Here is a 72,089-nt window from a genome sequence, read left to right as displayed (position 1 = left end):
GACTTGCTCATGATGTGAATCAGTGGGTTGCAAGTCAAATGACATGGAATCCTCTCCCTTAGAGACAACAGACTGACTATGAAGGTTCCCCTGACTTTGTCTACTCAATGTCTGAGCTAACTGTCCCATTTGAGTCTCTAGCTTGGCTATTGACTGCGTATGGGAACAAAGAGTGACCTTGATATCAGAAAAGGCTTCTAACATCTTCTCTTGAAATGATGAACTTGGAATGGGCTCCTGAGGATGGGGTTGAGTATAAAGAGGTTGGGCTGAGGGATGAACCTGTGGAAAAATGGGATGCGAGTATCCTTGTGAAGGGTTACTGGATCTATACTGTGTCTGGGAGGGCTGATGGGATAGAGGGATGGATTGGTTTCGCCAACCTGGGGTATATGATGGTGTAAATGAATCGGGCATGGTTTTAGCGAAACCTTGGGCAGCATTCACCTATTCCTGAACGAATTCAGGATATAATGGTGCTGCCGGACAATCTGAAACACAGTGTGCAGGGCTAGCACATAGCTCGCACACTCTTTCTACTGGATTTCTCGAGGAATTGGCTAGGAATTGATCTAACTTCCTAGTCAACTGGTCAACCTTGGTACGCAATTCTAACTCGGACCTAACTTCGGAAATCCCAACTTTCCTAGGACCACTAGACAGAGATGTAGTCCTATCGAGCCGTGAAGACAAGTTATGATGCATCGTGTTTTCACTCAAGGTCTCGAATAGAGACCACGCCTCGTCCTCACTCTTGAGCATAAAAGTGCCCCCACAAGACGAATCAACCATTTGACGATGCTTTTCAGTAAGCCCGTCATAAAAATACTGCACCAACTGCCAACGAGGCACCTGGTGATGGGGACACTTGCGGAGAAGATCTTTCAATCTCTCCCAAGACTCGTGAAATTGTTCTCCCTCAATTTGAGAAAAACTGGTTATAGCTTTACGAAACTGATTCGTTTTACCAATTGGGAAATATTTTTTTAAAAATTCTCTTTGCATTCCTTCCCAAGTAGTAATATGAACCGTCTCAAGAGATTTTAGCCAGTGCTTGGCTTTATCTTTGAGAGAGAACGGAAACAAAGTCAACCGCATAGCATCATCTCCAAAGTTATTGATTCGCACAGTCGAGCAAATCTCAAGGAATTCGTCGAGATGATGATATGGGTCCTTATTGCTAAGGCCATAAAACGAAGGTAACATTTGAATCACACTGGCCTTAATCTCAAAATGGCTCGCTCCTACATCAGGTCTCGTGATGCAGGAGGCGGGAATATACGTATTTGGCATGAAGTACTCCCTCAAAGGACGGATCAAATGATGATCGTCAGCCATTGCGTACACCTTAGAGTAGACCGGTGTAGCACATGTCCTAACTTTGGGTTTTCTACCTAACTAACGCACTAAGCGGCCAAACCACGCAAACCACAAAGCGAGTAGACTAAAAACAACAAAAACTAAACAAACACCACGCAGTTACACATAATAGAGATTATGCATAAGAAATATGAAATCTATGTGTACGGTACCAATCGTACACAGTCACCTCTAAGGGGATCCTAAAAGGTGGGCTATGCAGAAAAGTAAGCTCGTCTCTAAGATATGCACATACGTGGTTCAAAACCTAAATGCAACACCAACACTAGGCAATAAAGTGAATACTAATATCACGCCGTTTCCTTGCAACGGCGCCAAAAATTTGATGTCTTCTTTTAAATCGTTGTAATTTTGAAAAGATTTTTAAATGTAAAACATGTGAAAACCAGACATCAAATAATAAAAACCGGTTCTCACTAGTGGATGAGACCGGGTCGAACTCAGGGAACGGGAATATATCGTATTCAAGTACACAAATCTAACCTATTCTTTATTGCCGAATTATGTGAAATGCAAAATGTTCAGAAAAGGTAAAAACAACTAACTATTACAACAAATGAATACCCTTCGCAGAGGGCGTAAAGTGCAATATTTACAAACCCAATCAAAGTACTAATTCTAAACTAAAAAGTAAAAATCTTCTACTCTTTTGCTTCCCCGTGTCACATAATCACTTCTGCTCCAATTCCTTGCAATCCTGCACAATTCAAATGAACACGAGCAGCACAAGAGAGAACTATAGAAACTAAAATTAAACTAAACTAGCTAAATGCTAATTACAAAAGCAATCATGCAAGAAATCTAAATAACAATGCTAATTATTTCGAATGAACTAAGTACCTAATGATGGAACAGTAATTAAATCTAATTTCAAAATACTAAAGTCATCTAATTACAATACAACTCACCACTAACTAACTGCTACTCTAATATCTAACAGTTCACTAAACTAACAACTAATACTTAATTAACAAAAACAAGAAAACGAAATGGAAATTAATTGAATGACAAGAAATCAAGGAAGAAAACAAGCATTTGAAAATGAAAACAATACAGAAAATATTAAATGCAAAACAGAAAAAAAAAAAACAGGAAAATCATTTATCTTTGTATATAATACCCACAGGATATCTCAATTGCATACCCGAAATCAGAAATCAGTCATTAGAAATCAAATCGATCCAAAACTATAATCCAGAATTTCTGAGTGCAATCAATCAGCATTCAAATACTACTTATCGGAGACCAGCTATAATTGATCAAAACTCAGACATTAAATCCGATGATCAGAATGTTACAACCATGAATTTATTGAATTCAAACAAATTATTCAATACACGTTCAAATATGGCTCATCAGACATGAATAACTCTAGACCTTAGGCAATTTTTACAATGTAACACATGACAATCAGAATTATAAAATCAAACAGGACATGAGAGATGATCCAGATGGCTGATCGATTGAAATCAGAAATTCCTTCGATCGGATTCCATTATTTCATCACCGGAACAACAGAACTTTCGATTCGAAATATGAAGCACTTTTAATCGATCCAGATGATCGACCAACACTAGTCTGTAGCAGGCATAATGAAATAAAAAATCAGATTATCTTGAACATTGGATTCAACCAAAAATAAGAGGAATTCAATCAAAAACAAATTGATCACAGTAGTGATTGGAGATTAGGTGACTGATTTCTAGAGCTTAATCGATCAATACATTTAATCTAATCTTGAAACAAAAACAGGAAAATCAAAAAAAGAAGAAGAAAAACATGCGATCTATATTTTTTTCCTTTTTCTTTTCACACAGAAACAAAAACAAAACTCGATTGAAAAGACACGAAGAAGAAATTAAAAAATGAGAAATCGGAAGAAGAAAAGAAATCTGAAGAAGAAGAAGAAGAAGAAATCGGATGAAGAAGAAATAAAGAAGAAGAAGAAGAAGAAGAAAAGGAGAAAGAAGAAGATCTGAAGGAGAAGAAGAAGAATCGGAGGAAGAAGAAAAACTGAAGAAGAAGAGGAGGAATCAGAACTTACCGTGATGAAGAAGAAGCTGAAGAAGAGGTGGCGGCCTCCACCACGCTGTCGCCGGAATAAGGAGCTTCCACCACTGCCGCCAGCTGGAGTGTAGATAGAGAAAGAGGAAGAAGGAGAAGTTAGGGAAAAGGATAGCCACCGGCAATGGTGGAGGGAGGAGAGAAGAGAGGGAATAGAGGGAAAGAGGGGAAAGAAGGGCTTCAGGCGTGAATGGGAGGAGGCGCCCTTCTTTCTCTATTTTTTGGGGTTTTTAAAAACAACAAACCGGCTGGAACCGGTTTGAAACAAATGCAAACCGGTTCAAGCCGGTTTGTTTATTATATCTTTTTTAATTTTCTTTTAGAAATACAAACTGGTTCAACTGGTTTGTGTTATTATATTTTCAATTTTCCAAAAATTACAAACCATGTAATGATTTGTTTTTATTATTTTATTTAAAAAACAAAGAAAACCTATTAATCGTTTTATTTCAAAAACAAAACTATTTATTTATAAAGAAAATAAAAAAGTAATCTAACTATATTTTTTTTTTCTTTTCTAAAAAAAAACAAACATTTAAAATGATTTAAAAAAAACTATTTTCTCTATGGTTTATTTTTTTATTTAATTGAAAACTAAACTAAACTACTATGAATAGAACAAAAACTAAAATATGTATAAAAATGTAAAATATAAAACTATTTTTCATACATTTTCTATTTTTAAATCATTTTAGCACATTTACTCGAAAACTAGCATAAAATTGGGTTTTTGAAACATTATTTCATAAAATCATGCATATTTAAATGTTAATTAACCCTGATTTATATGCATGACCAAATACCCCCATGCTTATGTGTTGCTAGTCCTCGAGCAAACTAAAAAAATGCATGAAATCAAACTATCACCTAACTCACTTTCGTAGGAATCACGGTTGCATTTAGCTCATGCAACAAGCCCTTTCAACCCCTGGGTTACCCCAGTGGACGAGTAAGGTCTCGTGAGGGTTTGCAGTGATGCTACCCACAAACATCTTTGTCATGTATGCATAATATTACACATCCTCACAATCAGTAGGTAATCAAAGACTTTGTTTCCACAAATATTTCCTGTTATTTCAAAATCAAAACATAATTAGAGTCTTTTATATACCACCACAAAAAAAAATATTCTTTCACTTTTCTAAATATCACAATTATTTATGTTTAATTCTTAGAAAATCCAATAAAAACATATTATTATTTACTTATCCTCACTCATATGTTTTCTGCACAGGTTTTCTCAATCACTTCTAAGCACTGAACTTTTCTCTCTTTTTCAGCTCTTTTCTCGATTTTTTCATTTTTTCATGCTTTTTCTTTTTGCGCATTTATTCTTCTCTTATAGCTTGCATGTGGTCTGCTTTTATGCCTTGTGCAATGTCAATATCTTCTATACTTATTCAATACATACCAAAAGATATCAACTAAGACATAAAAGTGACTTCCTTCATTCACCTTTATAACATGAGAGTCAAACATTTCAACTTGTATCTGTTCTCAGTTATTTAGGATCACGAAGTTTTCCACTCTCCTTTTCGAAAATGGAATTAAAAGTTTCAACTTACATCTAAGTTCCATCTACTAAGGATTGTGGAATTATCCAAACAACCTAACGCATGCTATTTTTTTCTCTTTTGAGCTCTTTTTTTTTATGCTTTTATTCATTTGCTTAGTTTTTCAAAAATAGAATTGTGCATATTCATATTTGTGATTCAAAATAAATTCTAACATGTATCTATCATCATTTCTTTGAAATTCGCATAAACAACCATAATTTTTAGATCTATGTCAGAAAAAAATTTCGTGGGGCTTAAAAATCCTCTAAAAACATCAAATTTGAAATAACATTCATATAAGTTCAAACTCTTTCTTTAAAAATCTACTTTTCATGAGAAATGTGTAAACATGTGCAAGAACGTAAACAAAAATATCAAGGTGTGCACTCTACACCCTCCCCCATGCTTGAATGACACTGTCCCAGTGACACTCCCCCATGCTTATATGAAACTAAGTGAATGCACATGAGAGTAAATAAATGAGGGGAAAAGAGTAGAATGACCTGACATGAATTAAAAATACACGTTCTATGAATGCAATGTATACATGACAAAACACAAAAACTCATACAAAAAGATAGAAAACGAAAAATAAAACAAAATAAAATCTACAAATCCTAACAACAAATGTAATATTGTACAGAATATGGGTTGCCTCCCATAAAGCGCTAAGTTTCACGTCCCCAGCCAGACGGATCCCTGGAAAAATCCTTCATCGTCCATGAGATCAATGGACATGAAGTCAGACTCAACCGGGCTCTATGAAGAAAAGAGTGTCATCTGTGACACTACGCACTGTGTTTCCATCCCTTCTACCTGCAAATGTAGTATCATGACTCTCTTGACATGAAGCACTGAGATTAGTCTCATGTGAGAGACTGGTCAGGAAATGAGAGTCTAGGACCGACCGAGTATCAATGAATGCTACTTCAGACAAGTGGTGAATATGATCTGGCTTGACTTGGTCAAGCACCTTCTGCATTTGAACCTCTTGCTTACTAAAAATTGGTGATCCTAAAGACTGAAAAAATGGGGCTTTATATGAAGACTGTAACAACTGAGGGCCTTGCCCCTTCTGCTGAGGTAATATGGAAATCGACTCGTCAGTAGAAGTGATATGGGGCTCATGAGTCGATTCTTGAGTGGAGTGACACGCCTTCCCATACTGAAGGGATGTAATAGATTTGACTTGCTCATGATGTGAATCAGTGGGTTGCAAGTCAAATGACATGGAATCCTCTCCCTTAGAGACAATAGACTGACTATGAAGGTTCCCCTGACTTTGTCTACTCAATGTCTGAGCTAATTGTCCCATTTGAGTCTCTAGCTTGGCTATTGATTGCGTATGAGAACAAAGAGTGGCCTTGATATCAGAAAAGGCTTCTAACATCTTCTCTTAAAATGATGAACTTGGAATGGGCTCCTGAGGATGGGGTTGAGTATAAAGAGGTTGGGCTGAGGGATGAACCTGTGGAAAAATGGGATGCGAGTATCCTTGTGAAGGGTTACTGGGTCTATACTGTGTCTGGGAGGGCTGATGGGATAGAGGGATGGATTGGTTTCGCCAACCTGGGGTATATGATGGTGTAAATGAATCGGGCATGGTTTTAGCGAAACCTTGGGCAGCATTCACCTGTTCCTGAACGAATTCAGGATATAATGGTGCTGCCGGACAATCTGAAACACAGTGTGCAGGGCTAGCACATAGCTCGCACACTCTTTCTACTGGATTTCTCGAGGAATTGGCTAGGAATTGATCTAACTTCCTAGTCAACTAGTCAACCTTGGTACGCAATTCTAACTCGGACCTAAATTCGGAAATCCCAACTTTCCTAGGACCACCAGACAAAGATGTAGTCCTATCGAGCCGTGAAGACAAGTTATGATGCATCGTGTTTTCACTCAAGGTCTCGAATAGAGACCACGCCTCGTCCTCACTCTTGAGCATAAAAGTGCCCCCACAAGACGAATCAACCATTTGACGATGCTTTTCAGTAAGCCCGTCATAAAAATACTGCACCAACTGCCAACGAGGCACCTGGTGATGGGGACACTTGCGGAGAAGATCTTTCAATCTCTTCCAAGACTCGTGAAATTGTTCTCCCTCAATTTGAGAAAAACTGGTTATAGCTTTACGAAACTGATTCGTTTTACCAATTGGGAAATATTTTTTTAAAAATTCTCTTTGCATTCCTTCCCAAGTAGTAATATGAACCGTCTCAAGAGATTTTAGCCAGTGCTTGGCTTTATCTTTGAGAGAGAACGGAAACAAAGTCAACCGCATAGCATCATCTCCAAAGTTATTGATTCGCACAGTCGAGCAAATCTCAAGGAATTCGTCGAGATGATGATATGGGTCCTTATTGCTAAGGCCATAAAACGAAGGTAACATTTGAATCACACTGGCCTTAATCTCAAAATGGCTCGCTCCTACATCAGGTCTCGTGATGCAGGAGGCGGGAATATACGTATTTGGCATGAAGTACTCCCTCAAAGGACGGATCAAATGATGATCGTCAGCCATTGCGTACACCTTAGAGTAGACCGGTGTAGCACATGTCCTAACTTTGGGTTTTCTACCTAACTAACGCACTAAGCGGCCAAACCACGCAAACCACAAAGCGAGTAGACTAAAAACAACAAAAACTAAACAAACACCACGCAGTTACACATAATAGAGATTATGCATAAGAAATATGAAATCTATGTGTACGGTACCAATCGTACACAGTCACCTCTAAGGGGATCCTAAAAGGTGGGCTATGCAGAAAAGTAAGCTCGTCTCTAAGATATGCACATACGTGGTTCAAAACCTAAATGCAACACCAACACTAGGCAATAAAGTGAATACTAATATCACGCCGTTTACTTGCAACGGCGCCAAAAATTTGATGTCTTCTTTTAAATCGTTGTAATTTTGAAAAGATTTTTAAATGTAAAACATGTGAAAACCAGACATCAAATAATAAAAACCGGTTCTCACTAGTGGATGAGACCGGTTCGAACTCAGGGAACGGGAATATATCGTATTCAAGTACACAAATCTAACCTATTCTTTATTGCCGAATTATGTGAAATGTAAAATGTTCAGAAAAGGTAAAAACAACTAACTATTACAACAAATGAATACCCTTCGCAGAGGGCGTAAAGTGCAATATTTACAAACCCAATCAAAGTACTAATTCTAAACTAAAAAGTAAAAATCTTCTACTCTTTTGCTTCCCCGTGTCACATAATCACTTCTGCTCCAATTCCTTGCAATCCTGCACAATTCAAATGAACACGAGCAGCACAAGAGAGAACTATAGAAACTAAAATTAAACTAAACTAGCTAAATGCTAATTACAAAAGCAATCATGCAAGAAATCTAAATAACAATGCTAATTATTTCGAATGAACTAAGTACCTAATGATGGAACAGTAATTAAATCTAATTTCAAAATACTAAAGTCATCTAATTACAATACAACTCACCACTAACTAACTGCTACTCTAATATCTAACAGTTCACTAAACTAACAACTAATACTTAATTAACAAAAACAAGAAAACGAAATGGAAATTAATTGAATGACAAGAAATCAAGGAAGAAAACAAGCATTTGAAAATGAAAACAATACAGAAAATATTAAATGCAAAACAGAAAAAAAAAAACAGGAAAATCATTTATCTTTGTATATAATACCCACAGGATATCTCAATTGCATTCCCGAAATCAGAAATCAGTCATTAGAAATCAAATCGATCCAAAACTATAATCCAGAATTTCTGAGTGCAATCAATCAGCATTCAAATACTACTTATCGGAGATCGGCTATAATTGATCAAAACTCAGACATTAAATCCGATGATCAGAATGTTACAACCATGAATTTATTGAATTCAAACAAATTATTCAATACACGTTCAAATATGGCTCATCAGACATGAATAACTCTAGACCTTAGGCAATTTTTACAATGTAACACATGACAATCAGAATTATAAAATCAAACAGGACATGAGAGATGATCCAGATGGCTGATCGATTGAAATCAGAAATTCCTTCGATCGGATTCCATTATTTCATCACCGGAACAACAGAACTTTCGATTCGAAATATGAAGCACTTTTAATCGATCCAGATGATCGACCAACACTAGTCTGTAGCAGGCATAATGAAATAAAAAATCAGATTATCTTGAACATTGGATTCAACCAAAAATAAGAGGAATTCAATCAAAAACAAATTGATCACAATAGTGATTGGAGATTAGGTGACTGATTTCTAGAGCTTAATCGATCAATACATTTAATCTAATCTTGAAACAAAAACAGGAAAATCAAAAAAAGAAGAAGAAAAACATGCGATCTATATTTTTTTCCTTTTTCTTTTCACACACAAACAAAAACAGAACTCGATTGAAAAGACACGAAGAAGAAATTAAAAAATGAGAAATCGGAAGAAGAAAAGAAATCTGAAGAAGAAGAAGAAGAAGAAATCGGATGAAGAAGAAATAAAGAAGAAGAAGAAGAAGAAGAAAAGGAGAAAGAAGAAGATCTGAAGGAGAAGAAGAAGAATCGGAGGAAGAAGAAAAACTGAAGAAGAAGCGGAGGAATCAGAACTTACCGTGATGAAGAAGAAGCTGAAGAAGAGGTGGCGGCCTCCACCACGCTGTCGCCGGAATAAGGAGCTTCCACCACTGCCGCCAGCTGGAGTGTAGATAGAGAAAGAGGAAGAAGGAGAAGTTAGGGAAAAGGATAGCCACCGGCAATGGTGGAGGGAGGAGAGAAGAGAGGGAATAGAGGGAAAGAGGGGAAAGAAGGGCTTCAGGCGTGAATGGGAGGAGGCGCCCTTCTTTCTCTGTTTTTTGGGGTTTTTAAAAACAACAAACCGGCTGGAACCGGTTTGAAACAAATGCAAACCGGTTCAAGCCGGTTTGTTTATTATATTTTTTTTTAATTTTCTTTTAGAAATACAAACTGGTTCAACTGGTTTGTGTTATTATATTTTCAATTTTCCAAAAATTACAAACCATGTAATGATTTGTTTTTATTATTTTATATAAAAAACAAAGAAAACCTATTAATCATTTTATTTCAAAAACAAAACTATTTATTTATAAAGAAAATAAAAAGTAATCTAACTATATTTTTTTTTTCTTTTCTAAAAAAAAACAAACATTTAAAATGATTTAAAAAAAACTATTTTCTCTATGGTTTATTTTTTTATTTAATTGAAAACTAAACTAAACTACTATGAATAGAACAAAAACTAAAATATGTATAAAAATGTAAAATATAAAACTATTTTTCATACATTTTCTATTTTTAAATCATTTTAGCATATTTACTCGAAAACTAGCATAAAATTGGGTTTTTGAAACATTATTTTATAAAATCATGCATATTTAAATGTTAATTAACCCTGATTTATATGCATGATCAAATACCTCCATGCTTATGTTTTGCTAGTCCTCGAGCAAACTAGAAAAATGCATGAAATCAAACTATCACCTAACTCACTTTCGTAGGAATCACGGTTGCATTTAGCTCATGCAACAAGCCCTTTCAACCCCTGGGTTACCCTAGTGGACGAGTAAGGTCTCGTGAGGGTTTGCAGTGATGCTACCCACAAACATCTTTGTCATGTATGCATAATATTACACATCCTCACAATCAGTAGGTAATCAAAGACTTTGTTTCCACAAATATTTCCTGTTATTTCAAAATCAAAACATAATTAGAGTCTTTTATATACCACCACAAAAAAAAAAATTCTTTCACTTTTCTAAATATCACAATTATTTATGTTTAATTCTTAGAAAATCCAATAAAAACATATTATTATTTACTTATCCTCACTCATATGTTTTCTGCACAGGTTTTCTCAATCACTTCTAAGCACTGAACTTTTCTCTCTTTTTCAGCTCTTTTCTCGATTTTTTCATTTTTTCACGCTTTTTCTTTTTGTGCATTTATTCTTCTCTTATAGCTTGCATGTGGTCTGCTTTTATGCCTTGTGCAATGTCAATATCTTCTATACTTATTCAATACATACCAAAAGATATCAACTAAGACATAAAAGTGACTTCCTTCATTCACCTTTATAACATGAGAGTCAAACATTTCAACTTGTATCTGTTCTCAGTTATTTAGGATCACGAAGTTTTCCACTCTCCTTTTCAAAAATGGAATTAAAAGTTTCAACTTACATCTAAGTTCCATCTACTAAGGATTGTGGAATTATCCAAACAACCTAACGCATGCTATTTTTTTCTCTTTTGAGCTCTTTTTTTTTTTATGCTTTTGTTCATTTGCTTAGTTTTTCAAAAATAGAATTGTGCATATTCATATTTGTGATTCAAAATAAATTCTAACATGTATCTATCATCATTTCTTTGAAATTCGCATAAACAACCATAATTTTTAGATCTATGTCAGAAAAAAATTTCGTGTGGCTTAAAAATCCTCTAAAAACATCAAATTTGAAATAACATTCATATAAGTTCAAACTCTTTCTTTAAAAATCTACTTTTCATGAGAAATGTGTAAACATGTGCAAGAACGTAAACAGAAATATCAAGGTGTGCACTCTACACCCTCCCCCATGCTTGAATGACACTGTCCCAGTGACACTCCCCCATGCCTATATGAAACTAAGTGAATGCACATGAGAGTAAATAAATGAGGGGAAAAGAGTAGAATGACCTGACATGAATTAAAAATACACGTTCTATGAATGCAATGTATACATGACAAAACACAAAAACTCATACAAAAAGATAGAAAACGAAAAATAAAACAAAATAAAATCTACAAATCCTAACAACAAATGTAATACTGTACAGAATATGGGTTGCCTCCCATAAAGCGCTAAGTTTCACGTCCCCAGCCAGACGGATCCCTGGAAAAATCATTCATCGTCCATGAGATCAATGGACATGAAGTCAGACTCAACCGGGCTCTATGAAGAAAAGAGTGTCATCTGTGACACTACGCACTGTGTTTCCATCCCTTCTACCTGCAAATGTAGTATCATGACTCTCTTGACATGAAGAACTGAGATTAGTCTCATGTGAGAGACTGGTCAGGAAATGAGAGTCTAGGACCGACCGAGTATCAATGAATGCTACTTCAGACAAGTGGTGAATATGATCTGGCTTGACTTGGTCAAGCACCTTCTGCATTTGAACCTCTTGCTTACTAAAAATTGGTGATCCTAAAGACTGAAAAAATGGGGCTTTATATGAAGACTGTAACAACTGAGGGCCTTGCCCCTTCTGCTGAGGTAATATGGAAATCGACTCGTCAGTAGAAGTGATATGGGGCTCATGAGTCGATTCTTGAGTGGAGTGACACGCCTTCCCATACTGAAGGGATGTAATAGATTTGACTTGCTCATGATGTGAATCAGTGGGTTGCAAGTCAAATGACATGGAATCCTCTCCCTTAGAGACAACAGACTGACTATGAAGGTTCCCCTGACTTTGTCTACTCAATGTCTGAGCTAACTGTCCCATTTGAGTCTCTAGCTTGGCTATTGACTGCGTATGGGAACAAAGAGTGGCCTTGATATCAGAAAAGGCTTCTAACATCTTCTCTTGAAATGATGAACTTGGAATGGGCTCCTGAGGATGGGGTTGAGTATAAAGAGGTTGGGCTGAGGGATGAACCTGTGGAAAAATGGGATGCGAGTATCCTTGTGAAGGGTTACTGGGTCTATACTGTGTCTGGGAGGGCTGATGGGATAGAGGGTTGGATTGGTTTCGCCAACCTGGGGTATATGATGGTGTAAATGAATCGGGCATGGTTTTAGCGAAACCTTGGGCAGCATTCACCTATTCCTGAACGAATTCAGGATATAATGGTGCTGCCGGACAATCTGAAACACAGTGTGCAGGGCTAGCACATAGCTCGCACACTCTTTCTACTGGATTTCTCGAGGAATTGGCTAGGAATTGATCTAACTTCCTAGTCAACTGGTCAACCTTGGTACGCAATTCTAACTCGGACCTAAATTCGGAAATCCCAACTTTCCTAGGACCACTAGACAAAGATGTAGTCCTATCGAGCCGTGAAGACAAGTTATGATGCATCGTGTTTTCACTCAAGGTCTCGAATAGAGACCACGCCTCGTCCTCACTCTTGAGCATAAAAGTGCCCCCACAAGACGAATCAACCATTTGACGATGCTTTTCAGTAAGCCCGTCATAAAAATACTGCACCAACTGCCAACGAGGCACCTGGTGATGGGGACACTTGCGGAGAAGATCTTTCAATCTCTCCCAAGACTCGTGAAATTGTTCTCCCTTAATTTGAGAAAAACTGGTTATAGCTTTACGAAATTGATTCGTTTTACCAATTGGGAAATATTTTTTTAAAAATTCTCTTTGCATTCCTTCCCAAGTAGTAATATGAACCGTCTCAAGAGATTTTAGCCAGTGCTTGGCTTTATCTTTGAGAGAGAACGGAAACAAAGTCAACCGCATAGCATCATCTCCAAAGTTATTGATTCGCACAGTCGAGCATATCTCAAGGAATTCGTCGAGATGACGATATGGGTCCTCATTGCTAAGACCATAAAATGAAGGTAACATTTGAATCACACTGGCCTTAATCTCAAAGAGAGAATCAGCTTAAGTGTTCAGGATATGCCTTTTGCATCGATAGTTGTCAGTATGCCACTTCTCTCACTCTTTCTTCTGTTCTTCTGTCTCAACTTCTCCAGCAGCGACAGTGGGACATGCCTTTTTGAGGACATAGTCGATATGCAGCTCGAAGAAACAGAAAAAGACCTTTGATTGCCACCGCTTGAAGTTTGACCCATCAAATTGAGCTAGTTTTTCAAGGTCGTGGCTAAGCAGATTGATGGAGTTGGATGTTGAACCAGAGGCCATATTGAAGTTCTAAAATTGTTATTTCAACCTTGTGATAAAATGGATTTCAGAAAAGAGATCTCAAGCCTAGAGGCACGTTCTTAAGATCGCTATCTTTAGAACTTCAATCGCCCCACTCCGGAAATTCCGAAGATGCAAAAAAGGGTTTTGTTACGACTGAGTTCCCAGGATACAACTAGGCTTGAACCTCAAAAGAGTCACTGCTTCGCAAGAACAGATGACCTCTCCCACACATGAACTCTGCAAGCCAAACCGGGAAGAAAGAAAGGAGAAAACTAGAGAGTCAGAAATTCTGATGATCCAAAAGACGGAAAAGGAAGAGATTTATAGACTAGCCAGGCCAAAACATTTTGAGATAAATGAGATTAATGGTCATAATCCTGACGGTTTGAAAATAAGATGAAAAGGTCCTTGAACAGTTACCCACCTTTGATTGTCAATCAAAGGCCTTCAAAACTGTCCAACAGCCACAAAGCGCCATAAACTCAATATAAATGCTATTAAAACCTTTCAAACAACCAGATATCTCAAAACCAAAAAGTAAAAATGGACATTTGTGCCTCATATGCACCTCGCACTGCTGCGAGCGTGCGAAATGCAAAGTGCGCTATCAAAACACCACATTGTGCCTCAAGCGCCTTTGCGCACACACGCGTGAACGGCGCGTCCGTAGCTGCACGATGTGCAGCAACATCCGCAAACCACCTAAAGACTCAAGTCTTACCAAAGTAAAGAATAGATAACAAACTCTCTATTTAAACCTCTTGAAAAACTTTTCTCTCTTAGATATGGGACTAAACTTTTTCAAGGCACTTTTGGTAGTAAACAAAATCACCAAGATTTTACTTTTAAAACTTTTCTAACATATCCATTACTGAAGCTTTTGGTCTATGCAAGCCACATGGGAGGACAACCATATTAGCAATCCAACTGTCTTATTCATGAAGCGACCTCAACGTAGGGGACCCCCCATGGGTGCCTCCTCATAAATATCGAGTGGAACCCACTTGGGCATCTCCTCTAAAAGCATCGAAGAGGGATGTGGGTCCCACTATTTGGCACTGCATAAGGGCATTCAAACCCCTTCAAAGAGGTCATGTAGAATCCTTGGGTTCCCTCCTTAGAGTTCCAAGTGAGTCTTATGAGATGGGCCCTCTCTAAATATAAAGTAGGCTTTACCTAAATAGGAATTTTGCTTTATTATTGGAGAATTTGCTTGAAATATTGTAATGTTTTTATTGGGGTTCTCTTGGCCTATAAAAGAGGACTTATTTTTGTATTTGAGATATAAAGAAATATAATCAAGATTTTCCTCTCTCTCTCTCAGGAAATTGCCCCCATCTACGAACGTTTTTCTCTCTCCCTTCTACCCCTTGGCCCTTAGGCCCTCTTTTCTCCTTCCTTACTCCTATGAGTCTCTACTCCCCTTGACTCATTCACCATATCTTAGGCTCATCAACTGGTTATGTATGGTAATACTAGCCTTCTACGGTCTAGAATTGCCTAAGTACAATATAGAACCAATTCTACGTAGTGTTCGTGTGGACTGTATCAACTCCTCAGTGAACGCAGATCAACCCTGTAACAAATGTGGTTTATGAGCTTTTCTAGATGGACCAGATTCTTACTCATCCTTAGATCACTCTATCCAAATCGTGTAAGTCCTTAGAACACACTTCCTAAATTCTCTTAAGATTAAACCTCTCTTAAACCCTACCTGAAAATAACATTTTGTTATTGTGATTTTCTAAAAATAACCCAACTTAAAAATAATGTTTATCTTAAATTGTACCTAGTTCATACCTGAAAAATTAACCCTAGTAATCCTTATATATATCCTTAACTTACCCCAAAAAATCGAATCCTAATTCTTTCTTATTAAGGATAATTAAGTCTGACACTATAACCTGTTTTGATCAAATCACAATCCAAAATCTTACCTAATATAAACTCATGTCCTAACTTTGCCCATTTTAATTCCCAAACTAGACCGACCTAGACTCCTAAATATTAACCATACCCTCTCCAACCTCAACCTAGACTAACTTGATTTTCTGTGATTTTTGAATTTTATTCTAAAAAAAAATTACTCACTCACTTAGGGTGTGTAAGAAACTGAACATAATCTAGTTCTTGGGAAAACCCAAAACTTCTCAGAATTTTATCTTTGCAACCCATAATCCTCTAGATCTATAATTTTAACCCAAGCTTCTCTGACATGTTTTTAGCTACCTCCTAATTGCTTAGCATTTAGTGTTGTATTTTTGGATAAATCGATTTTTTTTAAAACCTGTCAAAACCGTAACCAAACCTATTACACAAACTTGACATTGAATTAACCGAACCTAACCCAAGCCCACCTAAACCTTAAAACTTAAACCTAGCCACACCAGAACACAACAAATGGTATCAAAACAACATTCATATGGCCGCCAAAAAACCCCAACACAAAAACCCTGAGTTGACCCATGACACCTTCACCCAATTCACAGTAGATATGTATTACAAGAAAATAGGGCTTTATTGGCGCAGTGAAGTAGTGCACCAAAAAAATCAATTTTTTCTGTCGAATTCAAGTTGTACTCCAGAAAAAACAACTTTCACTTGCTCAACTAAATACTAGACTTGTGCAAGTGAAAGCGACTTTCAAAATCTACCGAGGCAAAATTTCTTTCCCTCTTCTTGTGTTTTACCCTTTCTCAATGCACCCTCTCTCTCTGCCCCCTCCCTCTTTGTGCTCACTCCCTCTTATTTCTCTTTCTCTCTCTTATCCTCTCTTTCCCTCTCTCTACCACCCTCTCATCTCCTTTCTTTTGAATGATGAGCAAAAATAGAGCATGAGATTGCTCTAGAAACAAAAGCTGAGAAGTACATCCAAAAGATTCTACTACTAGGTGAGATTATATGATATTTTCATACACTTTTTCTATTGAAATATAGTTCATCAAGCACACACACATACACACCAGGTTTGTCATGTCTAGATGCCTAGACCCATAACCTTGGTAATCATGGTTGTGGTGCCCAAAAGATATTGAAACTTCATTATCCACCTACCATAGTATTTGGACCTAGACCAAAGTTTGTTATAGGAAATGGATTCAGTGCTATGTTGAGTACCTGTAACCCACCCAAAATTCTAACAAGAACAAAAATGAATACTTTTACTATATTCTAAAGAGTTTTAAAAGAAAAAAAATATAAGAAATTTTTAAGTATATTTTTGGGTTAAAGTTTTTTGGCGTTACAAGTGGAACCCTAGCTATAGGTCCCACTTGGATGAGGTTGTAAAACCTGAGATTTTTTCTTGATAATTAAAATGAATAAATGATGAATTATTGGTGCTTTCATGACTATAATTGTGAATTCTTGATTTTCTTGATTTTGATTAATTATGAACCTTTGTCTCAAGTTATAACGATTATTTTAAGAATAATTAAAAAAACTTAAATATGTGGACTAAACAAGAAAGTAAATTATTTATATATTTTTGAATTCTGAATTTTGGATTTGGATCTATTTTCATTGGATTGGACCCATAGCGTAGGATGCTTCGAACAATATCATTATTGTTTCAACAGAAATTATAACCGATCAGTGGCTCACCTATTAAATTGGAGTTAACATTAATGTTTCTCATTTTGAGGGCATCAAAATTGACTATCTGCATGCCTAAATTGGTATTGATTTGAGTGTTTTATCATCAACCAAAGTTCATGCCTAATTGTAGGTCAAAAATTAATAATTTTCTCTATCAACTAAATTTTTTTGCTAATCCATATGCGTATGATTAAATCTAAGACTACCACGATGATCTATGTTTTGAGGGGTATAAAATCGATTATATAAATTTCCAATTTTGATGAGTCTTTGGGTGTGTAGGACTCTCGGAAGATTAACATATCACTTAAGCCCAAGCTAGGGTAAGAAGTCCCTACTTTTCTTTTATAGCTTAAATAATTTCGAAATCTAATGAATTAAGACCCATAATTTATTTACTTATTTTATTAATAAATATTAACCTCTTATATTAGAGATGGACTCTTACCTAAGCCTATCTATAAATAGAGGCCCTTATGAGAATTTTTAAAAAGGTTAGTTTTCTCTTATTCTTATTTTTAACTCTTTTCTTCTTCGTCTTCTTCTTTTTCTTTATCTTTCTTAGACTTTTTTCAGTAGCCATTGGAGCTCTACCAAGGTTTTAAGACAGAAGATGAAGCATGATCTGTGGTTAGAAACTCGATTAAGGTAGGTACACCAATTGCGTAGACACCGATTTTTCCAAACACATGATATATGCGTGGAACGATTTTCAGATCTGAACCAATAATGGATGAGACCTTGAAACACCTCTCTAAGGTTTATTTTCAATCTAGAAAATACATTTTTATGGATCTATGTTATTAAAAAATAGAAAAAGAAAAGTAATTTTTGAAACAGGACGATTTACGGGCTTGTAAAGAAAAAAATAATAATTTGGGGATAGGTTCTCTAATGTTTTGTTAGATCTTATTGTTTCAGCATGATTAATATGTCATTCATAGTTTATATTGATGAAATATAGGTTTTATATAATCTGAAAATTTGTCATATGCTTGAATCCATGTTCTTGTATGTGAAAGATCGTTTTAATGAAGGTTTTGGCAAAAACGTTTTTAGGGCTTTGTTGTTTTTTATAAAGAAAGTTGATTTAAGTATGTATGATGGATTATTTTATGTTTAGCATTATTAAACTGCATGTTAATGTATAAAGAATCTATATTTTCATGATTGATTAAGGTTTATTATGATTCTTGCATAGATGAAACCTTATTCAAGCCATTTCTTGATATTATAATTCATGGATAATGTATATTATTTGTTTTAGCAAAATTAGTTTGAATCTGAGCAAATAATTAATGTATGATGATATAAACATGATTAAAGCATTAAAAAATCGTGTTTGTATGAATCTTTACTTTGAATCATGTTCTTTCTTGATGCATCCTACATGACTTCAGATCTTGGTTTTTTGCCCTCATTTTTTATCATGATATATTTTAGAAAAAAATTAATAACTTATTGAAAACAAACTCAATAAATTAAAATAAAAATAATGAGTTGTTCTACACATTCAAGGCTTGAATTTAGACTCTTGAATTACTTCCTTTGGAGCATTATTAAGGCCAAAATAGCCTTTGCAACAAAGTACTAGTTTTCTTTCCTCTCTACAGGACTGTTCTGACTCACGATGTTGTTGATTTTAAATACTTAATAAAAACTCATCAAAATAAATTAAAAAAAAATTGAGAGAAAGGTAATAAGTATAAAAAGATTTTGTAAAAGAAGTTTTGTAAAAAGTTTTTTTTGTAGGCCTGGAGAAATTCTCCAAACCGGGATAAATTTCTGCAGATGATAGGATCTGGTTCATATTTTTCCTGAATAAGGTTTGGTCCAGGAGTTTTCATGATTTTTGTACAATGCATTTTTAAGTTTTGTTTCTTCGATTGTTTGCATAAGACATATGGCATTACCAGTAAAATTGGAATGGTGTAATTCGGTCTGAAATTTTTTGTGGGTTTTCTAAAAATAGGTTAACATGGATCTGAATTTACACATGAGGCCATGTATGATTGCTTGAATGTATTTTACATTATGCAACATGGTTATGGATGTTATCTTAAAATTTGAGCTGATATGCATGCAAACTGATTGTATTCCATATTAACCTTGTTTTATAACCATTTATACAACATGCATGTTGATGAATATTGAATATTATAAGGTATGATCAGTGTAAAGTTAATTGTTACACATGTTGTTGCTTGTTTAAGCATGATCATGAATTGCCTGTAGTTACAACCTTTATTTATACATGTGAGCATATGACATGGTGATAATAATGTGTGATATGAGCATATTTTTAGGGCTCAGTGTGAGCTAGGGTTTGGTGAAACCTATGGGTATCTGTGGTGCACTAGAGATAGAAAAGATATTCATACACATAATCATATAATTGTTTAGTGGAGGCAGGGCTCATAGTGTTAACTATGAGATCTCGATGGGTCAAAATCAGACTTGCTTATAGAATCTTCAGTGGAAGATTGGGTTGGTGAGCCCGAGTGTGTGTGTCGTGTGCACATGTGATTTAATTTATAAGCTTAATAATTAAATAACACCCATGACCCATTTGAAACAAATCCTTTTGACTAGGGCTCACTTTAGAGAGAGTGGGGGTACATGCGACCCGGTGATCATTGAGTTATTTTGGAGATCGGCGGTGTCTCCTGGTTCCCTATCTCTGGTCATAGGGGGGGGCGGACTACCATGTGTCCATGGTGATAGGTTTAAAATCTCTGCAGAGTAGGAATCGATTCTGAGCTGGGCTATTGGGAGTTCTCTCGGTTACGGACCGCTCTAGTGAGATCTCGATGTGAGGTTGCTGGTTCTTTCAGTTCAACGATGTTAATAAAATATATTGCAAAATATACCTCTCATTGGATTGGATGAATCAAAGTGAGGAACCCGAGAGTGTACCTTCGGGCATGAGAAAAAGTAGCATATAAAAAAACAGAACGAAATCATTGTAATATTCAGTTTGTACATAAATTGTTATTTTATTGGCATGAATCATTGTAGTATGTTTATTTCTAAAATATGAATGCAAGGATTATTAGTTGTGTAGTTATAAATTATGCTTAATTCTGATATTGTGATATTGCATGATTTAAATGATATCTGAAAATATGCCAATGCCTATTTATGTGATTAGAATATTTGTGTTCACGTGTTTGGTAATTACCTACTAAGTTGTGGACTTATGCCTCTATTTTTAATATTTTAGGTAATGAATAGGTTGATGGGTGTTGACCGTAAGCTCGGGGTGGTGCCAAGAGGGTCACAGTTTCTTTACGGCTTTGAGGAGACTTAATATTTTGATAATTGTTTAATTTATTAAGTCTTATTAACTCTGATAAAGTTTGAAACTAGTATTTGATTTACTAAATGTATGGTTTGATTTAACTATATTAGTTTCATACATGTGTGTTGTGTCTGTAACCCGCCTAAGGCTTAAACCATATTTTAAAAGAGTTTCTGTTGTGCTTCTTAAAAAATAATAATTTAAAGATTTTGTCATTTGGATGCTTTAATTTCGAACTTGGTTCTATGGAGCTATTAAACGTCAGTGCATACGTAGGCTGACTCCCTAGAGCTAAATTTGGTTAAGGCAAGGCCAATGATAAAATACTAGTTTTAAAGAATTTCTTATATGTAATGGTTCAATCAGATTCATTAACGGTGGTTTTGTACTGGATCTGGTACTAGGAGGCTAAGACACGGTCGTGCTTGTGCTTAGGTGGGTCGTCTAGTACTGGTATGGTTGAAACAAGTCTGTTGATGAGATCGTTGCATTATTACATTAAAGAAAAAAAATCTTAAATTTTTGGTTTAAAAAAATGGGGCGTTACAGAGCTGACTTCAATGCTGATGTGGCATCCTAATGATAGGTCCCACATAGCTAATGCGATAAGGTAGCACCCCAAGAGTGTGTCCCATGGGTGGATGTAGCTTAGAGCTTAGGTCAGGATCTACCTCAATTGGGTTCGCTCTATATTAGGTGTCATGATATGGGATCTGAGTTTGCCCTACTTAGATCCACTTCGAGATCTTAGGAAAATGGATGCAGACTAGGGTCCTCTACCATTGGGTCTACATCATCTCTTTTCCCTTGAAAATTTTCTAGTTCATTTAACGCAAGCCCCCTTATGCCTCATTTAATGCGCTCTATCTCTCTCTTCCTTCCTTTCTTCCATTCTCTCCCTCTCCTCTCTCATCTTCTCTCTTCCCCCAACCAATTACCGCCCGTGTGAGGCCCCATCCTACACCATTTTCTCTTCTTCTCCACGTGTGAGGCAATTGGAGGAGGGTGCATGCCAAGAAGATGTTGTGTTTAGCAAGGAACAACCTTGCATGTAAGGTTCTTTGATTTTTTTTGTAAGGTTGTGGCATCATCATGGTATTATCTTTATATTTTTGGGCGTATATCAGAGGTAGGCTCTTAAACTCCACATACCTAGGTACTACCATGTTTGCAGGTTAGTTTTCATGCTTGAAAGATTCGTAGCATGTGATTCTGAAAAATGGGCTTCTTAGAAAACTATATTATAGGTATTAAATTTGTATTTTGCCAAAAAAATTGTGTGCATAACCAAGTGTTTTAATTTCTTCCATGAATCTTTTTATTGCAAAAGACTTTGAGAAAAATTCATACTCAATATTTTGTGATTCTGAAATAGTTTGACTCGCGGCTTTTGGTGAGTTTAGATGTGCAAATTTGAGTTGTATATTTGGCATGGCATAATGATGTTATGGTCTACATTTTGGAAGATAGATCATGTTCAGATTCTTCATGTATAGATAGAATACATGTGTATATTTATGTAAATTTTAAATTCTATACAATTGGCTTAAAATTCTGCAAGTTTTCACTTTGTTTATAGCAATATGTTTTAAGAAGTGGTTCCTTAAATATGTGTTTGAAAAATTGGTTGATTTTAGAAATTATGATTTTTAAAGGATTTGGAAATGAGCTTTTGTCTTGTTAAAAATCCATGTTTGTTTTATTGGAGAATGGTTCTTCTCACTTTCAATTTTGATCCCTGTGTTAGGTGTTCCAATGTTAGAAATCATGTTTGGATGCCTCAGGGGTCGACTCCTATAATTGTAAGAGTTGACTCTTGTGTGCTGGTTTCTATCTAGAAGCCTCAAGTGTTGACTCTTGCTCTGCAAGAGTCGACTCTTGTTTGTTGGGTTTCTTTTTGGAAGCCTTGAGGGTCAACTCTTGTTTGTTGGGTTTCTTTTTGAAAGCCTTGAGGGTCGACACTTGCTCTGCAAGAGTCGACTCCTATTTATTTGGGGTTATATTCTTTTTTCGTAAGGGTCAACTTCTACTCTGCAAGAGTTGACTCCTATGATGGTACCCTTGTTCTGTTGATGTGAGAGTCAACTCCTGTAATGAAAGAGTCGACTCCATCCTGTTGTATTTATGTTTTGTTAACCTATTGAGTTTACTCCTGCTCTGTAAGAGTTGACTCCTATCTGTGCAGCTTATTTTTTTGTTACCTCAAGAGTTCACTCCTGTGTATAATACTTGCCTGCAGATTACCTCAAGAGTTGACTCATGTTTTACAAGAGTTGACTCTTGGGTGTAATGCTTGCATTCTGTCACCTCAAGGATCGACTCTGAACTATGCTATTTCATGATGTTACCTTTGGAGTTAACTCGTTCCCTACGAGCGTCGACTCTTGACTTTGTTGTTTCATTCTTTTACTTCAAGGGTCGACTCCTGCAATGCAAGAGTCAATTCTTGTTTGTGGCATTTTGTGTTGTTACTTGTAGGGTTGACTCCTTCTATACGAGAGTCGACTCTCGCCTGTTCTATTTCATTTTTGATAATTTGAATGTGTAAGACTTTAGCCCAACATGTCTGTTTTTTTGAAAAATTGGATTATGTGATTTTAGCATATCAGTTTATATGTATCTCAATATGTCTACAATTATGAAAAAATGACTATGATTCTAGCATGTTCGAAACTGCTTTGCTTTTTACAAATTCAGTATGTTACATGAATAAGCATGTTTGATTTTAACTGGAGGAGAATGTTTAAACTAAAATTGGTGGCCTGAAGGTTTTCACATTCAATTAAGTAAATCGGTATTGTTTTGAAAACTATTTACTAGAAATAAATTTGGATTGTTTGCATGGGTGGCAGTAGAGATTGATGCATTGAATGTTGAAACTTTAATATGTATGTGGTGTTGGGCAGGGAAAGTGCATTGTGAATTTGTATACCACATGAGAACTAAAATTAATTAAGAAAGCTACAATAAAGTTACATCTCCCATGGATCTGGAATGACGGTCAGCTCGTTGGATCCGTCATATGGTCTAAAGGACCTTGTCTCCCACCACGGAAGCATAGGAGACAACCACGTGGATCCTAGATGACGATGAACTCGTTGGGTCTGTCATATGGTCTAAGAGGACCCATTCCCCATCACGTGGATTATGAGAGTTAGTTGTCTGTAGTGGTGTGTGACATTACATCTAGGTTTGAGTCCTAGTGCCCACGACTCTGTATGTTTGAATATACATTCCCTTTAGGTTGGAGACCCCATGGCGACATGGAGGAGTTGTGCCCTCGATTAAGTAAACAAGATCGAAATAATAATTGTGTGTAAGCATCATGTAGTTACAACAAAAACTAAAATGCAAATAAATAAGATATGTGCATGCATTCAAGCGAACATTGCTTTTTATACGAGTTGGTCCCGTTGACAATTTGGTGAGTGTTTCCCCTTGAGTAGTGGGAGATGTTGAGTTGTTTGCCACCTTGGTAGTGATAAGTAAACTTATGGGAAATTACCAATGAAATGATATTTTGCATGTGTGCAACCCCTTTATGCTTTGGATCAATTTTTTGGGACCCAAATACCTTGTTACAAGTATTTTCTTTTTATATGATTTGAAAGCTTTCCATTGTGTTTTAAAAAAAAATCATTAAATATTTTAAGTGTCACACCAATAGAGAAGGAGAGACAACTTCTAAAGAGAGAAGGACGAATTTAAGAGAGAGAGAGAGAGTGATAACAATTTTTCAAGTTCATTAGCATAGCTCAAATGAAGAATTACAAGACCTATATATAGGCACAAGAGAAGCTATTTACATCCCTCACAAGTTACAAAACTCAAATTAAAGCTAAGGCTAAATAAAGATAAACTTATTCAAAAATTGGATAACACCTCCTAAGGCTCAAATAAACACTAGATAACACCTCTTGGACTTAGGCTTATTTTGGTTAAGTTCTTTTTTGACTTAGGCCAAGCTTAGCAAGTTAGTTCCCGTTATCTTTTCTTGTTCTTGGACTCTCCTAAGCTTTCATCCATGCCCCGAAAAATAGAAAAGTCACACCTTGATGTGGGCCATGCCAGGGTCAGCCAGTCCTCCTTAGACACTTCTAATCCGGGTTCAACCCTATGAAATAATGGAACGGAGACCATCTCATCATGTGACATTGTAACTACCCAAACTAGCCCCAAACCTACTCCTTGGGTGTATTTTTGAGAAACTTTGTTTTGATGTCACATAATATGATACACTGTCTTATTTAATTTCATATGATATGATAATATGTCTTCTTGAAAAATGTTATATAAGGACTGGATATGTTTTGCCATATATCTAATGATTATTTGATGCAAGGATATCTCACTCAAAAAGGATGGAGACCTCTTGTTCAAGTACAACTATGATGCAATCATACTCCTTGAAGAAAAAGCTTGTTGAGCCATGCACTCCTAAAGACCTTCTAAAGAGATCGGCTTCCTCAAGTTGAAGATTTTTTTCTTCTTTAGAGTCATTTGTAACAGAACCTTCAGAAGGATGCATATTGCATATTACATACTCACTCATAAAAGCTATTTCATAAAAGTATACGATAGTTTCAAAAAGCTCCTTTTTTAAAACAAATAATTGTACCTTCTTACAACCCTTTATGAAAAAAGGTATTTTGACATGATTTCAAAATGTAATAATTGTACCTTATATCATATACAAGACAACATGAAAAGAAATGATTTCAAATATAGGAAAAAGACAAAACATGAAATCGACTACACAAAGAAAACAAATATAATATGTTTTGAAAAGACTCTAGTTACCTTCTTTAAAGAAATGATTTCAAATATAGGAAAAAGACAAAACATGAAATCGACTACACAAAGAAAACAAATATAATATGTTTTGAAAAGACTCTAGTTACCCTCTTTAAAGAAATAATTTCAAATATAGGAAAAAGACAAAACATGAAATCGGCTACACAAAGAAACCAAATATAATATGTTTTGAAAAAGACTCTAGTTACCTTTTTACAAACTCATAGAATGTCGACTTACTTAAAGTCATCATTCTCTTTGTATAGCATTAAATACCTTTTGTAAAGAATCCTTGTCTAATATCCTTCTCAAGAATGTCGACTAACTTGTAGTCTTCATTCTTTCTGTAGACTTTGAAAAACACAACATAAAGAAAACACTTGACATGACTATGTACAAATAAATATCTCAAAGCACTCATTGTACTTACACTCATTTAAAGTAAAGAAGTACCTATGTACCACAAATCATTAATTAGGATAAAGACAAAACCACATGACAACCTACAATCCAACGTTCAATGTACTATTGTAAGAAATAAACTTTTTACATAAAATATGTATTACCTTAAATATTACAACGACTAGTGTACCCTATATTTTACTTTTATGGAAAGAAGACTTTCTCGAATTCCTCTAAAGATGTTTTTTTAAAATGACATGACATTTCACATCTCGAAAAGGCTACGATTTCAAAAAGGCCAACGACTATTTTTTTAAGCTATAAAAACACACTAAAATGAACTATTCAAACACAGAAGGGAATAGAATAGACAAGTGAGCTTACAACAAGAAAAATACCTATTCGATATTTGAAAGAGAGCCTAGAAAAAGAAAGAGAAAAAGTCAAAAATAACTCTTTGACAAAGAGTATCTTATGAGTGACAAACAGAACATTCTGAGAATCCTTCATTCGTGCATTCATATCATCCTGAAGGTTTTATAGGAAGTATTGTAACTTTCTGTTATTCACTGTATTCCTTCTTTGTTGAAAGAAGTAGACCTCTGTGAAAGAGGGTGTTGCCCTTCTCTGTTGAGAGAAGAAGACCTCTGTGAAAGAGGGTGTTGTCCTTCTCTGTTGAGAGAAGAAGACCTCTGTGGAAGAGGGTGTGCCCCTTCTCTGTTGAGAGAAGAAAACCTCTGAGGAAGAGGGTGTTGTACTATTTATCCGGTGACTCGGATGTTATAGTGGAAAGCTCAAGTGGTTTGCTTGGGGACTGGATGTAGGTCAAGGTTTTGACCGAACCAGTATAAATCCTGTGTTTATTGTGTTGTGCCTTATTGCTTTATTTTTTATTATATCAACTTGCATCGTATTTCACTATTCACCCCCCCTCTAGTGGAATTTCATTTGGTATCAGAGCAGGTTTGCTGGTTTCGACATAACAAGTCTTCCAGCACATATGGCATCTACCTCTTATGCTCGTGATATTGAAGGTCAACACGCATCTCGTCCTCCTTTCTTCAACGGCTCCAACTATGGATACTGGAAGTGCAGAATGGCTATATTTCTCAAATCCATAGATTTTGTTGTATGGAAAATTATTGAGCATCCATACACATCTCCTTCCGCAGACTATAACTTATGGTCTGATGAAGAAAAGTAAATGGCAAACCTAAATGCTAAGGCTATGAATGCCTTATATTGTGCCATCGATCAGAATGAATTCAATAGAATATCTATATGTGAATCTGCATATGATATTTGGCATTCTTTGGAGGTTATTCATGAAGAAACCAACAAAGTGAAAGAAGCCAAAATCTCATCTTTTGTCAGAAAATATGAGTTGTTCAAAATGAACAAAGATGAACCCATCACAGAGATGTTCACCAGATTCACCAACATCACCTACGATCTGAAATCTCTGGGTGTAACCCACTCTCAGATAGAAAAGGTGAAGAAAATCTTGAGATCTCTCACAACTGATTGGGAGAAAAAGACTACTGCTATTGAAGAAGCTCAAGATTTATCCAAACTTTCCCTGGACGATCTAATAGGAAATCTTATGGCATATGAAGTCCACATGAAGGAAAGAAGGGAAGAAGAACAACCGTTGAAGAAAACTCTAGCCTTCCCAGCCCTTTCTGAGGATGAAGACTCAGAAAAAGAAACTGAGATTGCGCTACTCACCAGAAAATTTCAGCGCTTTATGAGAAGGAACCGGCTTCCAAATAAGCACAAAGAAAGAAAAGACCCAAAAGAAGATTCTATGTGCTACCAGTGTAATAAGCCAGGTCACCTGAGACGTGACTGTCCTCTTCTCAAAAGAAAATCCAAGACTGAGGAACCAAAGAAAAGGTTCTTCAAGAAAAAGACTCTGCATGCTCAATGGGATGATTCAGAACCATCCACCAGTGAAGAGTCAAATGATGATGAAGCAGAAACCGCCAACATGTGCTTCATGGCAGAAAGCTCTGTAAGTGAATCTCTTGATTTCTCCTTTAAAGATCTTCAAAATGCTTTTCAGGAACTTTTTGAAGAATCAAGGAAAACGATTCTAAAAAATAAACAGTTAAAATCTGAAAATCTAGAGCTCCTTTTGAAAAATGAAAAACTCAGTATTGAAAATTCTGAGTTACAAAAGAAAAATCTTCTTATCACTTCTGAAATCTCGTCTACTAGCTTCAAGACTAAAAATCTGCAAGTAGAAATTTCAGAATTAAAAAGTAAAACTGAGAACCTTATGAAAACGGTTTTCAAGTTTACTAAAGGAAAAGAGAACTTGGATAAACTCCTATCCTCTCAAAAAGTCTCTTTCTACAAGAATGGTATTGGCTACTCTCATTTCAACAAGCCTTCTTGTATGAATCAAAAGACCACTTTTGTGAAAAGTTCTTCTGAACCAAATAAGGAGTATTATAATTTTAATTTTTTGAACTCCTCTAAGGCTATAGACAAACCCAAATTCAAATGGATATGGGTTCCAAAGTCTAACAAAAAGGGACCCGATTGGGTACCAAAAAAAAATTTTACTTAATGATTTGCAGGCTCCAAACAAGAAGAACAGATGGATTCTAGACAGTGGATGTTCAAAACACATGACTGGACATTCAGATCTCTTTGCTGTTCTTCATAAAAAGGAAGGAGGAACCGTCACCTTTGGTGATAACAACAAAGGTTTGATAATAGGTATTGGTAATATTGGAAATATAGATAAACCTCTTATCAAAGACGTTCTCCTGGTTAAAGGCTTAAAACATAACCTTCTAAGTATTAGTCAAATGTGTGATACAGGTTATAATGTTAGCTTTAATCATAATGCTTGTCTTATAGCAGACACCAACGAAAATATTATCTTAAAAGGTATAAGAAAAAATAATATATATGAACTATACCTAGAAAACATCACAGAACATTGCCTCATAGCTAATAATGACTCTCAACATCTATAGCACATGAGAATGGGTCATGTCAATTCTAAGTACATGTCTAAATTAGCTAAAGATAAATTAGTACGTGGGTTACCCAAAATATCTTTTAAAAAGGATTATTTTTGTGATGCATGTCAATTAGGAAAACTGTCCAAATCATCTTTTAAATCAAAAAATATCATTTCAAGCAAAAGACCTCTAGAGCTTCTCCACCTGGATCTCTTTGGTCCTTCTAGAGTAGCTAGTCATAATCACAATAAATACGTTTTTGTCATTGTAGATGACTACTCAAGATTTACTTGGGTAATATTTTTGAAAAACAAAAGTGATACGTTTTGTCAATTTGAAATTTTATATAAAAAATTACAAAATGAAAAATCTTGTTCTATTGTTAAAATCCGTAGTGACCATGGAGGAGAATTTGAAAATGAACTTTTTGAAAACTTTTGTAACTTGCAGGGTATTTCTCATAACTTTGCCTTTCCTAGAGTTGCACCTCAAAATGGTGTAGTAGAAAGAAAGAATAGAACCCTTCAGGAATCTGCTAGAACTATGCTCCAACACAATAATCTTGCTAAATCTTTTTGGGCAGAAGCTGTTAATACTGCATGCTACATAACAAATATAGTTCTCATTAGACCCTTATTAAATAAAACTCCCTATGAACTATTCTATGACAGAACTCCAAGAATAGACTATTTCAAAGTCTTTGGTTGTAAATGCTTTATCCTAAACACAAAAGATAGCCTAGATAAATTTGATGCTAAATCTATTGAAGGCATATTTTTAGGATATTCAAGTCATAGTAAAGCATACAGGGTTTTCAATAAGAGTTCTAAGTCTATTGAAGAATCTATGCATGTTAGTTTCTGTGAATCTATTGATCAATCTGTTCATAAGCAAACTAACGATGATGATGTTGAAAGTACAGATTTATTTTTAGATAACACAGCTAAGTCTAATGAAGATGATCATCAAAGAACATTTGTCGATATCAAAGATCATCCTCAAAAGCAGATTTTGGGAGAACTGACAAAGGGGGTTCAGACTAGAGCTCAGCTAGAATGGATTGCAAATATGGCATTCATTTCTCAACTTGAACCAAAGAAGATTGATGAAGCCATCATCGATGAGTTCTGGATGCTAGCCATGACTGAAGAACTGAATCAATTCCAAAGGAATGAAGTTTGGGATCTTGTACCAAGACCAAAGGATCATCCGATCATTGGGACAAGATGGATCTTCAGAAACAAGCTAGATGAAACAGGTAATGTTATAAGAAACAAGGCCAGACTAGTAGCTCAAGGATACAATCAGGAGGAAGGTATTGATTTTAATGAAACATTTGCTCCTGTTGCTAGACTTGAATCTATTAGAATGTTTTTAGCATATGCAAGCTATATGGATTTCAAATTATATCAAATGGATGTTAAAAGTGCCTTTTTAAATGGTTTTATAAATGAAGAAGTTTATGTAAAACAACCTCCAGGATTTGAAAATGAACAATATCCAGATCATGTTTTCAAACTCAAACGTGTTTTGTATGGATTAAAACAAGCACCTCGTGCTTGGTATGATAGACTTAAAACCTTTTTATTAAAAACTGGTTTTTCTGTAGGCAAAGCAGACTCTACTTTATTTGTGAAAATAGTGAATAATCATACCCTAATTGTTCAAATATATGTGGACGATATCATCTTTGGATCTTCTAACAACACTCTTTGTGAAGAATTTTCTAAGTCCATGCAGAAAGAATTTGAAATGAGTATGATGGGAGAACTCACCTACTTTCTTGGACTGCATATTAAGCAAACCAAGGATGGAGTTTTCATCAATCAGTCTAAGTATGCTTGTGAACTTCTGAAGAGGTTCAACATGAACTCAACTGCTTCAAAATCTACTCCTATGAGCACTACTACTGTTTTGGACAAAGATGAAGATGGTAAGTCTGTTGATACAAAGGTATACCGAGGTATGATAGGATCACTTCTCTATTTAACTGCTAGTCGTCCAGATATTATGTTCAGTGTTTGCTTGTGTGCTAGATTTCACTCAAATCCAAAAGAATCACATCTTAAAGCTGTAAAAAGATTAATGAGATATTTAAAAGACACAGTTGATTTAGGATTATTCTACTCAAAATCCTCTACATTTGATTTAATCTCATACAACGATGCTGACTTTGTTGGAAGTAAATCTGACAGAAAAAGCACAAGTGGAACATGTCATATGCTAGGGCACTCACTTGTATCATGGTTCAGTAAGAAACAAAACTGTGTATCCTTATCAACTACTGAAGCCGAATACATTGCTGCTAGCCTAGCCTGTACACAAGTTATCTGGATGAAACAAACCTTAAAAGATTTTGGTTTAAATTTTGAAAATACAACTATTTTCTGTGATAATACTAGTGCTATAAACTTATCTAAGAATCCGATTTTACACTCACGAACTAAGCACATTCAAATAAGACATCACTTTTTAAGAGAACAAGTCTTAAACAACATAATTAAACTCGAATTCATACCCAGTAATCAACAGTTAGCAGACATATTCACTAAACCATTGAAACTTGAAGACTTTACACGAATTAGAAGAGAACTAGGAATATGCAAATTAAGTGACTTATAAATTAATCACACTTATTATAATACTTCTTATAAGTTTTGTTAAAATCTTATTTTAAAAAATTTTTCCTCTTATCGATTTTTTGTTAGTCAAACTAAGTTTCCATATTCACGTATACTCTAAACTCTTATAAGTCACATTCTTTATGTCTTTCAACTTGTCATCTTTCAAGTACACATCCATAATGACTCTTTGTCATGTCTCCTTTCACTCATATCCATAAGAACTAATTATATTAAAAGCTATCATGACATTGCTCATATCACTCATCTCATAACTCCTTTATTATTTTTGTCCTTTTGTGAAAACTTCTCTTACGATAAGATTCACCTTCAACATGATACCATATTAGTTTATGAGAAATCTTGCTTTTCAAATTTTAGTCAAAATCGAATGATTATTTTTTGGTTCTTTTACCTTCTTCTAAAGATCTAGTTGCTATGTTTTTACGTAAATTTTTACTATATCATCTTTTATATCATAGCCTAAGAACAATCTATTATCATCTCTTCATGCTTTACATCTTTTACAAAAAGTATCATAAAATTCTCTTTTCAAAAACTTGTACTCCACTCATTAGTACGTTTTGTATCACCTTTTTATCTTTCTCTCTCTCTCTCATACGAATTGAGCCTCCATTCTTTTCAAGCCGTGATTTTGACTCCTTTACTAGTTTAAAACTTAACTTTATTCTCTAAAAACTATGAACTTCCTCAAATCGAGTTTCTTTAAAAATATGTTTATCAAATAAACATTAATTCATGTCAATCATAACTTTATTTTATGTCTTTTATCTCATATCAATCATGATTTTTTTTGTTTTTTTTTATTCCTATCCTACTCGAAAATCCATATATGTCATCTCACTTTACTCCTTCCACGCATATCCATAAAAATATTTCTTATATAAGCAATTATTACTCTTCACTCATGAATATCTTTTGTCTCCTCATTTCATCTCTCGATTACATTTTTTATTATATATTTTAGATTTTTGAATCTGACTCCTCCATGTCTATTCTTATTTTTTAATCTATCATTTATCAATTTTTATTTTTTTTAAATATATTTTTGAATCTTTCTCTTTTTGTCTCATCATCTCTCTTACCACTATTCAAAGTCAAAGTGTGTCCTTCTCATATTTACGTATACTCATAAAAATTACAAATGTGAAAACACATTAATCATGACACTTTTTTTAAGTCATTTTTTTTTCAAAAATGTAATATCTTTCAAAGTACACATCACATGATCACCCTATGACCTATTTCCTTTCACGTATATCAAAATATACACTTCTTAAATAAGAAATTATTGCATTTCCTCATACTCTCATGTTTGTCCTATTCCAAACTCCCTCTTCACGATTTTGGAATGCTTTCACATAAAGTAAATCTTTGAAAAAGTTTGTTCTTATTAGGCCATTATTCACTCTCTATTCTTCATGATCTTCACGAAAATCTTTAAAAACTCTTGAATCATTCTTTCTCTTATGTTTAATATGACACTCCATACTCAATTCATGACTCTTCTCACTATCCAACAAGATTGCCCATAGAAAATTTGTTACATATATAGAAAAAATTATTTCGAAACTATGTCCTTCTTAATATCTTCACTAATATAATACACTATCTTCCGACATTGATTTGATTTGTCATTCACAAGTCTCTTATTTTACAACTCACGCATTTCCTCTTTCCACTAAAATCTAAAAATCTTTCACTTCCAATGTCATTCATTTCTTATCACCATTATTTTTCTTCTTCTATTTATTAGATTGATTCATATCTCTTTCCCACGATTTTCTCTATTCTCTTACAAACCCTTACTCCTTTCCAAGCCTTTCTCTCTTGCTCGTTCTTTCTAAGCCCTTGCCATGGCTTCCTCCTCAAACACTGCAATCACTGTCGCTGACCTAAGGGATCCCGATCTATTTCACTTCTACAACTCCCTTTGTTCTCGACCAATTCATGAAGGTAAATTAGTTAACTACAACGACTTTGTATTATTTGACCTAGACAGATCTCTCCCCGAACTCAAACACTTACTAGGATCTTCATCCCAAGCTGCTTACTATCCCGAACTCGTCCGACTCTTCTACACAAATTTTTCTTCTGATCATGAACAAACTACCATCACCACCAAAGTCCGCGGACACCTGATGCCCTTTCATGCTTCCTTATTAGGCAAAATTCTTAATCTTCCTTCCACCGGCATAAACCTAGACAACATAGTACCACTCGAATGGTCGGTACTTCGAAAAATTCTTCTCTGCACCAACTGCTCACAACTTCCCTGGCACATGAGGAATCTCCAACCTCATGCTCAACTTCTTGCCTAGATTCTTCTCCACAATATCTATCCCAAGCCTCCACGCAAGGGATTAGTACCAAGAAAAATCTCTCTCCTTCTCTACGCAATTTTTTCTTGTACTCCAATAAACTGGTCCAACATTCTTTTTGACCTTTTTATTCGTTATCAAAAATTCCAGCCTCTTCTTTTCGGGTGTTTTATAACTCCCATTTTAAAATACTTCAAAGTACCCCTTTAAAACGAAGTTATCCTCCATCCCTCTCAGGTCCTCGATGCTACTTCCTTCAATCTCAGGTCCCTGCACCTGCCCGACTCTGATGAAGATGCTCCAACATCCAACAACTTATCTTTTAGACTGTACTAGCTGTATTTTTTTGGGACTGTAATAACTTTTAATCACTTTTGGTCTGTAATAACTCTGATACTCTGATCCCTTCTTTTTTGTCTGTGACAAAGGGGGAGAAAACCTGTCTCCATTATTGGAGAAATACTCTCTCTTTAAACATTTTTTTAATATTTATGATATTATTTCTATGGATAATGTCTTTTTGACAGGGGGAGCATATTTTGTCATCATCAAAAAGGGGGAGAATGTTGAGAAACTTTGTTTTGATGTCACATAATATGATACACTGTCTTATTTAATTTCATATGATATGATAATATGTCTTCTTGAAAAGTGTTATATAATGACTGGATATGTTTTGCCATATATCTAATGAGTATTTGATGCAAGGATATCTCACTCAAAAAGGATGGAGACCTCTTGTTCAAGTACAACTATGATGCAATCATACTCCTTGAAGAAAAAGCTTGTTGAGCCATGCACTCCTAAAGACCTTCTAAAGAGATCGGCTTCCTCAAGTTGAAGATTTTTTTCTTCTTTAGAGTCATTGTAACAGAACCTTCAGAAGGATGCATATTGCATATTACATACTCACTCATAAAAGCTATTTCATAAAAGTATACGATAGTTTCAAAAAGCTCCTTTTTTAAAACAAATAATTGTACCTTCTTACAACCCTTTATGAAAAAGGTATTTTGACATGATTTCAAAATGTAATAATTGTACCTTATATCATATACAAGACAACATGAAAAGAAATGATTTCAAATATAGGAAAAAGACAAAACATGAAATCAACTACACAAAGAAAACAAATATAATATGTTTTGAAAAGACTCTAGTTACCTTCTTTAAAGAAATGATTTCAAATATAGGAAAAAGACAAAACATGAAATCGACTACACAAAGAAAACAAATATAATATGTTTTGAAAAGACTCTAGTTACCCTCTTTAAAGAAATAATTTCAAATATAGGAAAAAGACAAAACATAAAATCGGCTATACAAAGAAACCAAATATAATATGTTTTGAAAAAGACTCTAGTTACCTTTTTACAAACTCATAGAATGTCGACTTACTTAAAGTCATCATTCTCTTTGTATAGCATTAAATAACTTCTGTAAAGAATCCTTGTCTAATATCCTTCTCAAGAATGTCGACTAACTTGTAGTCTTCATTCTCACTGTAGACTTTGAAAAACACAACATAAAGAAAACACTTGACATGACTATGTATAAATAAATATCTCAAAGCACTCATTGTACTTACACTCATTTAAAGTAAAGAAGTACCTATGTACCACAAATCATTAATTAGGATAAAGACAAAACCACATGACAACCTATAATCCAACGTTCAATGTACTATTGTAAGAAATAAACTTTTTACATAAAATATGTATTACCTAAAATATTACAACGACTAGTGTACCCTATATTTTACTTTTATGGAAAGAAGACTTTCTCGAATTCCTCTAAAGATGTTTTTTTGAAATGACATGACATTTCACATCTCAAAAAGGCTACGATTTCAAAAAGGCCAACGACTATTTTTTTAAGCTATAAAAACACACTAAAATGAACTATTCAAACACAGAAGGGAATAGAATAGACAAGTGAGCTTACAACGAGAAAAATACTTATTCGATATTTGAAAGAGAGCCTAGAAAAAGAAAGAGAAAAAGTCAAAAATAACTCTTTGACAAAGAGTACCTTCTGAGTGACAAACAGAACATTCTGAGAATCCTTCATTCGTGCATTCATATCATCCTGAAGGTTTTATAGGAAGTATTGTAACTTTTTGTTATTCACTATATTCCTTCTTTGTTGAAAGAAGTAGACCTCTGTGAAAGAGGGTGTTGCCCTTCTCTGTTGAGAGAAGAAGACCTCTGTGAAAGAGGGTGTTGTCCTTCTCTGTTGAGAGAAGAAGACCTCTGTGGAAGAGGGTGTGCCCCTTCTCTGTTGAAAGAAGAAGACCTCTGAGGAAGAGGGTGTTGTACTATTTATCCGGTGACTCGGATGTTATAGTGGAAAGCTCAAGTGGTTTGCTTGGGGACTGGATGTAGGTCAGGGTTTTGACCGAACCAGTATAAATCCTGTGTTTATTGTGTTGTGCCTTATTGCTTTATTTTTTATTATATCAACTTGCATCGTATTTCACTATTCACCCCCCCTCTAGTAGAATTTCATGTATATGAGTAGCAAAAGAGGCATTTGGTTGGAAATTTGTACTATTGATAGCACTTGGTTGTCGCTAAACCAACCGATGATTGTTTGAAAGAGAGGTGTAAGATATTGTCGAATCTGGAGGTCTTATTAAGCCAGCCTGAGTTGCACTCATAATTTTTTTACATTCTTCAAATTAATGGTCTTTTTATCTTAATCTATTTGATTAAAGACACAATGACATCCATGTTTGGGCTGTGTGATTTGATCCAACGCCGAACGTTGCGAGGCCCTTTCCTCTTTTACGCATTTGGGTTGACTAATCGAGGAGCCCCACCGGCTGGGGTTTATGTCAATGTTGTCAGCATTGTCTCGGATTTTGAACCATTTTTCAAACGATTCATGTGATTTGGGAGATACTGATTGGCTTGTGAATCGATCTGAATCGCCCAACTTTTAATTAAGAAAAGACATGTATAAAAAAATATCTTGATCATTTTTTTGATTTATTTTTAAAATTAGTCGGTACAAGTTATTTTTGTCTCGATTTTCTATCAATACGATATGTATCAGGCGATTCAACCTGATTCAGGTCGATATCGAAAACATTGGGCTTTATGTCATGTGGGACTTGTTGAGGTGCAACGTCCTTTTAAGTGGATGTCAAAAATGTAAGTCAATAGGCCTTGGGGTAGAAGAACTGCGAGTTTAGGGTAATTTGGAAAATTATGACTCTTTTCTTTAAAATATTTTTTTTGGGTGTTGGGCTGACAAAGGTTGGATGTGATGTTTTGACCAAAGCAAAAATTCCAGGGGTAGGGGAAAAAAATGTTAGGCAGGAGTTTGGAAGGTCCGGTTTATGATTGAGAGAGCTTTTGTATGGTCAAAGGCATGTGAATTTGGTGTCAGACTTGTTCTTGTATTAAAGTGAACATGATGACGACTGACTAGTTTGCACGTGGTCCTTGTCCCATTTTCCACACTTCTTGTTTTTTATCAAACTCAAGTATCATTATTAACTATTTTTTGTCTTCCTTTTCATTGTAAGCCCATATATTTATCTTCTTTGTCCTTAGCGCCCCAAAATCAAGGTCATAAAATATGCCATATACAGTGAAAATTTGGTGGGACTATCGGAATGAAAGTGAGCAATGAAGAGGAATTCAAAGGGAAATAAAGAATTCGGCTAACTACAAGTCGACTAAGCGAGGGAGAGGTGTGAGTGTGAGAAAGGTGAGAAATGTAGAGAATTCTCAATTGATGAACTAAATTGAGTCAATCTCCCGCTAAAAGCTAATGCCAAATCCACCCTAGAATTAGAGAGGCCAAAGTGAGAAATTCTCATTCGAAAATCCATAATAGCCAAGTGGCTACATGTAGCCAATTTATAGATCAAGATAGGTCCAAAAGATTGAAATGCCCCTCTCTAGAGTCCACAATTCTGTTTAAATCATCCATGGGTCATGGGCTCAATTACATGATTTGAGAGGTCTAAAGTGTAACATGCCAAGATTTTTAACTCAAAAATTTTAAGTAAAATTTTTTTCGTCAGTGAAAATATTTTTCAATATCTTGAATAAAAAACCTTGAGTGAGTATCAAGTCGGTCAATCACACGAGTACTAGATTTTATAAAAGAAGAAACATACCATTATAAACTTTCATTGTAACACATAGGGTATTGTTCAATAAGCCAATAACCAATACTAAAGTTTATAAAACAAAATAACAAAAGTTTCAAAATTGAGTCTTCATAAAAGAAAAATGGAATAACTTCCAGACTCTGCTACATCTCTCTGTCATCGCCCTGGTAATTCATTCAGTTCCTGTAATTGTGTAGGGGTCAAAACAACACCTCAACAGGAATACAATGACAAAGTATATGTATACAGAAGTAGGTCTACAAGAAACATCATTTTTACAAATATAACCAAATATCAAGGCATTGATAAATCACAAAACCACTTAAAAACTTACTATAATACTTATGCATGATTAAGGATGTTATGCATGACTTACCAATGCAATAGAGTATTCATCTATGACACGAGTGAATTAAGATTATTTCATTTAAGTGATCTTTCTTAAATGATGCATGTGATGTTTTTGTTAGAATGCATATTACACTTTTGTTTCTCTTGTTAACAGTCTATGTGCTCTACATTGCATGTACGTCCAAGGCCTAGGCATTCAACCTGCACAATTGGCTGATCTTGCAGTTGCATCTACTATGCTAGCTCAACTCTTGGACGTACATGCAAGAGATCATGATAGGAGATCATTAGCAAGGGGATGGCTCTTCATAGCAGTGGCCTGATCTCATCCTGTGCAACATTCTTTGTCTTCATCGACTATATGAAGGCAACCATGAGAATTTGTGCCTTGTACAAGGCAGAAGTAAATTATGATTCTATGGGTTCTAGCCTCGATTATCCAACCTTTCAATCTTCGATTTGTTTGGCTGGGGAGGGTATACCCTATCATAGAACTACTCTCTTGGCATTAATGTTGCACTCTCTAATGCAATTGGTCTGCTTGTGCTCTACATTGCCGCCAACCTCTTTAAGTTGTATTATTATGAATTACAACAAATTGAAGAGGGGAATGATGAGAGTCCTCCTTCTTACATGTGCTCAACTACATCACTTGGTGTGGAGAGTCCAACAATGAGAAAATTGGAAAATTATGGGTGAAGTCAAGCATACGCAGTCTTGCAAAATGAGCCATCCTTTGCTCGTTATGTGCAGCACTTGGACATGACAATTTGGACTACCATTGCTGGTCAATCTTTTGCTGAGGCGCTTGTGTCATCTGATCAACTGAGTCTTGAAAAGATAGAGCTTTGGGTTGAAGCTCATTATTTAGTGTGTGCGACCTTTGCCAAAAATCTGAATACGAGTGAGTAGTAAAGGAGCACTCATGATGTGTTTGAGGTGACCATGATGTGGTGCAATCTTTTCTTCATCGGGGTTGAGAGCATGATTCAAGATGCATTTACACAATATATAGATGGTCTCTTTAGTGGGGTGCTTCAGAGGCATGACCCCTTGGGTACCGTGCAACCCTTAATGTGCATTTTGATGGATCAAACCGGGTCAAACACACATCAAAGCTTTAATTCAAGTCTCAATAAAAGCCTCAATTTACCTTTTGTGACAAAAGATGAATTTTCCAAAGATGAAAACCAACTCCTGCTGTTTGGAATAATCTGCTTCACTATCTTTGATCCGGGTGGAAGCCAACCTCGGATACACCATCAATAGAATGAGATCCCTCCTCTAGAGGCTCACATGCGTAGATGGCTCGTGTGTGAAAAAAAAACATGGGTGTTGAGTGGTGCTAAAGGATGAAAGACAATATGCCAAAAAATACGAAGGTGTGTGTCAATCGTGAAGTTTGATTGCAACCTTCAAATAAGGTCCTTGCCTAGTAAACTAGGCAATTTTTAAGGGAGAGGTAATGATGTAGACCCAATTGTGAAGGACCTTAGTCGACATCCATTTTACTAAGATCTCGAAGTGGATCTAAGTAGGGCAAACACAGATCCAAATCCATGACACCTAATATATAGAGTGGATCCAATTAAGGCAAATCATGACACAAGCGATATGCTGCACCCATTGCCTAGTTTGTGTCCAAAAGGTCCAATTGCAGTTTGGACATCTGAGGGTATCCTACCTTGGCCATATCATTGACGAAAAGAGCATGAGTGTGGACCCCAAGAAGATCGAGGCCATGCTCTCTTAGCCTAAACCTAGATCTTTCGAGGCCTTAAGAGGGTTTCTTGGATTCATCAGTTACTATTGGCGGTTAGTACAAAATTATGTGGTCATTGTTGCCCCCTTGACTGCAATGTCGAAGAAGAATGCATTTGCTTAGTCAGAGAAATCTGTGCTCACATTTGAAAAACTCAATCAAGCCATGTGTGAGGCTCTCATGCTAGCATTACCTGAGTTTTCCAAAGAGTTCATAGTTGAAACAGATGCATGTGATAGTGGAACCAGAGCAGTATTAATGCAAGAGGGCTACCCATTGGCTTCCTCTCAAACTGTGCCCAGGCTCTATCAATTTACAATAAGGTAATGCTAGAAATCATGCTCGTTCTCGAGAAGTGGAGACCGCATTTTTCTCAAAAGGTACTTCATAGTCCGCACCGATCATAATATTCTTAAATATATCATGGATCATCATATCTCGACCCCATTCCAGCAAAAATGGGTTGCCAAGATGATAGGGTATGACTTTAAACTACAATATTAAAAAATGTCTAAAAAATCATGTGATTGATGCTCTATCTTGGTGAATGAAAGAAAAAAAGTTCAAGGCTTTTTGGGTTGCATCGGAGAATGTGTTGGCAGCATCAATGGAATTTAGCTTGTAGGATTTCTTACCTAGCGAACTAGGCAAATTTCAAAGAGGAGGGGATGAAACATATCATTTGGACCCCGATCTGAAGTGACCAAGGAGGATCAGCTGACCCTAGCGGGAGCCCACATGAGATGAGTGACTTTCGTATTTTTGGGAGCATGGATGGACATGTAGGGGAGTCTAAGAATAGGAGAAGATGGCTAGAATTAGCTTGTCTAAGTTTTGCCAAGTAAACAAGGTCTTAACAAAATAAGCCTAAGTTCAAGAGGTGTTATCTAATTTTGGTTTGAGCCTTAGGCGATGTTATCCAATTTTAGAGTAGGTTTATTTTTATTTAGCCTTATCTTTAATTTGAGCTTTGTAACTTGTGAGAACTGTAAATAGCCTCTCTTGTGCCTATATATAGGCCTTGCAATTCTCTATTTGAGCTATATTAATGAACTTGAAGAATTGCTCTCACTCACTCTCTCTCTTTCTCTTTCTCAAATTTGTCCCTATCTCTCTAAAAGTTGTTTCTCCCTTTCTCTCTCAAACTCTCTCCCTCTTTCTTTTTTTCTCTCTATTGGCCCCTAGGCCCTTTTTCACATTTCTCTTATTCTCCGGCACTAGAGAACCAAACCTTATTTAGGTTGTGGAACTTAAGGACTTAGGTTGCAACCCAAAGTATTAATGGTACGAGTGAACTCAGTGTGTCTGGTGACTAAGCTAACAAACTCACCCTTAGTGAACCTGATGCCATGTAAACCCTCTACCCCTGCCTAAGCCGTGGACTAAGCCGATACACACCAAGTAAACCAGACCAATACTTCTTTTAAGCCCAAACCACTCCTTGACCTCTTCCAAACCGTCGAACTTAGTCTTAAGCCTAGATTTTATTTGTTATAAACTGCTGAATCTAATCTGACTTATGGACTTCATATCTCACTAACTGTAGTGAGTTTAAGTCTGAAATTTAATCTCTAACTTTCTGAACGTGTCCCTAACTTACCCTCAAAAAATCAAAATTTATCTTCATTTCATTAGTGAGATCTGATTTTTTCATTACAACCAAAAATACAGTCTTGTCTCAATTCAGAACCTAAACCTTGTTACTTATTACCCAACTTGTATCTCTCAATTAAGCCCCAAAATTTTAACGTGACCTTTTTTCACGTGTCTAAAAGTTTGACTTAAAATTTGAAATTTTTTTTTTGTGCAGTAGTTTGAGAGAAATGATTTATCTCCCAAACTCTATCAGAACCTAACAAAACTAAAACATGTGCAAACCATCCACTTGTGCTTCTCTGACCTATTTGTCTGAACTGAATCCAATTCGGTGAATCCAGGCACACAACATTATTCTCTAAAACTTTTCCGATGAGTTATCCTTCTAGTTTAAAATTAAAAAAATTCAAAACTCAAATAGTGCTTCTCTCGTTCTTTGACCGATGAAACCGTGGCCACACCAGCTCTCTCTCATTATTTGATGGCGACTTGCAAGGCAACCCCATCCACTTGTGCAAACCATCTAATCGTACGCCATGTGTCAATGTCTCCAATATCCTTTTGTCGGAGAGTGGGAGAGCAGTTCTCTCTCTCTCTCTGGTTGGAGGCGGCTCCCGGAAGTTTCTCCAGCCCCGAAGCCATGCTAACCCATGGTCAATGGGTCAACCCTCGGGTTAGCTCCCCCACTAACCCATGGTGCCCGGTTATACCTCGCTGGTTGTCGCTTGTTGGACAGGATTAATTGGTCGTTGTTGCTTTCTCGGTCCCGATCTGGATCACGAGGAAACCCGCTTTTGTCATTTCTCAGTCGTCTGAACCTTGACTTTCCCTTACGATTGCCCAGTTCCCGGTACCATCCACATTTCTACGGAACTCTATCTCGAGTTTGTTAAACTCTTTCCCTCTTTCTCCCCCCTCCCTGCTGTGTGATTTAGAGAGCAAACATGGCGATCACATGCAGACCCTTTTCGTGCCAAAATAACAGTTGAGCCCAATTAAATTTACTTCCATCCAGTCCTTGTCTTATTTGAGATCCAATACCTAATTTTGTTTTCTTCTTTCTTGTTTTTTTCTTCCTACTCCGTACGCGACGCTGTTCAGTTGCGCTGCACACGACCTGAACCGAGTCCAACTCTGATCATTCGATCCAGTTTCTCATCAAAGAATGGTTAGTCTAGGGGAAATAGAAGCCTGCCCTTAACAATGAATCAAACTCAAGTATTCTCTTTCATATATATATATATACATATATATATATATACATATATATATATATTAAAAAAAAATTAAGTTCCTAACACTTATGATAAGTTTTCTTCTTTTTTTCCTGTGAGGTTGTCCTTTAACTGTCACAGGTTTGACTAGGAATAATCATGGATCTTTTGACTTCTATAAACTTTATCTCAAGCGAAAATCAAATAAGACAAGCCAAACCAACCTTGATCTTTACATTTTCAATGAAATACAAGCAATTTTAGATGCCGTTGTTCAACTAGGATGTCTTTTACAGATTACATAAAACAGTGCGATATTTTCCGCAAAATAATATGAATGTGCGTGCAAATGTTTCAACGTTCCACCCAATGTATAACCTTTCTCAAGCAAGATTATAAAACTAGAGTTTGGCACAAGAGTTGCCTTTTCACAAGGTGTGTTAAATACTTTTACATAATTCATGAGTTTATAACTTTGCAGTTATATATAGTTAGGAAATGGGTAGACCGTATTAGGCACTCCTCACAAAATAACGTTTTCATCCATGAAATTTTTTATATAAGCAAAGAATAAAAATGCCGTGTCCCAACCAAATTTGTGGAAATAAACACAAACCAAGTGGCTATTAATCAATGTCTAGCAAATCTACCTCATTTTTTTATATTTTCTTAACAATGTTGACCAAACACAATCCAAGTGGAATGTCTCGCAAGGAATCATCATAAGGTAGGTATCTAAAGTTTGTCGTCTTTTTAAGTTTTCAAAGAGGTATGACTGGTTCGCATGTTCTCATATTAGCATGACTACACTATAGTATATAAGATGGCAATTACAAGACAATAACCAGTTCCTACATTTTTCTTATTTTGCATATTAAAATGTAGAATTTATGTATAGGTGCCTAACTTATGGCAATATTATGTTCAACTGCCTATGTTTTAAAAGTTTAAATAGGCACTTATCTTTTCAACAAATTGCTTATATGACTGCCTTAAGTTACTTTTTGTTTGTCAGTTCACTCCAGTTGACTCTCTAAAATGACATTTTAATCAGTTTTTTTTTTTTGCTTTAAGATTAAATGTCACTTTTTGTAGTTGTAGTACAGTTGGGGCCAAATAAGTAACTTTAGCTTGAAAAAGTGGCCGAGACAGTTTTGTAAGAAATTTCTTGAAAAGACAGGCACCAACCGTAAAACTTTTAAAATATAGGTGGTTGAACATAATTTTGCCCTAAGTTAGGCTACTATATGTAAGTTCCCCTGTTAAAATATAGACTTTCTTAATTTCATAAAATCTAGGAAAATTTCCACAATGCACATAAAGTTTAGGCGATAATCAACCTGAAATATCTGTTAATTAGTAAAATTCAGGGATTACTTTCGTCAAAGTTGCTATTGTCAAAATTACCATTAAAGGCATTGCACTTGCCAAACCAGTATTTTCTATATTCTCACGAAAATTTTAGCTGTGTTTTTTAAAACTTTTCAAAAATAAAAATATTGTTTGAGGGTAAATCAGTAACTTTATCCCACTAACTCAACTTTGGTTACTGATTATTCAAGTGAAATTGACAAAATTGTGTTTTCATTTAAGGAAACATAAATACATAGGCGTCTTTTTAACAATATCCAAAACATAGATGTGTTTACGATTATCTTCCAAACTCTATATGTGGTTGTGAAAATTTTCCTAAAATCTATACTAAATCTTTTCCACATCAATAAGAAACTAAATATCACCCAGCTTTCTACTAAAACTCATGATGATCAGTTTGTTGAGGGTAAAAGCTTTAAGCTGTGACATTTAAGTTTCCTCTTTAATAAGAATAATGTTATTGTTTGTTTATTCACTTTCCAGTGTGATATAAATGCTCTTCAATGAGCTCATTGTTAGTCTTTCTGTATTCATTTACCAATGCGATGATTGTTGTTGTTATCATCATCATCATCATCATCTTCCTTATCATCAGTGATATTTGCTACAAAATTCACCACTAGACAAACTGCCTACCAAGGGGCGGAACCAGAAAATTCATATAGGCTGCCCAAGTCCACGCCCTTGGTCATTCCAATCAGTTGAACACTATTAATATTAATATTAATATTAATATTAATATTAATATAAAGGGTGCGAAGTTAAGATGAACCCCTTTTATATATATATATATATATATATATATATATATATATATATATAGAGAGAGAGAGAGAGAGAGAGAGAGAGAGAGAGAGAGAGAGAGAGAACCACATGAGGTCATACAAGAATTATATAATCCAAACCCATCCATGCCTGATAAAAGACAATATTTTTATGTTAAAAATTTGTGGATCTTAATCGGTCTATGACATAGGTCTGGTATGAAATTTCATAGACCACACCTACCTCCATATAATAATTGGACACTACGGCTCTTGAGTTCTTAATTAATGGGCCCTCTTCTTTAATACCAAACACGAATTCTATCAGATCCAATACAGATGTGGATCTGGTCATTCTTGTTCACAGCACACGAGAAGCTAAAGTCGGAGATGCGCCAGATTAGACTATACCAGACAGCTAAGACTAGGACCCAGTTTTTGCACTATAAGGATGATTATAAACATATAGGACTGCTTGGATTCTGTTTGGGAGCTGGTAGTTAGGGTACAAGTTGAGAACTTGTGTAAGAATTCGATCAACTCTACCTGCACTACATTAGGGGTGGCAAAACCTGACACGACCCGCCAACCCGCCTCTTAGGCGGGTTCGGGTTGGGCTTAAACTAATTAACCCGTTTAATAAACGGGTCAACCCGCCTAACCCATTTATTAAATGGGTCAGGTTCGTGTTAAGGGTATGCCAACCCGACCTGCCAACCAGTCCGCCAACCCGACCTGCCAACCAGTCCGCCAACCCGACCCGCCAACCCGCCCGCTAACCCACCAACCCGTTTACCCAACCCAACCTGTTTAAACGGGTTGGCGGGTTGTGTCAGGTTACCCATTTAATAAACGGGTCGGGTTCAGGTTGAGGTATGCTGACCCGCCAACCCCACCCGATTGCCACCCCTACACTACATGGTGCTTGAAAGAAAGGTATTAAGGAAGCATGTGAGGAATTGAGGAGGTGGTTGGGACTTTCATTTGAATTGGCAGTAAAAAGTAGATTTGGCAACTATCATTTGTACAAGACAGTATTTGCCAACTACAAATATCGAGAACTTTCACTTGTTCCAATTTCAGCTCCATTGAAAACCGGGTAAGGACTAAGGTGGGTTAAATAAGATGTCCTAGTCCTTCATAATTTGGGGTTGAGCATGAAACAATGGACCCAAGCCCAGATCTGTTGGTCCATTTGAGTTGTCCAGCCAGGTGCCCATCCTTCCTTGTGCCTTTTTCTTTTCTTTTATTCTTGGGTGGGCAAGGGCCCCCTTCCCCCCCTTTGGTTCCACCACTGTCTATCTATCAAATTCGACCGCCTCAATGATATGTGGCATAGATGAATCCTTGGGTTGTAACTCAAGGTAATGATTTTTTCCGTCTCCTTTTACGAACATGATACCACAGACGTCAACGAGGCGTCTTTGAGGAGTATTGTTCAACAAAAATGTTAAAATGCATTCATGAGAAAATAGGAACGATCTCTAGAATATTCATCCTTGAGACTAATTTGGGAGCGAACCTGTTCATGTTAAATGTTGCAAATGTCCGAATCGAATTCATATTTTTTTTATTTGATGTGATAAAGTTACTTGAACTAAAAATTAAATAGGCAAAACATGCAAAAATTCAATGAGTGCATTTTTAGGTTCTTGGTAAAAATAGTTGAATGTAAAAATGAAATGTCTTGATTGAACATTTGTTAATTACTAAGGAATGTTTCTGATTTTTTTATAGCACATTGAACATAAAGCTTACAATAGCTTCTCTTTTTTTTCAAGAGTAATGAAATGTTTTATTGAGAAATAGATAACAGAATAAACGATGAGCAATTCTGAAATATAGTACAGATCCATCCGAAAAATACATCAAAGTCTCAGTCCAGATTGATTCCATGGGATTGAAGAGCCCCCCGCCTATTCTTACCAATCCAAGATATATCTAAATATTTGGCCAGAAGTCTTTTTCTGAGAAGAAGACATTCACTTGACTAGTCAAATTAATAGACACCATTGCTATTCTCAAGAGTGCATCATTGCTAGAGTCTCTAAGAATCAGCCTCAGTTCGAAGAAAATGGTGCAGTGGGCTGCCATTACTAATGAGCTTGTTTGCTTGAAGATGATGTATTCTTAACTGCACATAGAATCACTTTGCAGCAAAAAATGAATTTGATAATGAACGATATGGATGTTTGGTAATCTCTTCTTTAAGAATGAGAGTCTCTAAAAGATATATATGCTTTTGACAAAAATATCCTTTCATAAATAGCTTTTCACATTCTCGCGAGTTCACATTCCTACTGGATCACCCTTTGACAACGTATCATCTATTGTAATAGGAGCTTTCTTTGATGACGCACCCTTTGCCGTTGTCTGCTGCCGCCGTAGCACACTTTGTCATCGCCTACTATCACCGGAGCACCCTTTATTGTCATCTATTACCGTCGGAGCACCCTTTGTTGTCGTCTGCTCGTGAGAAATAGTTGAACTACTATATGAATCAGCATTTTGTCTATTGTTCATCATGATACCAGGGTGCAGTCATCAAACTGAGTAGACAGAGAATAGCAATTTGCAACAAAGATAATGGTGACAACATCGATCTAATTTCTACTATAAATTGCTACTCTTTTATCTGATTTCTACTGTAAATCGCTACTCTCTGATCTCATTTCTACTGTAAATTGTTACTCTCTTATCTGATTTTTATTGTAAATCACTACTCTCTTATCTGATTTCTATTATAAATCGCTACTCTCTAATATGATTTCTCTTGTAAATCGTTGTTCTCTATCTACTTAGTTTGACGTTGCCGCCATTATCTCTATTGTAAATCGCTATTCTCTGTCTACTCAGTTCGACACTTACACTCTGGTATCATGATAAATAATAGAGAGAATACTGATTCCTCTAGTAGTTCAACTATTTCTCACAAGCAGACAATGACAAAAGGTGCTCCAGCAACAGCAGACGACGACAAAGGGTGCTCCGGCGACAGCAGACGATGACAAAGGGTGTGTCATTAAAGGAAGCTCCTGTTATAGCAGATGGTGTGTTGTCAAAGGGTGATCCAGAACGTTTAGGGCAAAATATTGTGAAAAAACTCATGTTACAACAGAGGAGTTTACTGCTTAGGGCGAAAATAGAGTGTTTGAACTTTAAAGAGTTAAGATCATCCTTCCTTTTCTGGATGGAGGACATTTTTGTCCTTTTCTAAAATCATCATTTTATGGCGGGAATGAAGAGAAAGGGTACTTAAGTCTTTGCAACCGCACCAGACTCTGATGCTAACTAATGCTGACACACACGGAGATACAAGCCCCACATGCTTATATACGTCATTTGAACCCCTAAAGACGCACCTGCGTGTTCGGGGGGGGGGGCATATATATAACCTGCTTCACCGGATTAGCTAGTTTTTTTAGAAATAATTGGTTGTGTCGTTCCTCCTAAACGCGCCACCCGGGCAAACTAATCCATCATTTCCAGACTCTCCTCCATTTGGGAGAGTGCCTAAAGGAATCTGATCCAAAGATTATGTTCCCAAAGCATGAAGGTTGTGCAACTATTAACATGAAGGCTCGGCCATGCTGCCATAAACATTTCTTGTTTTTCTTCATGTATAATATACTGGAAGATGTGGCTAGTAATTATGGAGACCACTACAAGAAAAATGTTACTTAGCGACGAAAATTAACGACGGAGATAATCCGTCGTAAAGTTGTGATGGATTAGCGAGAGAAAACTATTTATCCCTAAATTTTGAATTAGTTGTGGAATTAGCAACGAAAAATTTTTATCGCAAATACCGTCGCAAATTTGAGACAGAAAAATTCTGTCTTAAACTTCGTCGCAACTTCGCAACGGATGAGCGACAACCTTTTTTTGTCGCTACTCCATCGCAAATTTGCGACGGTGTTTGCGACAAATTTTTTTTGTCATTAATCTGTCGCTAAATTTCTCGTAAAACCTTAATGCGAGCCCCTTTCTTTTCCCTTTCTGTTTTATCCTGTCGCCCACCGCATGTCGCTCGTCGCCCATCGCCCGCCGCCCTCTCCTTCACCTCCTCCTCCTTCCCTCACTCTATCTCTCTCATTGCCATGTGCCACTGCCGCTGACCCCCAAGCACCCTCCCTCTCGTCGCTTTTCCTGACCTGTCGTCGTCGATGAGCACAACAGCGCCACCACCACTGCTTCCTGCTCCTTTGTCCACTTCTTCTGTTTACCAAGATCGACGCAGGCAACCCTCTCGGCTGCCTCCTTGCCTCCCTCGTGTGCTCTCAACGGTGACCCTTGTCGGTTAACCCGCGACACTAGCCGCCTCTGCAGGTAACCTCTTTCCCCTTTCCGTGTCTTCTTCTTCTTGTCCTCATTTTTCTTTTCTGTTAACCGACAGTGGTTAAAGCCCTGCCTATCTATCTTTTTTGGCAGCCATGGTCGTTCGGCAAGGGCTGAAGCCCCTGCCAGTATTCCATCAGGTCGACAACCATGGCAATTCAATAGGGGCTAAAGCCCCTGCCAATTTTCCCTGTCTCTCTGTTGCGGCAGGGGAGGGCAAGACCTTCCCTGCTCCCTGCTCTCCCCCTCTCGTGTTTAGCATGCTTGTGCCCCCGACTTGCTTGCTCACTCGTTCGGCAGTTGTGCCGGCTAGTGGGGAGAACTTCAGGCCTGCTGTGCATGCTTTGGGCATGAGTGGGGTTGCACTACAAGAAACCTGTGGATTAGCGACGACGTAAATCTGTCGCTAAACAGTTTAGCGACGGATTAGTGACATATAACTTTCATCATGAATTTTTTGACGCTAAGTAGTGCCAGAACTTATCCATCGCTACTTTCGTCACTAATTTGCGACAGATTAGTGACAGACATGATCCATCGCGAGTCCTTTGCTATTTTAAATTAGCGATGGATAATATCCGTTGCTAATCCGTCGTTAAATTTTAAAAAAAAATGCTCTCTACCGGCACGTTCTCCGGCAGGGAGCAATTTTTTTTGCACAGAATCGGCGCCTCTTGGCGTCGGGATGCTCTTCCGCAGCGAGCCAGTCACAGCGGGAGAAGGGACGCGGGCAGCCGCAGGCGGCCTCTCGCGGCGGCCGATCGGGAGGGAGAATAGCTCCCCCTGAAAGGAGACTGACAAGCTCTGTGTCAACGGCCAGAAGACCTCCGACGCTCTCTTCACGGAATAAATTGTCGGCGAAGGAGTAGATGCGTGTGTGTGTGTGGGGGGGGGGGGGGAGGGGGGGTAAAGGAGCAACGTCGATCGACCGATTGTGACATTTTCAGGGTCGTAGTGGAGACGGGATTTGGCGAGGGAGAGGCGGGACGGTGGTGGAGACTGGCAAGGGGCACCGCTGGGAGGAGGAGGACGGCGCGGGGGAGAGGTAGCAGGAGTTGATCTTCGGGGGCTGATGCCATTGTCACGCTCTGAGGGTGCGAGAGGCTGATGCGCGTCGTCAGAGGAAGGGTGGGGCTTCTGGTGTCCTGAGAAGCGCCTTAGGTGGGGACGGTTTAAATCGAACGGAGGGAGGGAAAATTTCGAATGGGAGGAGGAAAAATTTTGTGCCTCAGGTGAGACGGTTTAAATCGAAAATTAGTGACGAAATTAGCGAGAAATTTTTTTTCCCCTAATCCGTCGCTGATTAGCGATGAAAAAATTCACTCACTAATTTTGTCGCTAATTAGCATTTTTTGTAGTGTTTTGGCAACAGAAAAATGTTGTTGCTAATTCATCGCTAATTAGCAATGGATTTAGCGAGTAAGATATTTTCATCGCTAATTCCATAAATATTTTGAATGTTAGCGACAAATAGTTTTCTCTCGCTAATCCATCGTAAATTTGTGACAGAAAAAATCTGTCTCAAATTGTCGTCGCTAATTAGCATTTTTTTGTAGTGCTGGCTTTGGTACCCAATGTCGTCATGGCTTTGTGTTGTGCTTTTTCCATGAGGTGCTTGGCCCCCTTTTTGTCTCCAAACAGAGTCTCTATTCCCCTTTGATTTGTGGGATCCCTTTCCTATTTGATTTGAAGAAACCGAGTTCTCGTTTGTATATTTGTGCTTTGCAGGTGCGTAGCTGAGCTAATTGTGTGATGCTTAGTGCTAAGCATTGCATGCGGCTAAAAATGTCATGCAAAAAGAAATAAGAAAAATGCAAAGGCAAAAACATGTAAATCGGGTAAATATTCATGGTGAGTAAGTGATGCAGGCATATCACAGGTTATTTACTTTCTTGGATACAATATTTTTTTTTTCACACACTCACTTAGTTATGGATATCTAGGACTGCTTTGCTGGAGTTCGAATATCATGCTGAGCATGATTTGAATGTATAAAAATAGAAGTGCTCTTTTTTTTTTGGAGTTTGGATTCCATGCTAGTCATGGTAGTAGTTAGCAGGATATTGGAGTGTGTTTGCTACAGGTACATATTTGACATTGTTGTGGTATGAATGAGTGATTGTATTGTCATGTTTGATATGACTGTATCCATGCTTGCATGAAGTTATTTTCAATTTGATTATGCCTTTCATGTGAAATTATATCATAAAAATATGCTTCAAATGAATGTATCGTGTTGATGAATGTGATTCATCATTCTAAATATCCTTGTGATGAGTGTAAATATGATGTGATGGTTTTGCACATAAAAATATTAAGTTATCAATGCATGCATCATAGTTCTTATGATTGAATGACATCATATATATATATATATATATATATATATATACATATATATATATATACATATATATATATATATATATATATGTGTGTGTGTGTGTGTGATATATATATATCAAATCATTACATCCACCATTAATGCATGATAAGTTAGATATTTTCTTCATCATAACATTATTATGATTCTCTTTTAACTGGTGAAGATAATATTTGTAACATCATAGGATAAAATGGCTATAAACCATGAATGGATGTACCGTATGATAGTTGATAATAAGGTATCACTCGAATATATGGATGGTGTTATTGAAGAAATAATGAAGTTGACTTACTTAGGCATAAATAACACGATAATTGTATTCAAGTGTCATTGGTTTGATCCCACAGCAACAAGAGTCGACAAAGCCTCAAGCATTGTGGAGGTGAATCATAAATCAAGGTTTGAAACATATGAACCATTCATATTGGCCTTGCCAGCTCAACAAGTTTACTATACTTCATATCCGAATACAAGGAAGTCAGATAGAAATGAATGGTGGTCGGTTTGCAAGGTGAAGTCTAAACTATACCCTGAGTATGATCAGTTACAAGAAGACAAGATTGTTAAACATGGTGATTACTATCAATCAGACAATATGTATGAATTCTCTTATGGTCACAATATCACACATGGTTTGCATGTCACATCTCCATTGTCCGATGACACATGTATAAAAGAATATGGTCCAAATGATATACCAAGTGGATAGGTGCCCAATGAAGAAAAGGACGAAGACGAGGAGGAGGAATAAGATGAATATGAAAGTCAAATAAGTGATAAGAAAGCATACTCGAGCTAGTGAAATATATTTTGTAATACATACCAAGCGATGAGGATTCATGTAAGACCTTTAAATCTTTATATTTCATGCATATGTCATGTCCATGCTAAGATCAAGAGTTATGTAACTGATCCAAATAACATTTTTATTTGTTAGAATATGGTTTGTGGAGGTCACAGTGGTCTAACACCCAGTGGTCGAGGACCAAGTAGAGGTCGTGGGACATCATTAGATAGATGTCTTTGTGTTATATTTAAATATAGAAATTCATTATATTTGTACTTATATGTTGATATAAAAATTGTTATTTGTTAATCATCTTTATAGGATCCTAGCTTAGTGATAGCCTGTCTCAACTTCCGCCTTCACGTAATGCTTCAATAGGTATAACATTTAAATAAATGAACAATTGATTAGTTTATATGTGCATTGTGTGAATTTCTAACTCATTGTTTTATAGAGGATGTTTTGCCTACATATGATCCACTTACATCAGCTACTCATACACATCACGAGACAACGCAGGATGTAGAGTCTTCTCAGTCTGACACACGATGATTCATTCAAATAGTGTATATCAATAGTCAACCGTAAGTATTATATTATCACTTGTCCAATACTTATCTTATAAATAGTGTGTATCGATAGTCAATTATTAATGTGTATCAATTCATGTGCAACGCAATGTTCGAGTCATAAGAAGTAATACAAGAAATTAAGAAGTCACTACTTCAGCATCTACCAAGACCGATCGCTCAATGAAAAGAGTACCCGAAAGAGGTGTTGAAAAGATTATTGTCCTCATTCATGGTATACAATCGTTTATCATAGATAATATGTTTCATATTTAATTTTTTTTATACTCATGTGCACTAACTTTCTGAAATTATTTGTAGGCTTCGAATCGCTTCGCGACTGCGAAGGAGGAGCAGGACGCGAGGATAGTATGACAGAAGGTGGTTGTCAATCGATTTGCCGACATGCTTCACAATATGAAAACTGCAACAACAAAAGCAGCTGGTGGGATAGATGATCCACTGCATTTGAAGAGCCATGACCCTTCTGCTATCAGGATAGATTATTGGGATGCAATGTGCGACAATTGGTTGAGTCATGAATTTTGAAACCGCTCAGCAATAACTACACAAAACCGAGCAAAGATGCCTGATGCCCATCTACACACAGGTGGTTCTAGGACTTTTGGGAGCCACTAGAAGAAAATGACAACTTATATATATATATATATATATATATATATATATATATATATATATATATATATTGTCAAGTTTATAAGTATTTTTGCGATACTTTTTAATTGATTTTTTTATCATTTAACCGTGCAGAAAGTCGAAAAAGGAGACATTGTGTCTTATAAGGATGTGTTTGTTGAAACACATAAATGTAAGACCACGAGAGAGTTTGTATCAGAAAAGGCGAGAGCGACAACGATATGTATTTATTGTATTAATAACATTGTAATATGCAAGTTATCATGAATTATATTATCATAAATATTATAATTCTTAATTATTAATTCATACTGTAATCATTACTTTGTAGGAGTCATACGAGCAACAGATGGTAGAGTGATACAACGATGACTCCACTCAGCATCCGCCTTTTGATCCTGCAGTATGGGTGACTGCAATCGGTGAACCCAAAAAGGGTCGTGTGTTCGGGTTTGTGACTAATATGAATACCACACCAGTCGGTGCCTCCTCCAACCAGGGCTCTTAGAGTTCTCCCGCCAGTATCAACTCACAACATTCTATTGACCCTAGTAATTCTTGGAATGGTGTCCACTAGCTTGTTAAGGACACAATGCATGACTTTTGACATGAAGTTATTTTTGACGTTGTCCGTAATGAGTAGTGCAACTTTTTTTGGGATAGGGGAACTTCGTTTGCATTCAACATGAGCTCTGGTGCCCGTCAGGTATGAATGATTGAAACACTATGAATTTTTATTGCTAGCATTAGAACACGTGTATGCATGATTGAATCACTATAAAAAAAAATTGACTGCCTTAAAACACATATATGCATGATTGAATCACTATAATTTTTTATTGCTAGCATTAGAACACATGTATGCATGATTTCATCACTATGAAAGTTTTTTTACTGCCTTTTAATACATATATGCATGATTTAATCACTATGAAAGTTTTTTTGACAACCTTAGAGCACATATATGCATGCTTAAATCACTATGACATTCTTTTGACAACCTTAGAACAAATAACTGCATGATTGAATCACTATGAAATTTTTTTGTCAACCTTCATTAGATCAAATACATAAATGATTGAATCAGTATGAAATGTTTTTGACTACCTTATAACACATATATGCATGATTGAATCACTATGAAATTTTTTTGACAACCTTAGAACACATATAAGCATGATTTCATCACTATAAATTTTTTTTGACAACCTCTGAATTTTGTTAATATCCTTTACTTTATTGCTAGTCTATGTATCATTCAACTATGTTACTTTGATTGTCTTAGATTAGGTGCATTGTATATAATTTATTTCATTATATTTTATTTATCAATACTAACATTTCAGTTCTCTCATAGGATGTTGGAGATGATCAGCGTAGAGGAGTTGATGGAGGCATGGATGAAGGGGCAGATCGAGACAATGAAGAAGACGATGATCTGAATCTTGGCGAGGATTAGCTTTATCTGTTGAATTTGTTTTAAACGAAACTCTTTGTATATGTTCACTTGTAACAAATTAGAACTTAGCAAGAATTGTACTGGGTTGTTAATTTTGTTTCACTTATAACTTGTGTTAAATTTGCTTCACCTACTTTGTATTTGTATTTTTTATATGTATTTTATTTTTTATACACAGGATATATAAATTGTATAATGAGAAATTTTTTCTCGATATATTTCAAACATTTTTTTTATTTTTTACGATGGATAATATCCGACGCTAATTAGTATCAGCCTCTAATTTAGCGACGAATTAGGGACGGATGTTTATCTATCGCAAAACTAAATCGGTCGATGTTTTGCGACGGATTGTAATTCGTCGCAAATCCATCGCTACAATAGCGACATAATTAGTGACGAGTGTGTATCTGTCGCAAAACTAAATCTATGCGGATTAGCGACGGCCTTGCGATGGATCATGGCATTCGCTAATCCGTCACAAATTAGCGATAGAAGTAGCAACAGATATGTTCTGTCGCTAATTAGCGACTAGAAAATTGCGATAAAAGTTATCCGTCACTAAACTGTTTAGCAACGTATTAGCGACGGATTACCTCCATTGCTAATCCTCAGATTTCTTGTAGTGGACAAACCACACCTACCGCATAGGTAATCCAGATCTTCAAGTTCCGAGGGTGTTTTAATAACTTTGGAATGGTGAAGGTCTTCCACGTTCTTGACCAAGAATTATCTGGGCCATTGGCTTCTTAGAGTTGATTCTTTTAATAGGAAAATATTGTAGCTACCAAAGATCTGCTTGAATATTGTATTGAGCGTAAAGAGATATTCATGATTGTGTTTGATATAGATAGCTCCAAGAAGTCAGAGTATCTTAATTAATGAAAAAAAAAATGACTTGATCGTTTGGATTTAGGGGATTCTCTTCTCGAATTGGATTTGAGATGACGGTTTTTTCATGCAAGCAAGGAGTGACCACAACCTTCTTTTAACTTTTTGCCCTTTTACTGCATGTTCAAATAAAGTTTTATGATTAACCCATGTCTTTTACACTTTGCAGCATTTAATTTATTACAACGCAAAACTAAATGAAAATGCCTAACAATAGGAAGGGATAGCACGGGTGGAAAGCCTAAATTTCCTCATGAGCTGCCTTAGGAACCACGTTTCCTTCGCAAAGTGTATATAAAAGGCCCTATCAGTGTTCGCACTTCCATACCAAGCACATGTCTACTAATTTACTTGTTGTTTGCTCCAAGCCGATCGATCTTCCTTAGCTTTTATATAGCACATATATCGTGCACTAGTCTGTTATGGTGGTAGTGACAATCTTGACTTGTTAGTCCGTTTGGTGGGTTGTGATACTTTTTATCTTCACGGGGTAGATTTATAGGAATAGTGGGGGAGGGGGGGGGTTGCAATTTTTGGAGTCATGGAAGAGGGTTCAGCGTTGTCTAATGTAATGGGGAAACAAGGGCAACTTCATCTTCTCCCTGGTTTTAGATTTCATCCTACTGATGACGAGCTGATCACCGAGTATCTGGTGAAGAAGATTGCCGACACCTCCTTCACAGCGGAAGCCGTAGGAGAAGTGGACTTGAACAAGTGCGAACCTTGGGATCTTCCCTGTAAGTTTGCAGCTTAATTTTACCATGCATGTCGATCCTCGCGCTTGATGTGGTCTCTCCAGTTGTTTGCATTTTGTATTTCATATATATATATATATATATATATATATATATATATATATATATATATATAGAGAGAGAGAGAGAGAGAGAGAGAGAGAGAGAGAGAGATGCATGTTGATCATTTCTATTAAACATGTTTCGTCGTTGGTATGGGTTTTCAGGGAAGGCTACGATGGGTGAGAAAGAGTGGTACTTCTTTTGTTTGAGAGACAGGAAGTACCCAACTGGATCAAGGACGAATAGGGCGACTGAAGCAGGGTACTGGAAGGCGACGGGAAAGGACAAGGAGATCTACAAGATCACCGAGATGTCCAACAAAGACAAAGAGAAAATCAAGATAGCAGAACTAGTGGGAATGAAGAAGACCCTCGTTTTCTACAAGGGGAGGGCGCCCAAAGGAGAGAAAACCAATTGGGTCATGCATGAGTACCGCCTTGAGAGAAATCCTTCTTTCTGCAATCTCCCCCCTGGAGCACCCAAGGTATATATATATATATATATATATATATATATATATATATATATATATATATATATATATATATATATATATATATATTAACTGAACCCTTCCCCTGCACTAATAAATCAAAGTCAATCCCAAACGAAGAAAAGCTTCTGTTTGAAAATTTGGTTTTTAATTAATTTCTGGGTTTAGGTCTTGCTCTCTTACACGTACTTGTTTATATTTGTGTTTTGTTTTCTTGTCTGTTTGTCCAGGATGAATGGGTCATATGCAGAGTGTTTCAAAAGAGTTCAGGTGGGAGGAGGATCCCTCTCTCCGATTTGTTTATGATGGACGCACGTGAGGGTGATTTAAATCTTCCTTTGCCGCCGTTGATGGACTCCCCAATATGCGTCAACCCGACTCAAGCAGGAGAGGGCAATGAGTCGCATGTGACCTGCTTCTCCAATCTCGTGGAGGATCACGACACTCCTCATGACGCTGGAAAGGGGAAAGCGGTAATAGCAGCAGGCAGTTCTGCTTCCCTGTTGACCATCAATTGCTTCAATCCTAACTCCCCAATGCGAATTCCCACAACACCAGCCCCAACCCTCAGCGTCACTTCAGACACTTCATATTCAGCGCTTTTCCCAAGAATTCCCCTGGCCCTTGAAAACCCTCTCAACACCACCACCACCACCGTCAATATTCAACAACGTTTGATGCCTTCTTCTTCTTCTTCTTCTTCTTCTTCTTCTTCTTCGATCCCGTCAAACCCTCAGCACCTCCTGAACCCATTTTCGATGACGAATCCCTACCCTGCTGATCCTGCGGTGCTCATGAAGGCATTGCTACAACAAGCCCAACAAAGGAACAACTGGAACAATGAGCATTGCCATCCCGAGAAGAGGATGAAGATATCATCGCATCAACCAATATTGAACTTGAATCCCCAGGGAAAGGCATCAAACCCTGGTATGGTGAGGGCTCAAAGCAACGCATTCCTTTCCAACCAGCAGCCAATGGGTACGGGTAGCGTGCCAGTGCCATATCAAAATCTCGACGTCCCTTCATTTTCAGCTGGGCCAGTTGACCTTGACTACCTTTGGGACTACGGAATATAGACTCTTACAAACATAGTTTTGGAAGAGAAGATGCACCTAGCTAGCAGTACAAGGATAATAGACAAGTGTGTGCTTGTTTGTTTGTTTGTTTTTCATGCTTTCTATTACATATATTCTATGCATATAAAGAAGAGGAAAAAAAAGGAAAAGTGTACGGTTTGTGTGTTACGTATATGTATTATGTAGTATAGCAAGTAGCATATCTTTTTCGAGTTTTTGGATATAATGCCTACAAGGATTTGTGATACGAGAGGTTCATATCTTAGCCTATTTAAAAAACAATATAAAAGTTTGTACAGAGACGCTTAAACTTGAATTCTATTGTTCTTTCGTTTTTCCTTATCATGGTCATGGTGGGCATCCATGTGCTGCCTAATTCAACATATTCGGTCCATGTAATTTGCATCATATGGTGTGGGCCTGAGAAAAATATAAAGGATTTCAAACAGTGTGCGTGCGGCTCCCTCTTAAAATTAAACGTAATGATAACAAAATTAAAGTTAGGAAGGTGTAATCGGCTGCCCGCTACATATGATATGACGTGGTGTTCATTGTTCCTTTGACTTGTTCATCATCTTCGTCATGAATTCGTCATCTTCACCATCATCCTGTTTCACAGTAATCAAAAGTATGATTGCTTAATCAGTTAGGCAGCCTACTTGAATCATTATTATTTGCCTATGTAGGATTCTTTTGACCCCAATAATTTTTTATGTGGCTTTGACGGTTGAGTCCTGAAAGTTAGATGCCGAGTTGGACAAATTGTTTAAACTCTTTTTCTCTTTTATTTTAAATTTATTTTTTGTTTTTTCCCAGATGAACCGGCTCTATATCCGTATCCAACTCGCCTATTAATTGAAGGGGAGGGGCGGCAATCTTTTGACGGTTGAGTTCTGCAAATAAGCAGTAGGGGTGTTGTACATTTGCATAATGAAGAGAGAGAGAGAGAGAGAGAGAGAGAGAGAGAGAGAGAGAGAGAGAGAGCTCTTCTTTTTTTCCTTTTTCCTCCGCTTGCATTCTTTTCTTTCGAATACCGACTCAATCCGTTTAGAATTGCAGAATGTGTGAGGATCTCTCCCTCTCTGGGCCGATGTCCTGAAATGGTTGTTGTCAGATTCCTATACGACAATGACAGGAGAAAACTCAATTTAAAATGGAGGAAAATATATCTCGTAGGGAATGAGGCCTTATCATGAGGGTATTTTCGGTATAAGGAGATGGACGTCACCGGGGAAATGAGGTTCCGTTTGAACCGGTCGATACATGTTTTCTCTACGGGTCCCGCCCCTCCCCTTACTAAATGACAACTGCATCCAGCTGTGCTGACATGTTAAGATGACAGCACGGTGAGCCGAGTGACGTTGGTGAATCAACTTCGATTGTGCTGCCAATACAATTACACGTGGCAGACGATATGTGGGTCAATACTGTAGACACAGAAGAAAAGAAAAAAAAAAAACATAGAAACAAACTAGCAAGGGAGGTGGGAAGAAGTGATGGGTAGCATAAAGAGAGATGTCAAATCACAGTATTTTGTAAAGCATCGGAGCCGCACAAAATACAGAAAATCGCTAAGCATGTATCATTTTTGTGTGTTTTGTGTTTTATACTGAAATTTGCTAAGCGCTAGGTTAGCGTTCTTCTGTGTTTGCAATTTTAAGCAGAAAATCGCTACCAGCATTTTTAAGATTTTCTGTGTTTTGTGTGACCTTAATACATTGTGAAGCACTTGGCCCAATCAGCTAACAAAGAAGAGTGAGAGAGAGAAAACTGCATAGCCACCAAAGAAAAAGAACCTGATGCAATGGAAAACCACGAGAGGCTAAAGAAACTTTGATTGAAGCCTCAATGGTGTCAAAAAGGACAGTACATGTTGCAATCCCCACCGCTCTACAACAAGATTAAGCTCATGTTTTTGAGGAATTGCATAACCTACACGAATTTGGGGCCTTGGTTCTTTGCATACAAAAGAAATGGTGGCTATTGATATCTAACCCAACCATACGACCACTGGATGTCTTCCTGCAGATCTCTTCTTGCTCTAAGTTGACACCAGTCCACCTGATCGAAGATTATGAACATTACTTTTAAATCAATCTTTAGTGACATCTGTTTCATTATAATAATAATAATAATAATAATAAATAAGAAAAACAACCGAAATTCTTTTCGTATGTTTAAGGAGTCCCACACTATTTTTATGTTTTTTATTAATGATGGAAACCATTATTATTACTAATCGTTTATTATTAGAAGTGCTACTATAAAGTAGTAAAATTTGTTATTGACTCAAAGATGATTAAAGAGGTAAGGGTTGGTAAAAGGGAAGTTGGGCAGTGCTTAAAGCAAGCCCGCTACATTTCTTATCAGCTTGTCTCATTCTGTATTTGACAAGAGAAGGTTCATGTTGATTGTGCTCTCTTGCCTTTTCCTTCCTCACCATTACTCAAGGGTTTCAATCCTATGCATTTCTTTCCTCTCATAGGGAAAAGAATGAATATTTTGTTTTCTTCCCAAAAATGCACAAGCCATGTTATTTTGTGATAGGTAAATTTTCAAAAGCACACCTAAGTTTTTTGTGATAATCAAACAGCACTTAGGTTTGGAAAAACGTCAAAACTACACCTGATCCGTTCTCTGTTAATTGAAGCAAATTATTGTTAAAATAACTCTAGTTGTCATTAACTCACATTATGTTAATATCCTCAAATTGTATTAATTTACCACCACCATCGCAGCCAATGGTTATAGCGATGGTTGAACAAATGGGAAATTTGTGGCAGTCGTGTGGTGGATGGTCTGGTAGTCGCTGATGATTCAGGTGACGGTGGGAGACAGAAGAAACTGTTGGCTAAATGTGGTGGTGGTGGCAGTTTTCAAAGAAGGGAGAAGCGTTGGTGATAATGGTGGCGGAAGCAGCAAGAAGACTGAGAAAAGTTAGTGGTGGTCGGGGTGGTGAGAGATGCAATGAAAATTAAGTTTTAAAACGAATGATAGAAGGAATGAGCGATGGAAGGAAACAGTGGGTTATTTTGGATAACCAATGAAAAATTTTGGTTTTGTTTTGTAAATAAAAAATATTTAAGTGCGTCTTTCAATCTTTTCACATGATAAGTCCTTTTTATCAAACATTTTTTGAGGATAGAGGAGTAATCTAATTGAAACTTTAACTGAATATTAGTCCGGATTTCTTGGATATTAAAAATTCTGGAAATTAATCTTTGGTGCTTTTTTTATTATTATCAAGCAGTAATGTGCATTTTTTAAATTTCCCCTGTAACTTTTTGTTTGGGAAGTAAATAACATTTTAAAAGTACAAACTGATTACACCGGCCGCCGTCTGCTGAGTGGTAGCGGGTGGGAACTATGTCATAAAAAAAAAACTGACTAGACAATTTTTTCAATGAAGTTTTACAGGATAACCCTATGCCGAAAAGAAATTCAAACTAAATTTCGTGTAGTTAAATCCTATTTAAAGAGGCAACAGACAGGGCGAACTCCTGTAAAAGTACATTGTTGAGATGTGACTTGAATTTTATTTACAACCCTGAGAAGAAAACCAAAAATACTTCTTTTGGGTTTTCTTGTTTAGGTGACTTTTTGTGAGTTTGAGCATTATGTGTGGCTTTAGATTTTTTGTAATAGAGAGATGTCATCTACCTTTTGTAATATCTTTTTTTGACATAGTGAAAATATTTGCTTCTCCGCCGCCTGTGGACATAAGCCTTTGACTGAATTATGTAAATCGTGTGTTATTGTGTGTGCTTGTTTTATTCTCGATTCTCTCTCTCTCATGTTCACTACAAGAATGAGGTTGGCAATGACTCTTTAATGGCAATAAAAAATCTCATCGTTATTGATAAAACCATAATGGCAAGATTTTTATCCCCGCTAATTGATAGGTAATAGCACAATCATAATTATATCACTGTTATTACTCTACTACAACCATGAATGTCGTCATTATAGCTTCATTAATAACGATGATATCTATGTCTCCACGAATGCCTTGACTTTGTACACATCTCATCGTTAAAGACATATCTATAACGATGAGATTCTCTAGCCGTTAGATATTGCCGTTAAAGCATTGTAACAACTATATTTAACAGTGAGAAGTTCTCACTGTTATAGATCAATAACAACAAGATATGGCTCTCTTCATTATAGGGTTTTAATTTGTAACATCGTTAGTTATGCATTGTTATAGAAACATCTATAAAAGGGCCCAACAAACCCTTTTTATATTTCTCTCTCTACTCAAGCAACCAGCGTAGTGCCGGCCACCATTGTCAGTGGCAACCCAACATAGGGCCGGCCACCACCATCTCTCTCTCAACACTCCTCAATCGTTGATTTCTCCATCGGCCACCAACATCTCTCTCTCTCTCTCTCTCTCTCTCTCTCTCTCTCTCTCTCTCTCTCTCTCTCTCTCTTAGGCAACCAACACAGCACCAACCACCACCGTCGACGGAAACCCAACGCAAGGCCGACCACCACCATCTCTCTTTCAACACCCCTCAGTCGATCGTTTCTCAGCCGATTCAATCAGAAGGATTTGGAGTTGCAGTGCTCCAAAAGTAAAAAATTGCCCTAATTTGCAATGCACTTTTAAGGGTTTTAAGATTTGTGGTTTGTCAAGTGAGGCCCACACTTTTTGCTCCCAAATAAAAGGTGCGTTCTCCTTGATCTTTTGGCATGCTATCATAATTCAAGGGCTCTTCTTTTTTTTAAATGATTAAGAGAAACCCTCAGCTAGAACTGGGTCACTTAAAAGGCTAATCACCTTGTCAGGTAAAATTTCAAGTTGAAGACTAGACTAGTCATCGCGACCCCTTTGGTATAGGCAAAGGGCCACCACCACACTTACACCCCAATCATCGCAGCCCCTCCATCAACTTCTGTTGTCTCCACTCCTGCTCTTGTCTTGTAAGCGACAATTAGTTCTTGTTGTTGTTGTTGTTGTTGTTGTTTTTCTTCTTCTTCTTTTCCCCTCTTGCTGATGTTGTTCTTGTTCTTCACCTTTTCTTATTCTTCTTTTTGTTTTGATTTTAGGGGTCATATTATTTTGATTTTAGGGGTTATAATTAAACACCATGAATATAATTAATTATATTTTTAGGGTTTATTATTAAACAACCCTTTTTAGGGGTTACATGTGATCCAATATATTTTGTTAAGAACACAAAGCTTGATTATACTTAATTAAAATGAAATTAAAAAGAGAGAAGAAGTCTAGAAGATGCACGACTTTTGGTTAATCCTTTGAATATAAAAAAAAATTCAATAATATGTACAAAATTCAAGTGTTTGAAGAAATGCATGTGAGAAATATTGTCACTTGGATGCACAATTAAAGGTTAGAGGAGGGTTAGTTTTGATCTTAAGTAGAGTGGAGGTAGTTGCACCGTACAGTTTAATTAGAGGTAGTTGCACCATAAAAAGTTGTATGGTACAACTGCCTCCACTATACTTAGGATGCACTGGATTGCATAGACCACTTGGAGATTCAATCATGGTTAGGACCTAGTTGGATGCTTTCTTCGAGCTTAAGAATGCTTATCATGTTATTTCCATGAACACTGTGGCTTCCAGCTTAAGAATGCTTATCATGTGATTGCCATCAACACCATGGCTTCCCGCTTAAGAATGGTTATGCGCCTATGTTAATAGGTTCTAAAATATTTTTTTTTTAAATGAATGCATATGTGCCTATGTTATTAGGTTCTGAAATATAATTTTTAAAATGAATGTTTATGTGCTTATGTTATTAGGTTATGAAATTTATTTTTTGAAATGAATGCTTATGTGCCTATTTTATTAGGTTTAGAAGTATTTTTTTAAATGATTGCTTATGTGCTTATGTTATTAGGTTCTAAAATATTTTTTTTGAAATGAATGCTTATGTACCCATGTTATTAGGTTCTGAAATATATTTTTTTTAAATAAAGGCTTATGTGCCTATGTTATTAGGTTCTAAAATATTTTTTTTGAAATGAATGCTCATGTGCCTATGTTATTAGGTTTTGAAATATATTTATCTCTCAACCCTTAGGTGCACAACTAGTGCCTATGAATATGGATCAATCATGAATACACATTCATGACATAAGTTTTGAAACTTATATATCTAGAATTGATCAATTTTGTGAAGCGTCAAGTGCTTATATTGATTCCACTGGTAAGATGTGATGCCTATGTCGAGATTGCAAGAATAAAAAATATAAAGTTCTACCACTAATCAATACTTGATTAGATGTGGTTCTACCACATAATATATTTAGGCTCATGTGAGTATGAATCAAACTCATATAGATGTGATGCATGTACATCATGATGAGAGCGAGGATACGATAGAGGTTCATGATTGAGTCGAATAAATGTTGAACAACATTATTATGGGGAGAATATTGGATCTTTCCCTAGATGATGATGGTGAACAAAGGCCTCTTCAAGACTTAGTAGGTAATTCTCGGAGTGATCAAATCCCAAAAGGGCATTCTCTAGTGTCTTTTCATCTATACAAGTTGTACAAAGTTAAATAAATTAGCTTTCATTCTCAAGTTGTTACATATCAAATCAATAGACAATTAGAGTAACAGATCGTTAGATATGCTAAGTGATTTTTTGAAGGAGGCATTGCCAGAGGAAAAAAAATTGCTAAACTCTTACTATGAGGCGAATAAATTTGTGAATTGCATTGGCTTTGATTACGTGAAGATAGATGCATGCATGAATGATTGCATGCTTTTTTAAGAGGAGCATCAGAAAAAAAAATGTACCTAAAGTGCAATGTTTCAAGATGGAAACCACACAAAGGCAAAGAAATAAAAGTTCCTTAAAAAGTGTTATGATATTTTTCTGTAAATTCGAGGTTGTAGTGCTTGTTCATGACAACAAAAATAACATAAAATATGAGGTGACACAAGGCCCAATATGCAAGCAATGAGAACATACTATATCATCCATCAGATTCTATAGTGTTAAAAAAGTTTGACAGAACATATATCGTTCATGGCAGAACCTCGAAATGTTTGTCTTGGCTTAGCAAACAACAGTTTCAATCTATTCGAAGATATGAGCCAATCATACAACATCTGGCCCATAGTATTATTGTCATATAATCTATCTCCATGGATGTGTATGAAAGATCCTTTCATACATATTTTTCTACTCATCCTTAGACCTAAGACACCTGAAATTGTTAATCACATATTTGCAATAGTTATGAAATGAAGTTATTAGTGCGTATGATGCATCAACTAAAGAGATATTTCATATACGAGTGGCAGTAATATGGACTATCAATAGTTTTTCAGCATATACCAACTTATCAAGGTGGTCCACGAATGTGAAGCTTGTGTGTCCAGTTTGCAACATTGATACAGGTTTAGATATCTTTAAGTTTGACAAGAAGATATGTTATATGACAGACCATTGATTCTTACCAGAAGATCACCCATGTCATCGTCAAAAGAAGGAGTTTGATAGTAAAGTGGATCTTAGAGGGCTACTAAATGAATTATCTAGAGGTAAACTGGAGGTACAGTTAAGTAACATTACTGTTGATTTTAGAAAAGTATGGGTTGGTGGAAAAAGAAAATAATGTGTGACAACCAAGGATATCTAAATTGGAAAAAAAAAAAATCCAACTACCATATGAGTCATTACTGAAGTTAAGACACAACTTAAATGTGATGCATGTTGAGAAGGACATATGTGATAATATCTTATATATATGGCTCAATGTAAAGGAGAAAACAAAGGATAACGAAAATGCACAGAAAGACTTAAGACTCAGAAAGACACATCGTCACCTGCACTTAGAAAAAAATGGTGCAACACCAAAGAAACTACATGCACATTACACATTTTTTAGTAAGCATAAGAATAAGTTTTTTAATTGATTGAAGAAAGTAAAGTTTCTTTATGACTATGCATATAACATTGGGTGATGCATAAACATAAATGATGCTAAATTATCAAGAATAAATAGTCATGATTGCCATGTTTTCTTCTAGTGCCTACTTTCTATTGCATTGTTTGAATATCTAAAGAAGTTAATCGGCATACCTTTAATCATCTTGAATGATATGTTCATACTATTGTGTGAAAGGACATTGAGAAGAGAGGCTTTAATAAAGATATAAGATAATATTTCAGTAATCTTATGCACTTTAGAGAAGATATTTTTAGTCATATTTTTTACCATTATGGTGTACCTAGCTATTCATCTATTATATGAGGTCGAACTTGCTAAACCAGTATAATATCGTTGGATGGATACAATCGAGAGATTTCTTGGTAGATTAAAGTGAACTTCGAGAAACAAAATATGGTTGGAAGCTCCATTACTGAGGCATATATTTCAATAAAATGTGTGACCTTTTGCTCAAAGTATCTTAGTGATATTGATACTAGATTATACCATTAGGATTAGCATAATGATAAGCCCAACACACCAAGGACACTCGATTTGTCTATATTTTCATATAATATTCATGTGAAAGTCAAAGGTGGTTTACCAATTATACTTTCAGATTCAGAATGTACGAGAGCTCATCGGTATGTACTAGACAACTGCGTTGAATTTGAGTCATATCTAAGGGAACACATATAGATAATCGAAAGCTTGTGCAATAATGTTTAAGAAGCTACAATACGACATGACCACTTGTTCGCAAGTTTATTTCTATAGAATCATGAGGATGCTTCTCTAGAATTACGATCTTGTAAGAGGACCTGAGAGCAAATCATAGTCATATCAAACTTATAATGTGAATGTAATCATGTTTTATATTCAGTCTTGAGATCAAGACCATAGTTCTCAGAATAATGGGGTAATGATTACATGTGAAGGCGATGTAAGAGAGCTTGATGTAGACTATTATGATGTTATAAAAGATATTAACGAAGTTAAATATATAAGATAAAATTGAGTGTATACATTTAGATGTGATTGGTTTGATAATAGACATATATGTAAGAACAAAATTTTTACGTGTCAACATGTCTCACCCAGCATATCAGGAGGATTCCTTTATTTTAGCCTATCAAGCTATGCAAATATTTTATATTAGAAATTTCATAAATAACAAAATGCATATAACGTAAAATATAATACCAAGACATATGTATGAGATTCTACCATCTTTAGCTAAATGAAACGAAGAACAGGACAACGATGCGTATCAGGAAGCCGATTGCGTAGGGGTTGATTCATTACCCCCCACACCATCGATGAAGATCCTATGTCTTTATACCGAGATGATTAAGATGATGATTGATAAATATTTTGATGCATAATTTTGTGGCAATCGTATTGCATGTCTTTCACTTATTCGTATGATTCATCACTTTATTTATGTTATGAGAAAATCCCACTTAAATGTGATTATTTTAATTAATTTAGTCTTATTTGTGATATTTTTTGATGTTGTAGAGTATTTTTCTTACTGCACCATGTCTCCATCACAAGCAGAAAAGGAAGACTCTATGTTGCTAGAAAGTCCAAATTGGTTGGACTTAGAAATTGACACATAAATTGATATAAATGCAATAGAACAACTACCTATTAAAGAGTTGACAAAGCATCTAGGCTCACAAAGGAAGTATAATGTAAGTGCATGTGTTATTGCTTTATTTTCTGCCTTTGTGTTTCTTTTTTCTATTGAAAATGAGTTAAAAAATGTATATGACCCTTGTTTATATTTTATAATTGTGTGTCATCTTAACTTCATGATCTTGTTGTCGATGTTTATTTAATATATCTGTAATTTGTAAATCAGTTCTTCATAATATATATTAAATTTCATATTGTTCGTATATGATAATTAATATTCTTGTATGATTCAATTTTGTACAGTGTAGTCAGATATAATATTGTTTGCATGAAATTAACATATGTCAACATATCGATCACGATGAGGACATGGACGTTCTTCCTCCTAGTAGATCAGTTCACTACCGGATCTAAAATTTTTAAACTTTTTTCTTATATGAGAAGTGGATATGTTTTGATTTCTAAACTCTTTACAACAATTAAAATTTAATTTATGTGAATATTAGAAGTATATAGATTTGTTGCATGTTTGGAGAAGATGTATAGAGTGTAAGGGGTTTGTATTTGAAGTGTGTTTGTTGCATGCTTAAAAATGTAAGAGAGGTTTGTATTTGAAGTTGAATGTTTGAGGATGTATGTTTGAAGTTTAAGTTGAATGTATGTTTTAGTTGCAATTTTTTTAATGTAAAAAAAGTTCTTTAAAACTAATTTTTTTTTTAAATTTATAGGTTTATAATCTATAATAGTGACATTCATGTCTCGCCATTATAGACGAGATTTTTGTCTCGCCGTTATAGCCAACTTATAACGGCGAGTTATAGTTTCACTATTATATCCTACAATGGCAAGTTAATGCTTGTTGTTATAAGCTATAACGGCCAGATAGAAATGTTATAACCTACTGGTAGTCTATAATGCCGAACAAAAGGTCTCACCGTTATAGGGCATCTTGCAGTTAAAACAACCTTGCCATTATTGGTCAACAAATGCTATTTTTTTGTGGTGACTTATTGTCACCATTATAAACCAATAGCAGCGAGAAATAAAGCAATAGTGATGACAAAAATCATAGCTATTGACCCTCATCCTTGTGGTGGTTTATCCTGCTGTGTAACTTTCTAACATACACTTGTAGGCTCTTAGGTTGAATTTGAAAAGAAAAAGGACCAGAATTACATAAGACAAAATATGTCAAAAATAGATGCAAAAAATCATGTCAAAGGATGTAAGAATGGATAAATCACTTGATTTTTCTTGAGCGCAGCGGAATAGATACGCAAGATGACCGAGGACAAGATATTACAGAAGAAACATGGTAGTCCATTTCATTGTCAATTTCAGTTACAATCCAAAATATCTTAGAATGTTTACAATGCCCCCAAAATAAAACTAGCAAAATGCTACTAAACGGTATATCAGGACATTACGCATCAAAGACATTTATTGAGCTACAGCGACCAGTAAGCATTAATTACTGCTTTAAGAGAAAGTCAATAAGGAAATAAAGTAAAATATGGTTTTGTTTTATATTGCAGATTCATATTCAATGGTGCACACACGTTGCCAAGACACCTTTACAGTTCGATGCACTATTGGAATTCAATCATTCTGCAAACATTCATCTGAGTTTCAATTCATTTTCAAATACTCAAAACATTTAATTCACTTTCTAAATGCATTTGTTTCACTGTTTGAAAAGATTTGCTTTTTGTTTCTGAAACAATCAATTAGAGCCCGATTTTTCACTTTCCGACTGGATACTCCAAGGGCTAATAAAGCTCTTATGCAATCTCCAAATGCCGATAATAATAATAATTGGTAAACGGGTTCCACTACCCACTAGATATTCAATCAGTTCGGCAATCTCGCATCCCTCTCAAAAACTCTGTTGAGCCACTAACTGGTGTGAGATTCCACTTTTTTCAAAGACCCACTTAATTCACATTACTAAATTTTATTGGGCCGACAAATCCTCATGACAAACTAAATTGATATCAACCCAAGGAAGGTATATCAAGGCCTAGCTAACAATACTGAAGGAAGAATGGAAGAAGAGTGATAGTGGTAGGCTAGTAGGAGAAGTTAGGAAGGAGATGGGCGGATCGGCCAAGAGGTGGGAGAGAGGGATGGTTGGGAATGGTTGGAGGGTGGTTAGGAGAGGGAAAATCCCTAACAACAAGTTGTTCGAGCCAAATCTCTAGAGAAACCAAGAGGTTACAAGTCATAGAATTAGTACAAGTGAGAGACTTAGCCAATTTATAGGTACAAGTCTTTCATAAGACTACCACCCAGGTAATATCCCATGTGGTAAGCGGGGTCCTCTGTCAAGCTGAAGGCCCAGGATCGAATTCATCTTTCACATGGGGTGGCTGTTGTTCTGGTAGGGGTCTGCCTAACTCCAGCTTGCCTTTAAAAAAAGTCTTTCAAAAGACTAATTTGCCCTTATAAATTAGGAGTGGCAAAATCTGACCCGACCTGCCAACCCGCTTCTTAGCCGGGTTAGGGTTTGGCTTAAACGGGTCGACCCGCCTAACCCGTTTATTAAACGGGTCAGGTTTGTGCTAGGGGTATGCCAACCCATTTGACCCATTTAATAAACGGGTTAGGCGGGTGGGACAACCCGTTTACACAAACCCGTCAACCCGCAAGAGAGCAATAGCCAACCCACATCGCCTGAGCGGCAACCAGAGGTCACCGACACCGATAGCCAGCCGAAAGGCCACTGACGATGGCAACCGTCCCCCATTAGCATCATGATCGGGGTCAAAGGAAGAAAACATCGGCCAATGCTTAGTGACCCACGTCGTTTACCGACAATCATCGGACAACCTTGCGATGGTGGCCTCCGAAAGAGGTCCTTGGCGCCTTTCGTCGACGGCAGCCTGATGGCCGGCCATCGTTGAGACCGAAGAGAGGAAAAGCTCCTTCTGCATCTCTGACGACAACAAACTTTGTCGACACGACGATGAACCCCGGTGAGACATAGGACATCGCCGATGAGGCAGTGAGCCCCGACGAGCATCCTATCAGAAAACCCTTTTCCAACAAAAGGGGTTCTGTGTTGGCAGCTACCGGAAAAAACTCAAAAACCCCTATCAACGTCGTGTAATCGGGTGTCGACCAGACCCGTTTATTAAACGGGTTAACCGTGTTGTGTCGGGTTACCCGTTTAATAAATGGGTCGTGTTCGTGTTTGCCACATCCGACCCATTTAATAAACGGGTCGTGTTCGGGTATTCTCACCCGCCGACCCGACCCGATTGCCACCCCTATTATAAATACCCAACCCTTAACTGCCCTTACAATTTCTATTATACCCTTCCCAATTTTAATTAAAACCTATGTACCCAACCCCAATGGTCAGCCCATGCATTGAGCGCACGAAGGCTCCACTCGATCCCTCTTTATGTCTCAACTTGGCTAGGCTTGTATCAACTCCCCTGGTCTTCAAAATTGCATTGTCAAGTGTAGAGGTGGCGTACGTCCGTACCAAGGTGATGACAAAGATTGGTTGTTTTCCTAGTCATCATTGATTGCAACATTGGGGGGTCAGCAAAAGCTTATAAATCATGGTAACTTTCATAGTAAAGGTTACGAAACTCATGCTGAATGGGTAGTTGAGCTCTACAATTGAACACTATGCTCGTCCTGTCCCACTAATCTTGCTATTAGGATGGCTATTAGTTGTTCCAAGTATTGATGGAATAAAAGCACCTTTGACAATCAGATCATGGTACACTTCTTCTAGCGGAACTACAGAGCACGTCCCATGAGCCTCCCTACTATCGTGACATATAATTGATAGCTGAAAAGGGAGAGGGTGTTGCGTGTGCACTCCCGCTACAGTGCGTGTTTCGGAGTTCCCACTAAGTGCCACACGGCGCTCAGTGGGGTGTAGGGGGACCCATACACCGCTGCACTCAGTGGGGTGTAGGGAGAGCCGTACGCTGCCGTACATCAGCCTGCA

At 36.5% G+C, this 72,089-nt stretch overlaps 1 pseudogene; it reads left to right on the top strand.

Annotated features, from left to right (window-relative positions):
* The first annotated feature begins 56,726 nt into the window (after positions 1-56,726).
* On the top strand, positions 56,727-58,560 carry LOC149816883 (NAC domain-containing protein 92 pseudogene; annotated as a pseudogene).
* The last annotated feature ends 13,529 nt before the right edge of the window (positions 58,561-72,089 follow it).

This window comes from Nuphar pumila, chromosome 14 (genome assembly GCF_984573655.1).
Source record: "Nuphar pumila chromosome 14, dmNupPumi1.hap1.1, whole genome shotgun sequence".
NCBI classification, from domain to species: domain Eukaryota; kingdom Viridiplantae; phylum Streptophyta; class Magnoliopsida; order Nymphaeales; family Nymphaeaceae; genus Nuphar; species Nuphar pumila.
The sequence above is the reverse complement of the archived record's forward strand: the minus strand, read 5'-3'. Positions and strand labels throughout refer to the sequence as shown.